We start from the raw sequence: 72,089 nt of genomic DNA on the forward strand, positions 1-72,089 counted from the left end.
GAGAATGTGATCGGAACATTATTGAACATTGATGGTTCAACAAAAGACAATTTGAAGGCCCGTCTTGATTTACAATTAATGGGTATAAGAAAAGAACTTCACCCGATATCGAATGGGGGAAAGTTGTTACTACAACCTGCATGTTACACAATGTCTTTAGTTGAGAAAAAGAAGTTTTGTGAATGTTTGAAGGATATAAAAGTACCAGATAGTTATTCGTCTAATTTCTCAAGGTGTGTTCAAGTCAAACAATGCAAAATATTAGGGCTCAAGAGTCACGATTGTCATGTTCTAATGCAACAATTTATTCCAATTGCACTAAGATGAATCTTGCCTAGGAATGTGTGTTTGGTTTTGATTGAGTTGTCCACATTCTTCCGACAATTATGTTGTAAGGTTCTAAGGATAGGAGAGTTAGAACGCCTTGAATCTCAGATTGCGCTAACACTTTGTAAAATGGAGATGATATTTCCGTCGGTTTTCTTTGATATTATGGTGCATTTGCCTATTCATTTATCCAGTGAGGTCAAATTGGCTGGACCAGTGTAATATAGGTGGATGTATCCAATAGAAAGGTACTTGCACAGGCTAAAGTCATATGTGCGTAATAAAAATCATCTAGAAGGTTCTATTGCTGAAGGGTATCTTTGTGAAGAATCGTTGACATTTTACTCGAGGTACTTGCATGGGATTGAAACGAGGTTCAATCGACCAGTGCGTAATAACGATGTTGTTGATGATGGTTCAAGTGAAAAATTATCAATTTTCAAAGAAAATGGTCGTGTTATAGGAAAGGCAATCTTACAAATGTTGGGACGGAGTGAGTGGGAACAAGCTCGTTTATACGTGCTAAACAACTGTGATGAAATTGCTCCATTTGTTCGGTAAGATAAATCATTTCAAATCATTTTTATTTATATTCATAATTGATAGTAGTCCCTAATCAATGAAATAATTTATTGTACAGACAACACAAACAGATGATTAAAAACACTCATAATCACATGAGTGTTAGGGATGTGGAGCGAAAACATATTAAGGAGTTCGCTGAATGGTTTAAACATTATGTATGTGATAAATATCATCAAAATTAACCCACTTAAATATAGTTTTAAATGTATTAATTTCATTCTTTGATCTTAATAGGTTTCGCAAATGCGATTAAATGGTGAAGACGTAAATGAACAAATCTATCAGTTAGCTCTCGGCCCTTCTCATAATGTGATTTGTTTTAAGGGCTTCATTGTAAATGGCTTTAGATTTCACACCAAAGAACGAGATAGCCGGAGAAAAACTCAAAATAGTGGAGTATTTGTCTTTGCAGAAACACATAGTTTTGCAAGCACTAAGGACACTAATTCGGTGACAGGTAATGTAGGATACTATGGCATCTTAAATGATGTTTTAAAGCTAAAGTATCCAGGTGGGAATCGAGTCATATTATTCAAATGTCATTGGTGGGATGTCATAAACCGTAGGGGATTCAAGCAAGATGAATATGGTTTCAAGTGTGTGAATGTTACACGAACCTTAGCCACCAACGAACCATACATTCTTGCAAATCAAGCACAACAAGTTTTTTATATAAAAGACAACACCCATTGTGATTGGCGTGTTGTAATAAATACACAACCACGAGACTTATACAATATGGAGCCGGAAGATGATATAATAGCAGAACCTTTCCAAGATAATGAGCCAGGGTTGCATCAAAATGCAATCACTACAAATGATGATATTATAACTTGGAATAGGAACGATATCCAAGGAGTACTTGTCGAAGGATATGTTGGTGATGATCAAGACTTCATTAATGATGATGATGACGATTACATCTAACATATGATTGATTGTGTAAATTGTTGTTTTTTTTAATAATAATAGTTCATTTTAATAAAATGAAATTACTCTGTCATTTGATGAATATATTGATTTTAATTATCTAAGAAATTGTTGGTTAGATATGTTGCATAGAAAATCATCCAAGCAGGTGGTCCAACAGACAGTGGGGAGAAATAACCCCTCAAATTCAGTCTCAAATGCATCATCTAGTATAGTTAGACCATCTATGAGAGGTGGAAATAGGAGTAGTAATACAGGTATGATATGTTCTATTAAGTTATTTTGAATACCTTGTAGTATCATTAATACAATGTTTGTCTAAATAAGTTTTCATTGACATATTTTTTGTTTTGTTATATTTTTTTTAACTTTTTTAACAGCTTCTAGCAGTACTAGAAGGAGAGGGCCTACGCGAGACGTAGGAAATTTTGGACAAAAAGTAGGGCAGAAGATGTTAGTAGATTGGAATGCTCATTGTCAGCCAATAGGAAAAAATTCTAGCCATTTTACACATTTCCTAGGGTACATTGTGAGGCATTCTGGTCATGCCCCATTGCAATTTAAGTCATGGACTAAGGTTCTAGAGCATGCAAAGGATTCCTTGTGGCGAGAGGTTCAGGTAAATATAGATTACTTTATATTTTAGGTATTATTTTACGTTTGCCTTAACAATATGATATATGTTTATTATTTTTCTTGTAATGTTTATTTTTTAGAGATTTGTCGAGATTAATGATGATAAAAAAGATTGGGTAATGCTATCCATGTCAATGAAATATAAAGATTGGAAGAATGACTTAAAACAGAATTACCTACAATTCGATACGGATGAAGAAAGATTGTTCAATATTCCTAACAACGTCTCAGAAGCCGATTGGACCTGGCTCGTCCACTATTGGAGTACTCCTGAGGCTCAGGTATAAATTATTAAGAATTTGTTAATTAACAATCCTTTATTATAATTTTATGAAATTTGTGTAGGTTGTATACAAGAGGAACAGTGAGAATAGGAAAAATCAAGTAATCAAACATGTCGGAGGGACAAAAAGTTGTGCTCAACATCGTCATGAATTGGTGCGTATCTAATATTGGTCATTTTAATTATTTCATTATCTTCAAATATTCAATGTGATTTATGACATATATTTAAATGATTATGTTTGTTTTACTAAAGGGTGAGGGTAGAGAACCGGGTAATTTACATACTCGAGCTGAAGTCTTTAGGAAAACCCATATTAAAAAAAATGGGTCACCATCTGATCCTAAGTCGGCTGAGCTTATGGTATGTGATCTTCAATAAATTTTAATATAATGCCAAATAAATAAATTTGAATAAGTTCATACTAATTAGTTCATTTTTGTTGTATAGGCTAAAATGAAAATGGATCATGAAAAAAGTGGTGGATCAGATTCTACGCCTATAGGCGAGAAGATATTCACTGACGTGTTTGGACCAGATGGGCATGGTCGAGTGCGTACATATGGTCTAGGCCCAACACCGAAATCAGTTTTTGGCTCATCTTCCCGCTCATCTCGTACTAGTTATGCCGAGATGCAATCTCAGTTGACCAATCTACAACAAACGTTAGAGGAAAATAAAAGAGAACATGAGGAGAGGTTTGTTGAGATGCAGAATCAAATGCAAAGTCAAATCCAGAGTCAGGTGCAAGAGCAAATAGCGCAGTACTTCCGCACCATGTTTCCAGACGGCCATCCTCCTAGCCAGGGGTTATGAGACTTTTTCTATATGCTTGTTTGTCTTTCCCATGACATTTAACTTTTTTTTGTATTATCTTCGTACAATACTTAGACTATATTAGATAACTTTGCATGTATTAAGTAAAACCTTTTTTAACTCTGCATGTATTAAGTAAAACATTTTTAAACTCTAGATGTATTAGGTAAAACCTTTTTAACTCCGCCAATGTACAACTAACGTTTTACATTGCCGGTCCCAAGCCCGGATAAAGGAGGAGGGAGAAGGTATGCCATGGATTCATCACTATGAGTTTATTTGCTACAGTTTAATAGGATAACCAATTTATGATTGGTGACTTCAGCTTTTGGGTTTGTTGGTTCACTACCTGATGTTCATAATGTGAAAATTTGCAGCAACATTCCCTCTTGATCTTGTGAAGCGACGGATGCAGTTAGAAGGAGCAGGCGGTCGAGCCCGGGTCTACAAAACAGGACTATTTGGGACATTTGGGCACATAATGAAGAGGCTTCTATCTCACACTCCTTCCAATGACTAGTTACTGCTGCTGCCAAGGCCGTCAGGTTTTTACCCTCTTTGCCATCCAAATTGAAATAGTTTGATTTTGTTTACGGTAGAAAGGCAAATTGAAAAAAAAATTCTTTTTTGTCGCATCTTCAGTGTATCCAACATACTTATTAGAATCCATTGATTAATCCATTCAGGTTATCTCTCCATGTCTCTATACTTCCCATCAACACTAAGATGTTTCTCATTTGATTTGTGTTTGAAGTCTGAATTTTCTAACAAATTGGTTTGTCAAGGGAACTCACTTTCTACTTATATAAGGCCATAGAATGAAGTTCTGATATGGATTCTTCTCGCCAAACTGAACTCTGGAAGTATGGGAGTCCTTTAAGCTGCTACTCGACGGTAGAAGGAAGCTAATGGTACAACTTCAGCGGTTACATTTACAAGTCCTTTAATACTGTATGTAGTTCTGATACAGAGGGTTAAATCTGCATGTATTCTATTGGAACTGTGAGATGCTCATTTTCCATTTCAGCCATTCATTTGTGCAGAATTCAGAGATAACTGGGGCAATTTTCATATTCTATGGAGTGACCTCAAGACTTATATCGATTCACATTTTGTTAATGTGGAGGTGCACACAGAACCATAGATGCTTTTCACTTGTATCTCGATGAAAAAACATATATGGTTCTGTACACATCCACGTCATCAAAGTGAGAATTGATGTCAATCTTGAACTCACTTCAGCATTATTCATATTTTAATTCTGAAAACATTAAAATGAACAATGTGCCATTTTGGTGATTTTTTAATTTTCAGCGCATGTTTTGCTAAATCACCCTTGTTTAGTATAAGAAGGGGTCGTGTTTTTTCTGCAGTTGAGCGTGCACATCTCAGGTTCTAGCAATTCCATCCCAAGCTCTGCCTTCTTGGGCAGTAGCTTGAAGAAGGTGAACTCTGGTTTCACAAACCCAAGGACTTATTCGGGCAACTTCAAGGTTGTTGCCGAAATCGATGAGCAGAAGCAGACCAAAAAGGACAAATGGAGAGGCCTTGCTTTTGACACCTCCGATGACCAACAAGGCATCACTAGAGGAAAGGGACTGGTCGACTCTGTCTTCCAAGCTCCCATGGGAACTGGAACCCATAATCCCATAATGAGTTCCCATGACTACATCAGCACAGGACTTCGCCAGTACGAACTTTTTGCCTAATTATGTGATCTTAATTCATTCATGGTTTCTTTGCACACTAAGATACACCCCTTGGACTCCCCTGCATTGCTCAAAATTGCTTAGAAATTGATCGTTTTAGTTTGGGTTCCATCTAGAGGCAATGTCTAGGGCATAAAAGAACCAAGACTGAATCTCAATCGAGATATTTTGACCCTATCTTGGATTGTGTTTCAGTTGACCAAGACACAATGTGTCGGTCTTCATGTTTTGGTCCTGATATTTTAATGTTTTTATGTTTGTTATCATTCAAGGAATTCTCTTAATGTCTTGCTTTGACAGCGTGTGAACGTCTTATCCTCTTGGAATATGATTTGGATGAATTAAGAGATTACAGTGTTCTACTTTCACTGTCAAAAATCTATCAGACAAAGGGGATCTTCCAATAAAGTCAGAGACTTGGAGGACTATGCAGTTGAGGAATTGATGAATCGTCTTAACCTCATTTCGATGGAAGATGGTTGGAGCAAGCCCTCATATTTTAGAAGTTTTTTGGGTAACTTCTCCGAACCATGGTAGTGTAGTAAGGAATCAAAGCTTGATTGTTGTAAATTGGAAAGGCTGGGAATGGTGCATGTTAAAGATGCAAATTGTGCTGTATGTTTTTATTTAATCCAGTGCTGACCAAGCAATTGTATTTGAAATATGAATTAATATGAGAGATGTACAGAGCCTCAAGAAAATCAAAATTAGTAGCTAGAGAGAGGGTGCGCACATATTTGCATTAGTTAGTTAGTTCTTGAAGCAACAAATAACTATTTAGAAATAGCAGACTGCCTCCTTGAGTTTGGAAACTAAAGTGATCTACACATAAATTAAATTTTACTCTTCTTATGTGTGGGGTGGGCTTGGAATTTTGGATATAGCTCTTACTGCAGTCTTCTATGAGAAACTAACAATAAATAACTGAAATCTATCTTTAATTATAATTTTAGTTCCAAATATTCTTTGTATGTTCTATCTTCTGGAATTTCAATTTGTGTCTCATATCTGTTTCCACAAATGTTGATTGACTTCTTTCTTGAAATTCCTTGTGGTTTTGTAGATTGATGCTCGTGTTGGTAATGTAAATGATCTTGCCTTCTCTCATCCAAACAAACTACTGTGCGTTGTAATGCCTGAAGATCACAAGGCTATCAAGGTTGGTTTTGTTGTTCAATTACCTATGATGGGGTGCTAAGCCTTGGTATCTCAATTATTAATGCATGTGCAAGCATGGGATGCAGTCACTGGTGCTAGGCAGTACACTTTCGAAGGTCATGAAGCACATGTGCTTTTCATATGTCCACACTACGTGGAATATGAAATATAAACCAGTGGCATGTCTTCCTCACATTGAATGAAACCGAAGACTTCATATGGGTTTTCACTTGTGATTGTGTTGAGTTGTAGAAGCCAGTGAGGGGGGCCTTTTGTGGTTAGAGAAAGGAGATGGTTGAGATTAGTATGGTAGGTGGTGGTGTTAGTGAATTCAGATGAGTCTAAATATGTGAGGGGGGACCTTTTGTGGTTAGAGAAAGGAGATGGTTGAGATTAGTATGGTAGGTGGTGGTGTTAGTGAATTTAGAAGAGTCTGAATATGTGTAAGATGTAGTTTGCTTTTGTGGGTTTATAGGTAAAAAGTAAGAAAGAGAGACAGAGAAGAAGAAAGCTTGATTGATTTGGCTGATGAACTCTTCATCAGCCACACCTCCAATTATTATTATTGTTTGACTGTCACCACTCCATTTATGATCTGCATGTCCAAAACAACGATTACAAAAAGAAAGTTCATCGGGTAGAGGCTTTAGAGAGTCTATTTGAGAAGCATGAAGTTGCCAAGTCTCCACTTACTGAGCAAAAGCTGAAAGTTTTATACTTGAAGGAGGAATTGAAAGGAAAGATCAAGTCAATTAGGGAAACCATGCGGTCCTCCACAGCATTGGCTTTTAAAGATGAACTAAAGGCAAGAAAACGGGTTCTTCGAAGGCTAGGGTAATAATAGTTCCCTATTTTTATTTTTAAAGATAAACAATAGCCATTTATTATAATCAATAATGGTTCTCTATGTCGAAATTTTGATTTAATGTTCCAGCTTATTTTATTCAAAGAATGATTTTAAAAATGCTTAGGGTGCTATTAATTTGCAGATATGTTACAAGTGATGATGTTGTGGAATTGAAGGGGAAGGTTGCTTGCGAGATCAGTAGTGCCAATGAGTTGACCCTGACGGAACTCATGTTCAATGGGATTTTGTGTGGGAGGAGAAGCTTCAGGATTCCCAAAAACCCGGGAAGAACTTGGTTGCCAAGGTTCAGCTTGAGAGCAATGTAATTATCGAACTACCTTTTTATTTTGTTAATTAAGATTTTGGTTTAAATAGCTTCGTAGCTTCCATATCTTGGATAGGGTACCAGATTACCAGGTTCATTAATATAGTAGTGAACCGCGAACTGGTACAAACCGAACCAGCTCATAGTGCGTTCATAAAAAACAACAAATGGAGATTTGAGGAGATAGTTGAGTTGAGTTGAGTTGATAGGTTTCTGGAAGTGGAATTGATGGTTTGGACTGGAGGTGGAAGTGGAATTTGAGGAGAGAATTTAGAGTGGGCTGGGCTGGAGGTGGAAGTGGAATTGGAGGAGAGAATTTAGAGTGGGCTGGGCTAGGCTGGCATATCAAAATTTTTATTTTTAACGAAATAGCATATACCGACGGACTTACAAAGTCTGTCGGTATAACATATAGCGACGGTAAATACCGTCGGTAAATATGTAAACAAGTAATGAAAAAAAAATTTCCGCACCTTTTTTTTTTCCAGAAAATAAGGATATTGCGACGGTAAATTTATTGTGCCGTCGGTAAAACAATTACCGACGCAATCAACTCCGACGAGTGACGACGAAAAACCGATCCGTCGGTATAGTATTCTGCGACGGACATATGGAGATTTAGCGACGGATCTAACTGTCGGTATAAGTCTCTTTTCTAGTAGTGGTAGGAGAGTCGGTCCATGCAATTAAAAGAGAGATTCCTTTAACATTCGATATACTCAATAACTGGTTCATTTTTTCTTTACTTGATGGTGGCGAGTTCCACCATGATTAATGTCCTTCTAGTACTATAAAAGTAGATGAGAAACTTTCTTTCAAGTTGATCCCAAATGTTTATCGAGTTGGGCTCCAAGAATCGAACGTATTACCACGGAGGGAACGAACGAACTGTTTCACCATGAAATCGTCATACATACTAGCGTTGTTATAGGTTTCGACGAAGTAGGCAATGTGCTATTTTGGATTTTTCTTTCTTTTTGAACTGTTAAAATTTTGGTGGTTGTACCCTGTTGGAAGACATATTTGTTCGATCCATCGAGTATAAGGTTTTGAGTAGAACAATGAGATTGTGGCATACCCTCATATTGAGTAAGAATGGTGTCAAGGATCATTGTCTATAGTTGTTAAATATATAGCGAGGCGACAAATCCCTATGGTGGGTCTCATATAGTATTTTGTGGGCCAAAATGATCTCCTTGTTGTTCATTTTTGCGTGGAGTCATGTACATTTTATGAGTAAATCCTGAAAGATATGAAGGCCCAACGCTAAATTCGATTATTTTTTCCTTTTGCTCCCAACAGCTGGTTAGGGTAGCAATTTGAACATTTTTTTCCTCAATTGTCTTTGTCAACATGTTGATGATGTCTACCATCTGAGCTAGTAGCTCTTCCATTGTTAGTGCTCTGATTGTTATCACTACTCTAACAGAAATGTGAGTCTATGATGGGGAAATAATTGATAGAGATCAAGACGATCCCTTGCCTGACTTCAAATCAAATCTAGAATTTGATGAGTCGTCATCCACACAATGTATACCCATACCAATTTTGTGGCATAGTTTTTGGAATGATGATGGAGAGACTCAACTAGGTGGGAGCTAACAATCTTTGTCATGGTTCACATCACAAGATGATCCTGATTAACAACATGAATAGATTTAGAGTTGGAAGAAGTGATTTTCTTACCTTTCTTCCTAGTGGTATTTTTGATAACATTGGTATTGCGAGATGCCATTGTTGTTGGTGGTGTTTTTGAAGTTGATTGAAAGATGAGAGGCTGAGATTGTCCCACCAAAAAAAGTTCGACAACAAATTTTACAAATCTACCTTGAGATTTACGAAACAAAATTGTAAATGATTTTGATAAAAATAGATAAACAAATCTCAATGTTTTCCTCTAATTAATAGTCAAATATAAAAGTAAAGATGGTGACGTATGTGTAACTTTCTTGCCTCCTGACTTCACGTGTGGTTGATTGAGAATGCGACTTTTGACTTGTAGATGGTTATTTTTTATGCTTGATCTTCTTTAGAGGTTTATTGTAGATCTTCTTCTCACCGGCCTTAGCGATTAATCAGTTAAAAAAGATTTTTTGTCTTCCAAAGAAGGGCTTTAGACTTGATCTTCTCTTAATCGGACTCTGAGTCTCTTGTGAAGAACTTTGCTCGTCTCTAGATGAGGGCTTGATAACTTCTTCTTCTCTAGAGGGAGAACTTCTATCTTTTGAGAAAAAATAATCGTCCGATCTCCCTTTAAATGAAGAAGACATTGATATTTATAGACTTAGGGTAAATTAACCTTTTCAATTAGGCCCCTAACTTGATAGGTTTTGACTAGTTGATTAGATGTTAACTTTGTCCAATTCTAATTTTATGGATTTTATGGATTTTTTTATGGGCTTCAATAAGCTGTTTGGGTGTAGAACCCATATTTAATATAAATCATTTATCTTTGATCGGACCATGGGTTTTATCTACGAAACTCAAAATTCAAGTTAGGGGGCCATTCAATGGACCTAATGTGAATGTGTGGGCCCATTTACGTCTTTGAGGGACTTTCTTGTGATTTATGTGGTTTGTAAGGACCTTCACAAAATTTTGACACCTACAATATCCATTTGAGAAACTTATCGTTAATTGGACTGAGATGTAATTCTTTCGATGTTACGAGATAGTATGCCCCATTAGTGTACACGTTTTTCATCACGTGAGGTCCATCCTATTTTAGGTTGAAATCCTACCCAAAATGATTTAAAAGGTTGATTGGTCGTTGCACCACAAGCTCTAAATCACCAATTTAGAAGGAACGTGGTCGAACTTTCTTGTTGAATGCACGTGACAAATGGACTTGATAATATTCTAGCCATTGTTGTGCTTCTAACCTCATCTTATCCATTGTTTCAAGTTTAACAAGATGCAACTTGATGTTCTCGTCACTAGTTAATCCTTCTTGATTGCGATCCTCAATTAAAGTATACAACGTTCTAAGAGAATGAAAGCTTCAACTCCATAAACCAAGGTGTAACTTGTAGAAAGCCCTTGATTTTTTTACGAACTAGTTTACTTTGCCAAAAATCCACTCTTATTCTTGAGGTTTGTAGGTTGAAGTAATTAGTAGACTTTTTAGGTTGAATATGATATGAGGATAATAGATTTTATCCAAGATGTTGAAGATGAGTGGTTTTGAAAAACTTCATCATTTTACTTCTCCATAAATCCTTTCTTGTTGTTGAGGTTTGAAAGTTGAAGAAGACACAATTTGAAGGTCATAAACTGAAGGTAAAAATACTTCACCCTAAGGTTGAACATGATTGGTCTTGAGGAAAAAAAATCAAGTGGTGTTAGGTCATTTATTTACTCTCTTAAAGAAGACCTAGGTCAATGGGGGCATGGAGCATGGGGTATGTAATATTTACTACTATAATTAGAGAAGGCTGATTAGAAGTGGATCAACACCAAAAATTGAGTGGTCATAAATGCCCCCATTTTTATATTTAAATTTAATTTTCTCAGATTCGAAGTCATTTTAGTCAAAAACCCAAGAAGATTGCAACCCATGGCCCTAGAATCACGTTCCTTGATTTTTAATTTACATAAATATTCTTTTTTCACTATCTAATGTAGAAAACCTTTTAATCCACATTTTAAATTACAAATAAATCCTTTTGATAGATGTATGTTTGCACATACCACGTTCGAGTTAGTTTAAAAACACTAGGAGATATTTCTAATATTATCAATTGAAACGTATGAGGCATATCTAAATCACTCTAAAATAAAATAAAATGGACAATGACTGTGAGGGACTCTTTATTGAGAATATGTACCGATTAGTCCCCTAGAAAAGAATACGGACCATTTAAGTCCCACTTAATAAAATATTCCCCAATTAAGGATCTTTTGAAGATTTTTTTAAGAAAAATACTTGAAATACCCTTTTTAACAACTTTACAAAGTGGTTTAATCTAAAAATATACAAAGTCAAATAAAAAACTTGAACAATTTATTTGGTTATTAATATTTTTGTGAAAGTAAAAAATAAATATTTTTATTTATTAAAATCTATTTATAAATTCAATATATTTTTATTTGACTCATTTAAATAGACTTGCTAATTTTTTAGTTGAATCAATTCGATGAACATTCAAGTCGAGTTTTAAAATTATATTTTAATTATTTAAAATTATTTATATTTTTAATAAATATAATATACATAGACCAAATTAGTTTGATGTTAATGACTCATCATCATCATCATCATTTATGTGAGTTAAAAATCACTAATTTTGAGAAGGAAAAATAAGAAAATAAATTCATTTAAATCTCATCATCATCATTTATGTGAGTTAAAAATCACTAATTTTGAAAAGGGAAAATAAATTCATTTAAATCTTTCTTTTCATTGTTATATAAGAGATGACCATAGTCAAGGGACATGTTATTAATTTGAAAACTTAGGATTACTTCAACTATCATCAAATAAACATATTCTTTAAACCTCAAAATTCATTGAAAGAGTACTAATTAGAGCATTTTCGCTTCAAAATCATTTTTTAGATTAATATTTGATAAAATGAGTATTAAAGAGAGTCCGTATTTTTTTAGAATGAACTTTTTGATAAAAATTTTCAAAAAAATAAGTCTTTAGGTGTCATCGTCCCAAGTAAAATTGTCACTATCTTGAGTCAATAGAACATAAATTGTGCTTATGTCGTAAATGGTCACCTCCATTCCTTCACTATTATTGAAGTAGTTAATATGTTCCTGTTAGAAGTGGGACCATTATGTAACATCATCGTCCAACCTGATTTGCTATTGATACGCTTGCTTTGAATGGCCCCTACTAACACCACAAAACATGCATTAAAGTTTACAACTACCGTTATAAATAGTGTGATGTAGACGTACCCCCTTCACTTTCAGAGGATATTTTAGATACCTTTAGCTTGCCAGAGAGTGTGATGTCTTCTTTTATAGATATATATAAATAAAAGGAAAAGATACTTGAAGGACTTGACGAAATGACTTTTTTCTAAATAATTCCTAAGTTTTCGGTGATCTTTTAATAATTTATTTAGTAATTTTTCTTTTTTTAAGAGTCTTGGACCTCATCTCACATGTATATAGGGGTGACAATCTTACCAAGATTCAAAAATTACACGAAATTAGTGAGTTTGGATCAAGTCTAATTTGGTTTGAACCATACTAATCTCAACCAGTCTAGCACGATTATTAAGTGGGTTGGATTCGGGTTAGTAACATTAATCCATTTTGACAGATTTAATTATTTTTTTTATTAACATGTAGTTTTAAATATATCAACAATTACTTAAGAATTTTTAAATTATCCATTTGTTATAAGAATTTTTAATATTTATATTATTTTTTAATTTTATAAAATATAGAATGTGTTTTAAGATATTTATTTGAAACAAATGAAGAAGGATATTCTCTTACTTTTAAACATTTATATGCATTTCTTTAATTATTTTGATATTTCATTAAGAAAATTGAAGAAAGAAGTTGAGATTTGAATTTTTTTATGATTTCTTTTATAATTTTTTATTTGCAATTATGATTTATGCATTTTGAGTGTCTCAAGTAGATTTACCCAATATTGAACTAATTTTTTTTTTTTTTTTATATTTATAACGCCGAGTTCACCACTTTTAATTATTGTCGAGTTCGGCAGTTTTTTTCTTATGAAAATATTGTCGAACTCGACAATAATTAAATAAAAAGTGATGAACTCGACACTAAGTGGTGAGTTTGACACTAAGTAATCAAATGTTGAACTCGACAAGTTAAATGGTGAACTCAAAACTATTAATTAGTGTCGAGTTCAATAATATTTTCATAAGAAAAAATTCTTTGAACTCGATAGTAATTAAAATTGGTAAACTCAACATTATAGATGTGAAGTAGATTTTTCATTTTTTTTTTTTCTTTTTTCATTTCTTTGAGTTCGATACTGTGCAACTCTCCTCAAAATACCTAAATCAAAGTTGCAAATAAGAAATTATAACTTAATCATCAAAAAAATTCGAATCTCAACTTCATTTTGTATTTTTCTTAATGAAACAACGAAATAAATAAATAAAATTTCTTCTGAAATTCAATCATCATCTATTTATCTAAAAATTTGATCTTGTTTTATAGGGTTATACATTATAGTAGATCAAATATTAAAGTTGAAGGTGAAGATAAAATATTATATTAGAGACTGAAGAAGACTAGAGGTAAAAAAATAAAAAAAAAAATCAAGAATTTTATAGGAAGATCAAGAATTTTATAGAAAAATCGATAAGTTTTTAATAAATATTGAAGGGGAGTTTATTTAAGTAATTTTTCATTAATTTATTAAAGATGATAAAAGTCAAGGGAGAATATCATCAGTTTAAAATCATGGAGAGGGTACTTCAAACATTGATCACAGGCATACCAAAATCAGCCTCATAAATCCTCAATTTCAATTAGATATAGAGAAGGGTGGCTTTCATTTTGAGACGAAGGCTAATTTGGTAAAATCACACAAAAAGTCGAGTGGAAGAACATTCTTCTACGTTTCATGACAAAATTAGGTCAATTTAATGTCGTGTCGGTGTGAGTCGTTCGTGCGGAAAGAGAAATGACGATGGTGTGTTAGATTACAATAATGCCCCGATTAAAATATTATGATATTCATAGCTATTCCTTGATTGAAAAACAAAATTTTAAGAGGATAGCTTAGCTTTTTGTCACAAATAACTCATTCATATGTTGATGCACACCAAAAATTGGGCGACAATGAACCATAAACTTTTGACCACATTTTGTTGGAGATTCAACCCCAAAACCAATTTAATTGATGATTTCTAACCATTAGATTTGAGATCCTAATAATAATTATTTTATGATGGTTATGAGGTGGATAAGGAGTTGGTTCATGTGTCGTGAAAGATTGTTTTTAAGGAAGATTAGACATTCGCTTGAATCACTTAATCATTTAGACATAGTAAGTAATAGGGATGATATAAATCGTGAGAATAGTCTGGGAGGCCGACTACAAAGCCTTTCAAATTGAATCCTTCCCCTTCTTTTAATGAATGGAGACCTAGGTCACTCTCCGTCAGAAGGGTAGGTGGGTATCGCTGTTTTTACCATGCTTTGGTAAGGTTCCATATCATTGAATCATTACGTCTCTCAACGAGTTGCATTGTATCATTGATCTAATGTTATAATGACTATGTCCAATCTTATTTGCCCTTGCCAACAATTAATAAAAAAATTTAAGGCTCTCTCTCAAGCACAAACCTTTCGATTGGTACTAGAACCCATTGGTACAAAATACCAAAGATTATGCTAGGCATTGGCATAAATCTTGAGATGTATAATCTCTCGTGCTACCAATTCTTTACTTTAACATATCCCCCTCTACTCTAGTTGCAACTCGCCGTAGTGTCCTTATTAGGAGTGTTTAGATCATGCATATCATGAGTACATTAATTGTCAAAGTCTTTACAAGTGCCGACAAGCATGTCATGCAGACTTCGTCGATATCATCATAGGTGTCATTAGAGTTTTCATTAGCTCAATGGGGATACCTCCAAACATCATTGGAGATTTCGCAAGCACCAGTCGATACACCATTATCACCAATCTTCAATTATCATGTATGCTTTTATTTCATGAGAAAAATGATTGGATACACAATAATAACTAATCATTAATGATTTTTATACAAGGAGTAAATAAGAAGGCATGTCAAACAAAGGAGACATGCAGAACATGCACACATCACCTCGAGATTTATATCAAGATAAAAAAAAAAGAAATTTGAGAATTCCCATGCACATAAGTTAGCGGGGTGAAGTCAACGTAGAGCATGAATTAACACTAACCTATCATGGAACACTCTTATAATATAATATAACGAGTACACGCGCATGCGCGCGCGCACACACACACACACACATATATATATATATATATATATATATATATAGAGAGAGAGAGAGAGGGTCATGATCCATAGACACATAAAGTTACTCATAAAGTCACAACATGTTTTGTCTTATATGGGCAAAAAGGTTCGTAATGGGCTGATTTTTTGTAAGGATGGTCTCTATGGTGAGGACATTATCCTTGCAAAAAATCAGCCCATTCCAAAATTTCTAACCCCTTCAAAAGTAATTTACAAAAAATGGACTGTCTAGAATTCTGCAACTTGCTTATAAACATAGGGTTAAAACTTTCATAATGAGCTGATTTTTTGTGAGGATGATCTCTTCACCATAGAGATCATCCTCACAAAAAATCAGCCAATTTCGAACCTTTTTGCCCATACAAGACAAAACACATTGTAACTTTATGAGTAGCTTTATGTGTATGTGGATCCCGTATATATATATAGGGGACGGTTCAGCAGCCCTAAAGTTTGCCAAGTTTGGTGCCAAACATTTTTCAAAATATGGGTTAGAAGCTTTGGAATTAGCTGATTTTTTGTGAGGATGATCTCTATGATGAGGAGATCATCCTCACCAAAAATCAGCCTATTCCAAAATTTCTAACCTTATCAAAAGTGATTTACAAAAATTGGACGGTCCACAATTCTTCAACTTGTAAACTAGGGTTAGAAGTTTCAAAATGAGCTGATTTTTTGTGAGGATGATCTCTTCACCGTAGAGATCATCCTCACAAAAAATCAGCCTATTCCAAAACTTTTAACCCCATCAAAGTGATTTACAAAAAATGTTTGGCACCAAACTTGGCAAACTTTAGGACTGCTGAACCACTCCCATATATATATATATATATATATATATGGGTAGCGTTCAAGGGCAAACTTTTTAGCAAAACTTTTTGGCAAAACATTTTTCAAAACTTGAGTTAGAGGTTTTGGAATGGGCTGATTTTTGGTGAGGATGATCTCTACGGTGAGGAGATCATCATCACCAAAAATCAGCCCATTCCAAAACTTCTAACCCCATCAAAAACAATTTACAAAAAATGGATGGTCCACGATTTTTCAACTTGTAAACATGGGTTAGAAGTTTTGGAATGGGCTGATTTTTGGTGAGGATGATCTCCTCACCGTAGAGATCATCCTCACCAAAAATCAGCCCATTCCAAAACCTCTAACTCATGTTTTGAAAAATGTTTTGCCAAAAAGTTGGCCATTGAACGCCCCCCTATATATATATATATATAGAGGGTCTCATTTAGCACCAAACATTTTGGCCAACATTTTAGCCAATCATTTTTGTCCTACATAGGTTAGAAGTTTTGGAATGGGCTGATTTTTGGTGAGGATGATCTCTACGGTGAGGAGATCATCCTCACCAAAAATCAGCCCATTCCAAAACTTCTAGCCCCATGTTTACAAGTTGAAAAATCGTGGACCGTCCATTTTTTGTAAACTATTTTTGATGGGGTTAAAAGTTTTGGAATGGGCTGATTTTTGGTGATGATGATCTCCTCACCGTAAGGATCATCCTCACCAAAAATCAGCCCATTCCAAAACCTCTAACCCATGTTTTGAAAAATGTTTTGCCAAAATGTTTGTTGCTAAACATTCCAAAACCTCTATGGTGAGGAAGTCATCCTCACAAAAAATCAACTCATTCTAAAATTTCTAACCCTAATTTATAAGTTGAAGAATCATTAATCGTCAATTTTTTACTGTTAGTTTGTAATTATTTTTAATGGGGTTTGAAGTTTCGGAATGGACTGATTTTTTGTGAAGACGATCTACTCACCATAGAAACCATCCTCACAAAAAATCAGCTCATTCTAAAACTTTTTAGTCATATAAGACAAAACTTTGCCTAAAACATTGTCCACAATTTTGTCTACCGGACACTGCTCATATATAAATTCACAAATAGTTATAAAACATTGTGTAATATAAATGTGACAAATGTAAGATGACCAACACGTAGGATAGTAATTGAAGTCGAGTGGAAGGACATTCTTCTATGTAGCATGACAAAATTAGGTCAATTTGATGTCATGTCGGTGTGAGTCGTTCGTGCGGAAAGAGAAATGACGATGGTCTGTTAGATTACAATAATGCCCCGATTAAAATATTATGATATTCATAGCTATTCCTTGATTGGAAAAACAAAATTTTACGAGGATAGCTTAGATTTTTTGTCACAAATAACTCATTCATGTGTTGATGCACACCAAAAATTGAGCGACAATGAACCATAAACTTTTGACCACATTTTGTTGGAGATTCAACCCCAAAACCAATTTGATTGATGATTTCTAACCGTTAGATTTGAGAACCTAATAATAATTGTTTTATGATGGTTATGAGGTGGATAAGGAGTTGGTTCATGTGTCGTGAAAGACTGTTTTTAAGGAAGATTTGACATCCACTCGAATCACTTGCTTAGTCATTTAGACATAGTAAGTAATAGGGATGATATTAATCGTGAGAATAGTCTGGGAGGCCGACTACGGGACCTTTCAAATTGAATCCTTCCCCTTCTTTTAATGAATGGAGACCTAGGTCACTCTCACAAGGGTAGGTAGGTAACGTTGTTTTTACCCTACTTTAGTAAGGTTCCATATCGTTGAATCATTACGCCTCTCAACGAGTTGCATTGTATCATTGATCTAATGATATGATGACTATGTCCAATCTTATTTGCCCTTGTCAACAATTAATGAAAAATTTAGGGCTCTTTCTCATGTACAAATCTTTCAATTGGTATTAGAACCCATTGGTACAAAATACCAAAGATTACGCTAGGCATTGGCATAAATCTTGAGATGTATATTCTCTCATGCTACCAATTCTTTACTTTAACATATCCCCCTCTACTCTAGTAGCAACTCATCTTAGTGTCTTTATCGGGAGTGTTTATTTATTTATTTATTTTTAGTTTTTGTAACTGAGGGAGTATCCCATCAACACTCTCAAGTAAGTGTTTTCCGGAAGTGTTTAGATCATGCATATCATGGGTACATTAATTGTTAGAGTCATTACAAGTGCCAACAAGTATTTGTCATGCGGACGTCGTCAATAGCATCATAGGTGCCATCAAAGTTATCATAAACTCAATGGGGATATCTCACAAACATCATTGGAGATTTTGCAATTACCAATCGATACACAATTATCGCCAATCTTCAATTATCACATATGCTTCCATTTCATGAGAAAAATGCTTGGATACACAATAATAACTAATCATCAATGATTTTTATATAAAGAATAAATAAGAAGGCATGTCAAACAAAGGAGACATTCAGAACATGCACATATCACCTTGAAATTTATATCAAGATAAGAAAAATAAATTTGAGTATTCCCATACACATAAGTTGGCGAGGTGATGTCAACATAGAGCATGAAATAACACTAACCTGTCATGGAACACTCTTATAATATAATATATCGTGCACGCACATGCGCGCGCGCGTACACACACACACACACACACACAACACACACACACACACACACACACACATATATATATATATATATGGCAAAGATCCATAGACACAAAGGTATTCATAAAGTTACAACATGTTTTGTCTTATATGGAAAAAAATATTCAGAATGAGCTGATTTTTTGAAAAGATGATCTCTATGATGAGGGGATCATCCTTGCAAAAAATCACCTTATTCCAAAACTTCTAACTCCCATCAAAAATGGTTTACAAAAAATGGACTATTTAGACTTCTTCAACTTGCTTGTAAACATGGGGCTAAAACTTTCATAATGGGTTGATTTTTTATGAGGATGATCTCCTCACCATAGGGATCATCCTCACAAAAAATCAGTCCATTCCGAACCTTTTTGTCCATATAAGATAAAACACGTTCTAGTTTTATGAGTAGCTTTATGTTATAGTTTTTGCCAATATCCAAGATCTTATGAGAATATTAGCATTTTCATCACATTTACTTTTTAATAATATCAGTACTTATTTTGTCTTTTATGAAAAAGATAAATGTATGATAATGACTTGTTAGCAATTCGGAATATGTGAAAAATTCGAGTTGTATTTGATTCCAGATTACAAAAATCTGGTTAAATATTTGCAAAATGATAAATATGCAACATACGCTTTAAACGTGAATTATTCATTTCATGTAAAAATTCGAAAATAAAAATTTGGTAGTATAGTTATATCTCAGTTTATTATTTTCTTAGCTAAGTGAAGTTCTTCCCTAGCAGTATCAAGTAATAGGGTGACCAAAATTTGAAATCTCCACTTGAGACGATATCTCATTAAGGGGAAAAAAATTGAAATCTAGGGTTAGTGTTATCTCTCAATGGAAATCAAAGACAAAAGAATCAACAATGGATCCACGATATCTCTCTTAAAAAAAAAATTCATTACTAACTTTGTAAGATTGAAAGTCTTACATTACCACATCGGCAAAAAAGATGATTATTGAACTCTCAAATTTAAAATTAAAATTCAATGGTGAAAGTTAACTCTCTTTTTTAATTTTATTTTTAAGTTCATAGAATTTTGTCCTCTACAATGCTGAGGCCTCAGATCATATATTTGGATTCCACAAGGAGAGCTTCACGATTGTTAGTAAGATTTGGAATCTTACTAAGGTAGTAAGGCTAGTCTAGACTCTTGTCCTATATGCGTAAGAGTGGCTCTTTAGTTACATAGAGATTACCGCATTTTAGGGGAATTGGGAAAAGACGAGAGAGTTTATGCTTTGACTCCTTACGTAACTAAACGTTACCACATTTTTTGACCGAATGATATATTAAGGGTATGTTTGATTGCACATGGAAGATAGGGTGAAAAATCAATTTCCATGGAAAATGACATTTTCAAGTGTTTGATTGCACATGGAAATGAAAATTCATTTTCCACCTCAACCAAAAAGTCCACCAAAACATAGATTTCACTTTCCCACCCATATAGGTGGGAAAGTAAAATCCACCTAAAATTTTCATCCCCAATTCTTTCATACTCATATCTTCTTCTTACCTACTATTACCACCACCATCACAATAATCTCATCATCGTCACCATCTTCGTCACCGTCACCATCGTCGTTGTTGTCACCGTCATCACCATCTCCAGCCACACACACACTCTCCCTCTCTCTACTTCTCCATCCCTCATCTCCTCCACCACCACCACCACCACCACTCTCTCCCCTCATTTTCCTTATCATCTTCTTCCTCACTTATCTCCGCCACCACCGTCATCACTGCCACCACCACGACATCCTCCCCCTCCCTCTTCCTCCTCATCTTCTTCTTCCTCTTCCTCTTCCTCTTCCCTTCCTCTCATCTTTTTTTCTCTTCCTCCTCCTCTCCTTCTTCTTCTTCTTTTTTCCCATATAATTTTCCCATGATTTTATCCAAGTATAATCAAACAATAGAATTTGATTTCCCAACCCTACCTATTTTCCACCAGTATTTTTCCATGGATTTCAAATTCCATGGAAAGTCACTTTCCATGCAATCAAACATACCCTAAGTATAAAAAAATACGTTTAATTTGACTTCTCATTAAAAACACAAATTTTACCGAATCATTCAACTGCTTCAAAAGAATAATACGTTCAATTAAAAATACAAAAAATCACTATTTTTTGCCGAATTAAACGGTTGATTACTAACAAGGTGCTGATCTTTTACATAATAAAAATGTTTATTATGCCCTTAATAATAAATGCACTTATTATGTTAGCATCGATTGTCAAAATATTTATTATAAACAAAATATTTAAATTCAAAGATTAAAATAATTTTAACATTATTATGTAAATAAGTATTTATTATTTAAAAGATCAACATACCATTGTCTTTTTCATTAAAAGATAAAATGAAGAGGGGTATTATTGGAAAGTAAATGAGGTACATAATGTTAACATACCCATGAGATCTTAAACGTTAGTATTATATATATGAAATTTAGAGCAACTGAGAATATCACAATAATTCATAATTAAAAGTAAAAAATAATGAAAATAAACAATCATGATCACCAAAGATCAATGAATCTTCACTAACATGATTAAATTAAAAAATGGACCTTTTTTTTTTTTTTACAATAATACTAAGTCATAAAATGGATAAGAACTTATTTAATAGTGAATCAATTTACACTTAGCTCATACCATGAACACCAGGTGATCTCTCCCCTTTGTTGTATGCGCATCTTCTAAAAATGAGGTTAAGTTGTTTTTGCCCTTATTTATTGAGTTTGACAAAAAAGACATTTGTAAATTCTACGTAAGGATTATAGATTCTTTGACGACACTACAACAATGCCCAAATATGTCAAACAAAAATTACAAAAAGAATTTAAAGATTAAATTATAAAGGATGAATTGGCAACAATTATATGTAAAGGGTAAGGTTTAAGAGACAAATTTCTTGACAAATCATTTTGTCACATATGGGCTAAAAGTTTTGGAATGGCCTGATTTTTTGCGAGGATGATCTTTTTGGTGAGGAAATCCTCCTTAAAAAAAATCATTCCATTCTAAAATTTCTAACCCTAATTTATAAGTTGAAGAATCATGAATCGTCAATTTTTTACTGTTAGTTTGTAATTACTTTTCATGAGGTTTGAAGTTTTGGAATGGGCTGATTTTTTGTGAAGATGATCTACTCACCATAGAAACCATTCTCACAAAAAATCAGCTCATTCTAAAACTTTTTAGTCATATAAGACAAAACTTTACCTAGAACATTGTCCACAATTTTGTCCACCCAACGTTACTCATATATAAATTCACAAATACTTAGAAAACATTGTGTAATATAAATGTGACAAATTTAAGATGACCAACACATAGGATAGTAATTGACTAGGAAATCTCCAAACATGTTTTTAATTAAATAAATATATTTATCAAGTACGAGCAAACCATGACCAACATGTAGGATAGTAATTTTCATCTTATTAAGGGTCATTAAGCTCACTTTGTGACATCTAAAAACATGATCCGATGCCATAGAGATGGAGAGGACAAATCTTAATGAACTTAAAAAAATATTATTTTTTATGATGAAATTTTAATTTTAAATTTAGGAGTCCCTTTTTATAATTTTGGATTTTTTTTTTATCTCAATTTGTCCTTCAAATTTAGAGGGCTGTGGTGTTGGATTGCCAATTTGATAATTCAACAACTCTAAGTAAGATTTCAAACCTTACTAAGTTAGTATGGATAGTGTTTCTCTAAATAAATTTGCCTTGGCATCAAATCATGATTCCAGCTCAAAGATGTGGGCCCGTCTGTATTTTATGACTGTGCTGTCATGGTCAATGCTGTCACAAGCAACTAACTAAAATGCCACTTGTTACTTTATTTCACCCATCAATATCAAAAACTTCTGATCCACCTTTGGTGGACTTATAAATATTAAAATATAGCACTTTGTGGACTTAAATTTAACTATTTAATTCATGAATCAGAATTAGAAGCTAAAAGTTGTTTATAAAAAGTTCTTAAGTCCCAATCTCAATTCATGACAAAACTAGTTTTTGGAAATAGTTACAAAATTTGTCGAGTTTTTCAGAAAATTCAAATATATATTATCACACTAACCTTTAGGCAATTTATTTTTAATTTTTATTTTCGAAAATTCTTGAATTGGTCACCTTTAAATTTGAACTTCATTTCTAAGGTCCCGTTTGATGCAGTTATTAAAATTTACTGTCAGATTCTACTATAAGAAATTACTATTAGCAATGACTGTAAAAAGTTGAAACACTAAAAAATTTGTTTGATAGAATTTTATAAAAGTGTCATACTGTTTACCAGAATCTAGTAATCTTTGTTTTATACAACTTTTGGATTCTATTGTATTATGATAAAATGATCAGAATACCCTTAACATTGATAATGCACTTAAAATGCATAAAAATTATCAGAATACCTTTATAAATATATAATTATATTATATATATAGATATATATATATATATGTGTGTGTGTGTGTGTGAAATGTTCAGCACCCAACCATTTAACCAACCATTTGCCCAACCATTTTTGTCTTACATGGGTTAGAAGTTTTGGAAGGGGATGGTTTTTAGCGAGGATGATCTCTACACCATAGAGATCATCCTCACCAAAAATCATCCCCTTCCAAAACTTCTATAGAGATCATCCTCGCTAAAAATCATCCCCTTCCAAAACTTCTAACCCATGTAAGACAAAACACGTTTGGTAAAGCGTAAGGTGGTGAACGGGACCATATATATATATAAATATATAAATAATTATTTTAATTTTAAAATTTTTATAATTATATAGAAATTTCGGTAACATCTCCTCTTAAAAATGGACATATAAAATTTTCCTGATAAACAAAAGACATGCATAATACGCAATGTTGATAATGTACCCATAATGCATAAAAAATAATCAGAATACCCTTATAAATATATAATTACATTATATATATATATATATAAATATTTGACCAATAGTAAATGATATCAATTCTAGTCAGGAGCTTTCATTATGACATTTTAAGCTTCAAATTTGTGTTAAAAGTTTGGATGCAATCGTAGTAATGGATTTAATCGCATTTTCGCCATTACTCATGTTAGTTTAGATGGATAGTTGAGATTTGTTACTTGGATCCTCAATTAGGTTTTAGAGCTTTGCTAGATGCATTGAAAAGGCTGTTTCGAAGTCTACAATAGCCATTTTAAGAACTTTTATGGAGATTGACATTTTAAGCTTCAAACTTGTGTTGAAAGTTTGGATGCAATGGTATTAAATGGGATTTAATCGCATTTTCTCCTTCACTAAAAAATATGTATGCTAGTTTAAATGGATAGTTGAGATATGTTACTTGGGTCCTAAATTAAGTTTTACGGGTTTGTTATGAAAGCATTGTGAATGAAAAGACTCTGGATTATCGAATGAAAAATTAGCCTTCACAGTTGTGTTTTAATTCCTTTGTGACTCTTGGGTTTGCTTGGATTAGAACCATGTGTAAGGTTTTTCTTAGCTTTCCCTCTAAGAAAACTTGGCTTGAATGTCATTGAAGTCTCATCTCTTATTGTAAACCATTCTTTCAACTTCATAACAGAGGTTGATTTCCTATGCATCAACCATCATTTGTTAGGAAAAATTGATCTACCATAACGGTGGAGCACGTCTTAGACACCAATGTAATTAGGGAGAATCAACAATACCTTTAGTAAGTCTGAACTCTAATTTATTAAACAACAAGATTAGTTGATGCCTTCACAAAGGCCAATTGACAATTATAGCTTGCTATGTAGAGCAATTATACATTTTCGGTAATCCTAGATATTAACCTATGTGTCTTTCATGTGCGAAAGCATAATGATCTTAAATAGTAAAATAACCAAAATGATACAAAATGCTAATGAGTTGGAAGCCACTTGTTAAGTCCGAACACAAAAGAATAAAGAAAACTATAGAAACATGGAAAATTAAACAAATTTTCCTGTTGTTTGACGACAAAAGCCACAAAAATAAAAATGTCTAATGTGGTTCCATACGAATTTTAATTTTTCTTTCTCTTGCAAGGCCACGTCAATCTTCCTAGTTCCTAGAAAAAAACTAATCCTTTCATATTAGATGCATACCACAAAAAAAAAAAAAAATTATTAACCTAGTTAGATCAAGAAGAGTTCAACCCAAAAATTGGAATTACAACAAAACATCAAGAAACTTGGTACCATGGATCCGTCACAAATGTAAGGAATTTGCATCATTTTAGTGGAGTTGGTTCTTCAAATTAACAACCTGTTCATCAAAAGAAAAAGGAATCCCCCCCCCCCCCCCCCCTCCCCAATTGCGTCCACTTCTATTATTCAAAAATAATTCTACATGCATTTTGGTATCTAACACGGCTTTTTAACTCAAACAAAGTAAAACGCGCTTTCAAAAGCGTTATCAAGCAGCCACTAAGTCTGTTGGACCAGAATAGCGTGCGTGTGTGTGTGTGTCATATTAATTGTGTATATTGAGGATCACGTGAGTTTTGACTTTTATTTGGCTGGGATAGGGCTATGGGTGGATTGGCTTGGGATTAAATTGCAATCAAATTGGGACTGATAGGAAATTTTTTAGATTCAGACTTGATTTGGATCCAATGGGATTTACTAATTTTTATTAATTTATTTATTTATTTTTATGACGACGATTTTACTGTAAAGCCAACTAGTAGGGGCGAGGGTTCTTGCCCAAATCCTCTGGATGGATGCAATACACCACAAATCACATATTCTAGGTAACACATGGATAAATCCATTTGGGTGGGACCTATCATTTAAAAATTGAACTTGATTCGAACTGGTAATTTGATCCATCCAATTAAAAAATTAATATCCTTCAAAGGATTTTAATCTATTAAATTTGATTTAATAAATTATATATAACTAGAAGGTGGCATGCGCAAACACACATGTATCAAAAGAGCTTATTTCTTATTTAAAATATTAATTAAAAGATTATTTGAAGATTATAAGGTTAAAAAAAAAAAAAAAAGATATTTTATAATTTTGAAAATTAATCAATGTGATTTTAGAGATATGCAACAGTGCAATTACAATTTTCGTTATTTTTATCCTTGATTATTTAGTTATATATTTCATCGGCTCCCTATTAGCTCTGGGGGAGTATGGTTGATGCAAAGTCGATCTAATCTATTATTGTATTGGTTGGAAGTTATCGAAACACACATCCTTGATCTTGATCCATCGTGTTCGGATTAAATTTTGGATCTAAATCAATCCATTGACGATCCGATTTATTGGCAAACCCTAACAAATAAGTAGGTTGACCTAAAGATTAGACTTCAAGTTACTACCAAGTAACAACAACATCTCCATTATTTTAACTTCCAATGAAGTCACGTGACTATGAATTGAAAACAACAAAACCACCGAACTGCGGTTGAAAAAGGAATTGGATCAAACCCAATGCTTTCAACCAAAGTGCAATATTTTCCTTTTGTCTTTATTTATTTATTTGTTTGTTATCATATTCGACTCGTATCTTTACTAAATATTTCATTTTTCATGGACGGAACTAAGGTGATTTATGACTTCATCATCACCAATGTACCCTATCTGACCCACCAAATTTGAGAATGATAGATCAATTATTCGATGGGCCACCTCTTGTATTTTCTATGGTCAAAAAATTCGGAAAGATTGGTTGGAAGATCGAAATCTTTTCCTAAAGTAATTCTATTTTTATCAGTAGGGCTACCGATGGATCATATTTGTATCAGATCGTTATTAAGTTGATATTAATCTCATAAAAATTTATCAGATCCAAACTCGATCGTTATTCATTTTAAACTCCAAACCTAATCCAATGTATTATGTTGCTTTGGATTTGATTTAATTTCATATGTCAGGAAAATCCATATTTTCGGGATCGGCCCCTCTCTCTCTCTCTCTCTCTCTCTCTCTCTCTCTCTCTCTATATATATATATATATATATATATAGAGGTTTGGAGTTATGGGATTGAGAGAGATCTAGTTTTGATTTCGATTCGGTCCATCAACAACCCTAATAGGAAGATGATTTGAAATATTTCAATATGTTTGGATCACCCTCTTGTGGACCTACACACTGAAAAATGGGTAGATCCGAACCCATAATAACAAATCTTGATCCAAAAGACAGAATTTGGAGGTATTGTAATTAAGACATGCCCTCCACTTTTTTGATCAATATTAGAGATACCCCCTTGCGTTTTGAAACTGATGTATGCCCCCTTTGACCTAGGTCTTCTTTGAAAAACTAATATAGATGACTATCTTACCATCTTTGATAAAGATTTTTACCATCTTCTTTGATCTTAATAATTTATTATCTTCAACCTTCAAATCTCAAGAACAACTTTGAATTTTTGGAGATTTAGAAGAATGATGGAATTTTGGATTGAAAAATAATTGAAAATTATGAATTAACGACAAGATTAAAGTTAAAAATACTTCATCACAGGAGCTAACAATTTGAAGATGAAGGATTTTTTTTTACATTCGTCTTCAACATCAACACTATATCTCCTTCAACCTTCGTATAATAAAAATGAGATAGTAGTTTTGGAGGGACAAATGATGAATTTTTACATTGAAAAATCAAGGATTTTCAATAATACATCGAAGACGAGATAAATTAAAAATAATTTACCCTAGAGGACATATTATCTAAAATGAAAAATCAAGGGGTATTGATTTGAGGAGATGTTGACACTCAACTTGGTGTTGCCAACTTACAAATCTGGATAGTCCAACTGAGTTGGTTATATAAGTTTCATCTTACTCACCAAAATTAAGTAGACTCATGGTTTTAAAATTCGTTCGCGATCAAAACGTATCACCCAAGTTAATTTGGTATCAAAGTTGAACGAGACTAACTCACGAGTCACTTTTTTTTTTTTTTTTGAGATTTAATATCTCACATTCAATTTTTTGATTTTTTGAACGAGACATCTTAAACATTTCGGAAAACTCATCCGAGACGACTTGATATTTAGGCTTGGACAAGAAGAGATGCGAAACCGAGTTTAAAATCCATGGGTAGAGTAGTTTCTTTAAAACTTCCCACTAGTACACACCTGTCTCCCACTAGGACATTTAAGTCATTTTATGTCAATCTCTAAGATAAAACCTAGGTCAAAGGGGAAGTCATCAGTTTGATAGCACAGGGGTACATCAAAACTTAAAAGGGATATCTAAATCACCAGATACAAGGTGGGACCATCTTCAATCAGTTACGAAGATATGAGAGAGACAATATAATTTCGTCCTTTTAAGTATTAAATTGAGGGTACTTTAGGTATATTAAAAAAACTAGTCTCTGATTGACTGATAAACAAACAATTGTCAAGATACCGGCAAATCCCGGTAAAAATATGCCACCGACAACACTATCCTGTAATGGGTAACCGGCTGAATGTAACAGCTGGAACTTTTTAAAATCTATCTGTGAATCATCAGAAGCTCAGTGTCTCCAATACGACAACTCTGTTCCGACACAGAGAGAAAAAGAGAGATCGATTCTCTTCTCTTTCGAGCTCTCCAGACTTTAAAATTCTAATTAAATCTCGTTATTTAAGTTCTGCAACTTTTGAAGATGAAAATGGCGGACAAACGAGGTTTGAATTAGAAGCTTTAAAGATCGAAGAAACTCAGAAAAGACTTCGGTGAGTTCTGTTCTTCCTTTTTTTCTTCTTTAACAGATTGTACAGCTTTTTCTGACATCTTTTGTCTTCGTTGTCTTTCACTTGTTCTACTTCGAAGAACAATCCAAAACGAAATCTGTTTGTGATTCTGCTTTGAAATTCTCTGTTCTGAAGCTTTTTATAGCTGGATTATGTCGTTTTTCTGTAAAATTGTAGAATTCTGTTTTTTTCTCTGCTTTTTTTTACTGTAAAATTTCGGTTTAGAGTTGTGTGAAAGAAATTAGAACCGTTTGATTTGTCGTTGATCGAAGCTTGTTTGTGGCTCCTTGATTGTACGCAGAGTTATGGATTCTGTAGATTTTGAAATTGTCTTGTAAGTCTTTTGGTTTCGATTAGTTGTTTTCCATCTAAAGTTTCCGATTTTGAGAGAGTTACCAGTGAATTTAAGGTTCATACTGGATTCTTTTGAACTTCAATTAACTTTCTTAGTTTGATTTGATTATTATACGTGTTAATTTCTACATTAAAAAACTTAATTAAAAAGGAAAAAAAAATTCAATTTCCCAATTCCTATCAGTTATTAGGGTCTGAATTAGTTGGGTCTGGCATCTGTTTGCTTTTAGATTTGGCAATGTTAGTAAAATATGGATCACATGGATGTTATTGAGACAGCTTACTCACTTCTGTTGAGTTCTTAAAAAGAATAACGATGAATGCACGTGGTAAATCATACACGGTCTATACACAGGCGATGTGACAAGGGCACAGAACCGCAGATCTTTTCCTTATGTATCCTGAAAAAAAATATTTATGGTTCTGTGCCCTTGTCACGTCAACCACGTGCAGACCGCATATGTTTACCACGTGCATTCATCACAACTCTCCTTAAAATCCTTGGACGGGATGCCGAGGATCTGATATTCCTTCTTTTTGGCCAAATTAAGGAACTTTATACTGCTCAAATGCGCAATGCACATATGAACATGTAGGGAAGTGGGGTTTCACTGGTCGAACTCTAATCCATAGATCACCTTGGAGATCTTTGCCAAAAGCAGAATGGATTAGCCGACCCAAAACTACATGATTGATAAACTCTTCTTTGGATGATTTACCTTCTCTATTATCTATTCATTTTTGGTGATTGTCCAAAACAATGTGATGGGTTTTAGCTTGCCACGGTTAGATTGGTGATAGTTAGTCTGCTGATATGCAAGACCTTGGAGTCTTGAGCGGATCTCATAACCTTCTAGCCTTGTTCTTTTATGGGATTAAAGTTTAATCTATCTTGGGGTAGGATCTTCACATTAGTCCCTCTTTTGAGTGTTAACATTTTACCATTCCACAGTGGTGCAACATCTTGGGTAATGTCTATTCTCTTGCTAAATATAGAACCAATTTTGTTCTCAATCTTTGAGAATAGTGTCCTAGTTCACTATGCATCTCTATTCAGTTTTGGCTATACTAGGTGTGGGGGATTTTTCCGTCAATTCTATGCCTTGAGAACCACCAACCTACGCTCAAATACTATTCTAGAGCAGCAGGTGTGGTTCCTTCAAAGAAACTGTCTAAAGGGGTGAATTTGGGTGCGTAACACCTTCCCCGAGTCACAATTGAATCTCCACACTCAAATCTCTTATTCATAGATTTCTCTTGGAGTCAACTCACTAGTCAAATCAACTCAAAGAAAAATCAAATAAAATTGGGTGATCATTCACACCCAATTAACTCAATGAATGGTGGTGACTCCATATCACGTAGTAGTCGGGTCCACAAAAATCCAGTCTCTACAGACCAAAATCACATAAAACTCAATTAGCCGAATGCCTCTACTTGTATAGGCTAATCGTTTTTTGTTTTTTTTTTTCCCGTTATTGACTCGTCCATATCTCCTTCCTTGATTTTCAGAGACCGTGATTGTCATTTTTTGAAGATTCTTGCTTTCTGTTACTTATAAGCACGATGTTCATGCTTCACCATAGCTAACTCTTGATCCCATACTCCCGTACTCCCATGAGATTGTCCTTCCATGAAGAAAACTACTATCCCATCTCCTGGTGGCATGGAGACAGAACACCATTCTTCCTCAGTGGACCAAACAGTTGATCCAAAACTAAGCAGCATTACCTGAGTTTGCCTCTTGATTTGAATCCTTTTACCTGTGTAAACGTGGCATTGTTGGTTTTCAGCTAGAGAGACCGGATTAGTAGATTCTTCCCGCCGCCATCTATTCCACTGACAATCCCTGGGTGCTTGATTTGATGATTGAGATGTGTTATTACTTTTTACCCACATACCAAGTATATTCTCATTTTGTCTCATTGATCTTATTATTTGTACCTGCGGAAGGTCCTCTGCTCTATTATGTTTGGTTGTCCATACATTCTAGGAGTTTTATAATTCTTTTCCTTTTCATCTGCTACCTTCATATGATATCATTCTTTAGTATAGCAATAATGGATCATCATGTCTCTTGGAAGACCAATAGATATAACGTTTATTATGAAATAATTTTCAGTGAAATTGTGTTTGATACGGTGAACAAGCAGATAGTTGACGAAATGCTTTAGGAAATATATTTCTTGTCAACCATAACATCTCATGATGCTGAATGGAAAGAACACAGTATTTTTCCATAACACTGGCACGCACACACAGATATCTTTTAGTAGCTTTAAATCTTCATTTTTTACCCTTGATCAAAGGGTTTATTATTTTCAGGAATATAGAGGATTATAATAGAACAATATATCAAGTGATATTGCTAAATTTTTGTTGGTAGGTACTGTATGATCAAGGTAACAGAAAATCTAAACAAGATAAGGAGGTGCTTATGAAAGCATATGCACAGATCTGAGGAGGTGCGAGCAGAACCTCAAGCCGGTGAAATGGTTGCCAAAGAGAGCAAGGATGAAATAGAAGATCGTTTAAGTGATTTGGTCACAGAACAAAAGCAGGGGAAGGAAGAAGAATCCAATTGTGATACGATAAAAGATTCTGTCTTTTCTCAAGGAGATGCAAATACAACCGAGGATGGCAAGGTAGAAAGAGTAAAAATTCCCAAAAAACTTGCAAAAAAGGACTCTCCAGAAATTTGTACTCGTGTGTCAAGAGAAAAAACAGACCGTAATGAAACAAATAAGACACAAATCAAGCCATCACACAATACCCCAAAGAAAACTACAAAATCTAATGGAGGGCCTTCTAAAATAACTACTAAAAGCATTCCTAGTAACAAACCTAAGAATATGAAAGTCCATCCAAAGCCTTCATCGGAATCCTCTGAAGGACTTGATGATAAAACTATTGAAGAGGTAAAGGAGGTAGATATCTTGGATGAGCTGCCAATTGGGTCTCAGAGGGTTGGAAGTGATGATGAAACAGCTGATGTGGACGAGAATAGTTTGGGTGAAGATCCGGAAACGACGGATCAGAGGGTTAAAGAAATGGATATGAGAATCGAAAAACTTGAAGAGGAGCTTAGAGAAATTGCTGCTCTCGAGATTTCACTTTATTCTGTGGTACCGGAGCATGGGAGTTCAGCACATAAGGTGCACACTCCAGCTCGGCGTCTCTCTAGAATGTATATTCATGCTTGCAAGCATTGTACTCAAGACAAGCGAGCCACAATTGCTAGGAACACAGTGTCGGGGCTTGTACTGATAGCAAAGTCTTGTGGTAATGATGTTCCAAGGTAAAGAAAACTACTGCTGATCTAATTTGAGCATCTTGGTTACTTATTGGTGACTAATTTTTTGTGTTTATGTTATTTTAGGTTAACATTCTGGTTGTCGAACACTGTTGTCCTTAGAGAAATTATTTCTCAAGCCTTTGGTAATTCACTTAATTCAAGTACAATTGCAAGGGTCGTTGAATCGAATGATAGTGTGAAGAGAAGTGGGGGGAAGGCTTTTCCATTGAAGTGGAAGGGTGGTGCAGTTAGTAAACAGGTGAAGAAGAGTGACTTCACGCAGTTTATGGATGACTGGCAAGAGACAAGAACATTCACAGCTGCACTTGAAAAGGTTGAATCGTGGATTTTCTCACGGATTGTTGAGTCTGTGTGGTGGCAGGTAAAAACTGAAATTAATACTGTTGGGACTTTAAAACTTGACATTGTTATATAATTTAAAGAAGAGCCATGCAATACTGACTTCCTACAACACTGTATATGCATGGAACCATTGGTTTTCCTTGAGTGTACAACACTCGTATCTTGAGGAAATCATCTACAGTTTTGTGCACACACATGCTTAAATCAGTGTTATTTTCGAAGTCAGTTGCTTTTTTTTTATTTAAAGAATCTTCATCAAGAGAAACAATGATGCTAATTCTAGGAGTGTCAATGTGGGCCCTTGAAGACCTGAATCTGAATAGGATGACCAGACTGGGCCTATTTTAAAAGGGAGCTTCTATTGCCACACCAACTTTTGCTAATGCCACCCCAATATATGTGTGAATTCTTTGGTGATTTACGTATGGATTGGGGTGGTGTTAGAAAAGTTGTTGTGGCAATAGAATCTCTTAAAAATGATTAGAGTTAAGCCCATGGCCCATTGACACCCCTGGATTATTCCATAATAGATCTCTAGTTAACAATTTTAGTTGATTAGTTACCTGGTTTTCTGCTCCTTTTCCATCATATATATGTAGTTGGTGTTTTTTTTTCGATGATTATATATGTAGTTGATGTTTAATCAATTTATTTCGTTTTGACTGACATATTTTTTCCTTCAGACCATAACTCCACGCATGCAGTGTCCAGGTGAGAACACATATTCTATCAAAAGCTATGGAAGGCTGTTGGGACCAAACTTAGGCGATCAACAGCAAGGCTGTTTTTCAATTAACTTGTGGAAAAGTGCTTTCCAGGATGCTTTTCAAAGACTTTGTCCTGTTCGAGCAGGAGGGCATGACTGCGGTTGCTTGCCAGTATTGGCTAGAATGGTACAGAGATTCTAATATTGTTTGCTATTATAGTTTACTTAATTTTTTTTCTCTATTGCAATTCAAATATGTAGTGCACATTGAAGTTGGAAACAGAAAAGGAAAAAAAAATATATAAAACAGAAAATAAAAAAAACCACCAGAATGGGCCTATATAGCTCAACTAAGCAACCTATTAGGGCATCTTCATCCTCAAAGCCTTATTTGGGACCAGCTAAGAGCAACTCCAAGGGGAATATCCAAAATGACTATCCATAATGGATAGCTATTTTGGATATTCAAGGGGTATGTACTCCAACCATGTTATCCGTAAATGTTTTAATAGTTTTTAATTTAACCCAAAATGGAGATGGATAGTGCATTGGAGACCCATAAAATCCAAAACGACTCTCCAAGGGGGGGATTTCCAAATTTGCTATCCAAAATGGATATTGAAAATTCCACTCTCCAAAATGGAGAGTGGGATGGATAGTGCGTTGGAGATACATATTTTGGATTTAACTCTCCAAAATAGCAGTTGAGAGGGGATGGAGTTGCTCACGAATCTTGTTCCTCCATTCCACTCTATTGGAACAAATAGAATAGAAGTTATGTTGTTGTATGCTTTGGAGATTAAGAGAGTATATTTTTATGATAGGTAATGGAGCAATGTGTATCCAGATTAGATGTTGCCATGTTTAATGCCATTCTGCGTGAATCAGCCCATGAGATCCCAACAGATCCTGTCTCAGATCCAATTGTTGATTCCAAGGTTCTGCCTATTCCAGCCGGAGACTTAAGCTTTGGATCTGGTGCTCAACTAAAAAATTCTGTATGTATCATATCTTTCTTTTTTTTTCTTTCTTTTTGTTGGCATGTATGATTTTTTACTGATTGTTGATGTATTAATGCGATATCATATTTCCTTTTTTTTCTTTTTTCCGGCATGAATTGTCATTTTTCCCCTTCTTGTGGGTTAGCTGGACTTGAACCCACGAACTCAAAGTTGCATTGCAATATGAAAAAAAAGACATGTTTGCATCTTTCTTCTAAACCTCACCAAATGCTGGTTGTTTATGAAGTAATTTGAGTATATTGTATTGTTTTGACCTCATACGTGCTTTCTAACTAGGGCATAAAATGGGTTGGATTTTATCTGAAAACCGAATCCGAATTTAGGGGGTTTCGACTCTTGGAGTAGACCCGAATAAAAAAATGGGTTGATGTCCCTTGACCCTAGTCGGATCTGGGTCCATCCCTATATCCGCCTAGATCCAAATGATATATTGCTTTGAAAATTATATTTTAATGTTTTTTAGAATATATTTTTTCTACTACTTTAATATAACCTGAATTTTTATAAAATAAAAGTATTATAATAATAAAATAGAATAGTATTTGCAATTAGAAAAGAAAATTTAGCAAAAAAGAGTTGAACGGTCCTAAATTATCCGACCCGAATCAAGTAATTTGGTCTGCTCGGATCCACTTCCAGATTTGGTGAAAGCAAAATGATTCGGATATGGTTTTAGCTATTATCTGAGTTGGATTTGGATATGAATCTGAATAAAAATTTCAGATATGGATATACTCAGATCCCCCGAACCTGACCCATTTAAAGCCCTATTGCTGACACCCTTATAGATGTTATATTAGGTAATCACCTTTTTGGTTGCTAAAAGGAGAGGAAACACTTGCTGTGCTGCAGGTTGGGAATTGGTCTAGATGGCTCACCGACCTGTTTGGTATGGACACTGATGATTCCCCAAAGGATGAGGTCAATAGTGAGGATAATGACAGACAAGATGGGGATGGTGAGCCCAAATCCTTCCATTTACTTAATGCCTTGAGCGATCTTCTGATGCTCCCTAAAGACATGCTTGGTGACAGATCCATCAGAAAAGAGGTTGAATTTATAGTTTTATAAATTTTGTTCCCAAAAATTGCATTTCTTAGTGTTTTTCAGTCATTGTACTTAATCTAATTTTCAAATTTTGTGTTTCATAGGTGTGCCCTGCTATCGGTCTTCCATTGATTAAACGGATACTCTGCAACTTTACTCCCGATGAGTTCTGCCCAGATCCTGTACCAGGGGCTGTCCTAGAGGCCCTGAATGCTGAGGTACGACCTTGAATACTTTCATTAAGAGACTGTCTCTAATTTCCATATCTATACATATGGTATATTTTAGGATAGTTTCACTCCCCATCATTTGATTGTTCACACTTAGATTTCCATTGTGAAAAATCAATTCGATGGTGTGATTGTGATCAATGAACTGCCACCTTACCTACATTCCCAAGACAAAAATAACAATAAATAAAAATAAAACTAGTGGCTCAGTCGAAGTGAATGGAAATCAGGTGTGAAGAATCTTCAACCTCCCTCAGAATGCCACATGGATCACTCTTTCAAGTCCACTTACCCAAAGAATATTAGTTCCATACTTTGATGAACCTACACACAGAACTAGACTAGTGTTCAGTTTTTTTTGTTTTTTTTATTTATCCATGAGTACCTTTCAGACCTCCTTTCACAAAAATAGGAGAAAAATCATCACATCTATCAATGCTCTTATAAGTTCTATACGTAGTTTAGAACCATTATAATGTTTAAAAATCTTGTGTGATATTTTGTGACTTCTCTGACATAAATAACTTGCTCATTTTATTCAAGAAGAAAATATTATATCTATCATCATATACCTTATCCCAAATTTGAGGGCCGGTAATTAAGGGTTCAGAAAATATGTTATACACTTTTGTCAACTCGACCCAAGCCACTTTCATCTGGGTTTTGGACCCGGAGCACAAACCTCATGCACACACAGTCAACATAATAAATATTGTATGCAATGCCAACAAAGCTTTATCTCAAAGATTTCAGATTGGCTAAATGAATCATGTTCCTCCATTCAACTTTATCCAAAGCCAAGTCTTGTGCTATTGAGATGGAGTTCATATTTACTTTCATTTTCTCCATCAAAGTTATTTTGGGTTTTCCTATTGTTCTTTTAGGACCTTAAACTTGAATATTTCTTCTAACTAGGGCTATAATCAACCTTAGTGAAACATACCCGAACCATCTCAGCCAACTTTCACTTTTAGTGTACTACATTTTTCTGAATGCATTTGTTTCTAATTTTATCTTTCTTAGTTTTTCCACTTATCCATCTCAACATCCTCTTCAAGCTCAATCTATTAATACGATGCTTCTTGATTGTCCAACATCTAAGCTCCATAGAAGCGTAGATGGTTTTTACACCTTAAAAACTTTCGTTTGGTTGGTATGAATCTGTCAAATAGTACTCCAGAAATTGACTTCTACTCTAACCATCCCGCTCTGATTTTATGGACATCATCTTCCTCAATCTCTCCATCATGTATAATAGACATGAGATAACGAAATTGGTTGGTTCAAAGTATTGCATTCTTCTTCTTGGGTGTCGGTGCTAAATTTATACTCCACATGACTCTGTCTTTGTTTTACTTATCTTTTATCGTCTAGAAATACTTCGAAGCGACCAATTTTGTTTTCTCGTTTCTTTGTTCTACTTAACCTGAAGTCCTTGAGTACTTTACATCCCTTCATAATTCTAGTAATAATAAATATTAATAATAAACTAGGAATTAAAGGCTGTTACTATAGCGAATTACACCTTGCTATATATATGCTTAGCAAATGATTGTTTGTGAATTCTTTTCAAGCTTCAGCTTTTTTCCGAAAGAAATAATTTACGGGTGTTTATTCTCTAGAGTTTCATTGAACGGAGATTATCAGATGGGGAATCGAGCTGCAGCTTTCCATGCAGTGCTGCCCCTGTTGTTTATGTTCCTCCATCCCCAGCCAATGTGGCAGAGAAAATTGGAGATGCAGCGGGGAAATCTCAGTTAGGGAGGAATGCTTCCATAGTACAAAGGAGGGGTTATACAAGTGATGAAGACTTGGATGAATTGGAGTCTCCACTGACTTCCATTATTGAAAAAATGCCGTCATATACAGCCAATGGAAATGGGAGACACGAAGAAAAGCGAAGTTCATGTGAATCAACTGTAAGGTATGAACTCCTTCGTGAGGTTTGGAGTGTGTGAGTATTATAGCGAGTTCCATGCCTCCGTTGTTTTTTATTTTTAATTTACATTTTCTAAAGAGGAACAAAAAAAAAAAAAGGTTTATTTAAAGTTCTTGTTTAGAATTTGCTTGAAACTATGTGTTTTCATACATGTGCCTTGTTCCATTGCCAAAGACATTCAGAGAAGTTTCTTTTGTATGTAATCAATAAATAAGCTTGAATTTCTCCTCTGGTTTGGGAGTATCTCATCTTGTAATCAAGAAGTTGACGCTATGGATTGAAGACGAGGTCGAATAGGTTAAAGAATTCTGTCGCAGATTTCTAAGTTGATTCATTGAGTTGGTTTCAAAAGGTTGTGGTATAGTCACCTTGAAATCCAATTGAGTTGAGTCGAACTGATGAATTTTAGATTATGGTTTCTAGTGTATATATGATTTCAACTTTGAGAGGTTTATGAGTTGGTAGCTCAAGTTGGCTCAACCACTGTCACAAAATTCTCCATTTTTTTAATAAAAAAAAAGGGAAAACTTTGGCAAATAAGTCGTAGTCTGATTAATCGAGTAATTCTCAAAATGAATCGTCGAATCGATCTATTGTAAAAGTCTTTCCTATAGTAAAGCGAACAGGTGCCCTTTGAAAAATTGCCAAATCTGAATATTGTTACGATGAGCTTGGGCTCATCACATTACACTTTTTACCCAAAACTTGAGGTATTATATGTCAAATGGGAGACTTGCAAGGAGTATCTTGAAAAATGAAATCTCATCAAAGGAGTACCTTCCAATCAAAATAGGGAGAAAATCTTCATCATGGCGAAAACAAGAAAAAATTCGAGCACAAACCTTGTAATTGAGCACCAAAGAAAACGTTGTCTTTTATTTATTTTTTCGATACTCTCTTATTGACATTGGTGGATTGAGAGAGTAGGCCTACTCATGGCCATAGAACACAACTTTACTCATGGAACACAATTTTTTTTTTGTTTATTTCAAATTATAGTAAAAACATTTAATCTCAGTAGGATAGTTTCAATTAGATAAGTACAAGTTTAGAAAGCGAGTGTTCTGGATAAACGCATGAGTTATACTCTATTTGTTTAAAAAAATCATTCAAGACCAGGATGACTTACTCGAGTCATCTCAGTATCGTTCATGAACAAAATCTGAGATTTAAACTTTGAGCAACCAAGAATAGAAAGGAAAGAAATTTATTAATACTAATGTAGCTTAGCTCTGCATATATTTCAAGCTCTAATGTTGAAATATACCGTGTAAGATTCATCTCGTAAGCTTAGCAATGGCATCAACAAGAAATTCCTGTTGGATCCCTTTGCCACAAAACTGACGGGATGATATTCACTGATTCCTCTTATTAACTTAAAGCTTGATGCCTGAGCGAATCCAGCATCTGCATGCCTTGAACGGCATCTGAGCTTAGTACTAGTGCCAGCATTGTATTTTACTCCACTATAAACAAAGCAACCTTTCTTGCCTTCCAATTCCAAAGAAATTGTGTCAGCCTTCCCATCCAATCCTGCAACCACTCGGAACAAGGATGACCCCTCGTGACCAACAACATTTGCAACTGTAAGATTGTCATTTGGTCCCTGTTGCACCACCGTCATCCCCGGAAGGTCAAAAGGTTCTAACATGACTGAATTTCCAATTAAATCACTGGATGATGCTGATGATGATTGAGAGGGATTCGAATCTTTGAAGATGAGCCTGAAGGTGGCATGGATGGCAGAGTTAGTGCCAGACTCCGGAAACTTCTCCATTGTAATTGAATTATTCGAATTTGCCAAAACAAAGGTTGCATTGCCGATTTTTTGTGTAAGAGAGATCAACTGAGAATTATGAGAGGTTGGAATCGCAGTTGTCCAGTCATAAATAGATCTAGCTTTCCCAATTTGGATGTCCCAGTCACCACTGCTCAGACCGGCAAGAAGATAGGGACCATAAAGAATTGCCTGGATTGAAGCGTACTCAGGTCGGTCATCTACGTGTTGAATTCAATGATATAGTTAGTAGATTCAAAGTAAAAAACGATCATCGCCATACTTGTAGGACCAAATATCTGTCTTATGACTAATATTTTCCTATAGCCTTGCAAATAAAGGAGATATACACAAATTGGTGTGGTATAGAGACATATTCAGTATGTTGGGTGTATCAACTTAAAAAACTAATTGAACATCAAAAGGATTTCTACCTTTTATTGCCTCTGTCCGTAGACTGATCAGCAGTTGCAGGATCAATTTATCACCAGGACTCCATTTTCTATTGACTGACAGGAAATTACCTGCTCATGGGAACATCAGGATCGTTAGAAAACTATTTTGCTTTACTACGCAAGTGCTACAACTTTCCCTTCAATGCAAAGGGCAAGGGATTACACACACACACACATATATGTATGTGTGTGGCAGTTTATTCAAAAATGGATTTTGACAATGCTATTGAGCTGAGATCACGATGCATTTTCTAAAACAATTGAAAGGTGAAATACATGTCCGGAAGATTTCAACTTGTAATCCACTTTTCATAGGACTAGAAATATATGTAATGATCTGATTAAGTAGAGATCATCCTCACAAAAATCTGATCATTTCTAGTCCTATGAAAAGTGGATTATGATCTGAAATTTTCTGGACATGTATTTCACAATTAAATTGAAGTTTGAATTTGTTAGTTTTAGAAATTTCATGGTGCCTCAATATAGCATTGTCAAAATCCATTTTTGAATAACTTGCTACACACATATACAGGTATTGAAGGTGATCTCCATTAAGAAGAGATCATCCTCATAAAAATCATCTCCATATGGCCATGGGTCCCTCATAAGCATATTACACATCAAAATTCTCAAATCTATATGTATAATTTTATTGTGGAAAATAGAATAAAAGTCAGAAAATGGGATGGTAGTTCATACCAGGAGTTGGTAGACTCAAACTCTCGGCATTTAATGTTGCAGTTGCAGAATTTGCCCAAAGAGGTATCCTCAGGTTCAAAGTTGAAGATTGGCGTGCAGCCCCCTATATAAGACATACAACCAAAAATTAATTTACGTATCAAACTAACAATCTCTTCAAATAACTCACAAATCCTTAAACCTAAGGCCAAGAGGACCTCGTAAGTATAAAGAAAAATATTCTTCTAATTCGCAAGTTTTCTTATGTTGATCCATGGTGACCACAAATTATCATACAACAATGTCTGAATTGCAAGATAAAAGTGGAAAAGAAAATAGAAAGCCAATTTCCTTCATAAATGTAGATTAGATGGAATACATGCAGCAGCCAAAACGAACCTCATTTGCAGAAAATGTCAGCATCACTTTAAGGAAAGGATTCCATGAAACTATGGGTTCTACTTTTTGATTGAGCAAAATTTTTCCAGCTTTCCAGTCAAGCGAGCTTGATATGAGCTGTATGATGTAAAGTGCTGGAATTTTGCCCACCTCTTCGAAGTATATGGAATCTCCTAGCTTTGAGAATGACTCAATTCCTGGATAACCAAGATTCAAAGATCTGAAGTTACCAAATATGTAGAGCAGTGAAATTAGATAGAAATTAGATAACCAACACAAGAACCAAAAGACCAGGACCAACCTTCATTTGGAAGTCAAAGTATACAAGCAGTAACTTAATCAAGCTTGCCATATCAAAAAGTTTTATGGATGTGGTTTTTATAAGTAATTAGTCTCATGACTTAATATACTTATATTACGGATCCACCACATGAAAAAAAACAACTTGCATCCAAAGCAACATCTTCATTCTATTTTATAACAATCGCGGAGCTCACATCTATTTACGGGTACAAGGAAAACAACGGTGCTCATGTTCTTAACTCCACGATTTACCAAGGTAAACTAGGTAGTCCTAGTGTCAATAACCTAAAATTCCTCTTTTGGGGCTGAATTTTGGGCCTTGTCGAACAATTGCAATGGGCTCTATAATGGTCTGTAAGTGGTCTGGACCATAAACTTAAAATTTTCAAGATTTTTGAACAAGGCTTGGAGATTTTTCTCACATGTGGCACCATATGATTCTGAGAGGCCAAATGGTGTGTGAATATTAAGACCACGTGATGGATCTTGACGCCATGAAGGATGCTGGAGCATCAAAGGACCAAGGAAGCCACATGAAAATAAACAAGTGAGGGGGACCATACCATGACTGATGGAAAGGGACAGGTGGCTGTTCCCCATTGGACAGGAAGGTACGATTCAGCCAGCGCCTCTGACAGATCACGTAGTAGAAGCAGTACTTAAGGATGTTGAGAATGTGAGGAGCACACCACTAATGGGGCACCACCTGGCATCCATAGGCATAGTGGACGCAGCACCAATAAAGCTGTGCCAGCTAGCAACTACCACGTGGCAGCCAAGGATTGCATGGAAAAGCTATAAAAGGGGTGGTGACTCCACAGTAAAGGGGGACTCGGACTGAGAGAACACATGCAAAATGAACACAGCTGGCACTTCTAGTAACACCCATGGTTTTCAATACATGATATGATATCGGGCATGGGTTTGATAATACAACCTATGCATTCATCATATTTTTCCTCGAGATGAAGCCACACTTATAAGTTTTAAGTATTTTTCCTCGACTCCATTGTTACTAATGTAGGATTCTCTAGGTTCACTTTTGTACCAAACGTATTCAGGACAACTAGATTTGATACCAAAATGGATGAAGGATGGGAGTATAGTCTGGTACCTAAAATTTAGTGTTTATAGTCAGATGATTTTTAACAACGTATGGACTAGGATTTAAGTTCTAGGGCTGTTTTAGGGTCTGGAAAGGGAAGTACAAATTTGGGGTTCATCACAAAGCAAAATAATAATAATAATAATAACTCACATCCAAAGCAACATGGTCCTTCCATCATAAAAATTCAGCACTACAACCCTTAGGTTGCATGTTCAATCTCAGCTCGGCATCTAAAAATAACATATAGGAGACTACTAGGGGGAATTTCGAATAAAATATTTAGTAAACCCAAAATATAAAAATAAGGCACATACCTGTCCCATAACAGCACCAAAAGGATTCGAACTTTGTTCCCCATCCATGGTAGCTTAGGGCCTTGGAATTTCCAGGTCCCAGAGGAAGCATGTAAATCATCACTCCAGGTTCCCTTCCTCTCTGGATGCTTAGCACACCATTTGTTAGGGCACGCTCATAATAATCTGCGTAGGCCATTTCTTTGGTCCACTTGAACAGGTGCCGAGAAACCTACATAAAATGTAAAATATGTTCTTAACATGAAATACTGAAGAACTTTATCAGCCAAGCATGGAAAAGTTGGACGGATGTTGGTGCTCTAAATTAAATAAAGAGTAAATAGATGATCACTAAAATGTAGATCAAGATTACTTATTAAAAGAAAAAGGAAGAGCAAAACTCAAGATTAATCCAAATTAGTCATCCAACCAAACTTTTTTTTTTTAGAGATCTCAAAAAACTCCCAATTCTAATCATGTATCTCAAGAAAACCAAAATTGGATGGAAGAACCCCACTATTCTGTATTGAGCTCCATAAACGCTTTCGATGGAAGGAGTGGGTTTCCGAAGTGGAAGCACGCAAGCTTGGTAGAATATTAATAGTATTGCTAATTTGTCCACAAAAGAAACGAAGTTTTCTCCTTTGAAAATCAACCACCTTTCTTTTTCTTTGGGAGGGGGGTGTGATTTATTCAAAATCTTTTTTTTTTCCTTTACATGTTAATGCACTAATCCAGAACCCTTAATGATGAGAACATCAAAACTACACAGTTTAGAGTTTACTAGATGAGGAGGATAGAGACCCCTGCACTATCATTATGGATGGATGACAATAATTTGGGGTAAAATTAGAGGTTGGAGTAATGATTAGAGGTAGAAGACCCCATATGTATAACATTGGAAATGATCCACATTGAAAAGATGTGTATGGGCTGCTATTGGAGCAAGGAGAGCTATTGGGACACATTTAGATTAGTTTATGTTTTAGTTTTTTTATAATTTTCAGCCAAAGACTAATTTGTTATTTTTTTTCAGACATGGGTTTATTTGTTATTATGCGTTATTTAGGAAGTTCTAGTTAATTAATTATTAGTTAAGTTGTGTTATGTTTTAATCTTGGCTATAGGTTGATTTTCAAAGTTAAGAGTTACAAAGAACGAGTCAACACATCTTTACAAATTGTGACCATGTGGTGGATCTTTCATAAGCTTTTGGCTCATAAAAAGGGTTGTATAAAAAATCTCAAATGACATCATCAAGAAGACGTTGCAGGAATCGGAGCATATTCTCACTCGTTCACAGCAAGAAACAAACCCAATTAGAGTACAAGAGGCAACTCAATATTTTGTTTGTACACTACAACTTACGTCTCAAGATGAAGTACCTAAAGAAAGGTGAGGAGGAGAAAAACCAGACCTAATTGGCTGATATACTATTCTAGGGGCATGAGTGGGGCCCATTGTAGGAGTTAAGGATGTTGGTGAGCCTGTGACGGACAATATTCGTATGAGAGATTCTATTGCCACGCCAACTTTTGCTAACACCACCCCAAGTCATATGTAAATAACCAAAGAATTACACACATCTTGGGGGGGGGGGGGGGGGGGGGGGGCGTTAGCAAAAGTTGGTGTGGCAATAGGAGCTATTTCTTTGTATGTCGAGTTCCTATATTGGCTCTTGATGCCCATCAACAATGTTGCCTATAAGGTTCTGCTCCTATAGAAGACAAGACTCATGTTGATTGAAACAATGATACATGTAGTAAAAGAGGCTTGAGCCCACTTATCAAAGAACAACATTGGAAATACCATCCAAAACAAGACCGTGATGCAATTTTGAATTTCAGGAACGCAGAAGTAACAAATCATCATTAAAGATTATGATTGGTATACACAGAGGAAGATGAAGTTGCTTACTTTAGGCTAAGCCAGAAGGTCGAACCAATTGCCTAGGCATTGAACTATGTGAGTGCTAAGAGTGCTGACAATTCCCCCAAATCATCGTACAAACACGAATATTGGGAAATGGAGTTGGTTTACACTATCGATTTCATGGTTACCCCTATAATTTATATAGGGACGCACTGAATGACATGAGAGCAATACCTAGGTTATTTTAATTTTACATAGCACACATATAGAGATAGGGGCTTTAGTGAATATTGACCTCCTCAGACAAGAAGTCTATCCAAATTTGCATTAAATAATACTACTCACACATTTCACTTTTATAAGGGCCCTGTTCAAGATGGACACCGCTGGTGAGGAGCACAAATCCATGTGGTATGACCACAAGTCATTAAAATATGGTACTGATGAATACTAAGGTTTAAGATCTCTTTTCGATATAATGTTTTGGTCAGGAGAAAAACCGACACAGTCTCAACCGTAACATTTCGAGAAAATTTGAAACTTTCCCAAAACATTCGATGTTTCGGAGTTAATGTTTCGTTCCGGTCTCAACTGAAATTGGAATATTCTGCCAACCATATAACATAGTTTTTTTTCGGCTCTTCGAGGCTTAATAAATACACGTGCCAACCATACCAAATGCACTCAATCTAATTTTTCTTACTTATTATGATTGTTTACTGTAGTTCGATTGACTTATGAGTGTTCATTCGCACCTTTTTATCATGTACTAAGATTTTAATGCATATTTCTGTCATTGCCATAAACTTAAACAACTGTTAAATATTTTTGTTTCCAGGCTGACTGAAATATACCTTGAAGTCAGAATATAAAACCATGGAATTATATTATCATATAATAATTCTTCTGTAATGCAAAATCCATTGTCTCCCTCAGAATATATAAATAAGAGAGCATATGGGCAAACCTTCAACATGTTGTAAGTAGTGCAGGATTCTTCATTTTCTGTCTGTAGGGTGTCTACCAAACGTTTTGGGTCAGTCCTGCACATATATTGAGGCAAGGAAGATGATAAAACAATAAAGATTAAAAAAGATCTTATATGGAAGTACCCATCAAATTATGGGATAAAACCAATAGCTTATGATTACTTGTTTCTATTCACATTCCAACAATGTACACAAAGTTTATCAAGGAAGTAGGAAATACTTATTTATATAAGAAAGGGGATCTATACTCAAAATCTGCCTAGACAATTACCAGTGTTCTCTGAATGATGTTCCTCCTGTTGCATAGCTGTGAGAAGAGTTGACAATATCCATAAAGAATGTTCCCATTGCCTACCAAACAAAATTATAGAACACATGGAGTTTAAAAAAACATTAAATAAATGGTGGGACAGATTACATGAGAAATTGAAAGTTGAAGGCACATTCGCAGAAAAGCAATTCTTTCGAGAAGTAACTTAGTTATCCACAAGAAAGATTGTTACAGAATTTCTATTCCTTCATTGAAAACTAAAAAACTCAAAATTCCCAAACACATTCAAAAGAATGGCTTGCAAATCCCTCACCATGGACTTGTTCTCTACATGGAAAAAGAATAAATACATCTTTTGAAAACACAAAATTTGTTGTCAAAGTTGAAGCTATTTTAGCCTTTAGAAAACATAAAACTAGTGAACATGAGATGGAACTCTTCACAAGAAAAAAAGACAAAAAGAAAAAAAGAAAAGAAGAAAAGAAAAGAAACTTAGAACATATTTAAAGAACATTTTAGCTTTAAAGAAGGAACCCTATATAACAAAATGTTCTTTAAATACATCCTTTGTTTCTTTTCTTTTCTTTTCTTTTTTCCTTTTCTTGTGAAGAGTTCCATCTCATGTTCACTGGTTTTTTTTATTTTTTGAAGGCTAGAACACCTTCAACCTTGACAGAAAATTGTGTTTGGGAATTTGTAGTTTGTAGCCTGTAAAGGAATAACAATTGTGAAAGATTGATTCTGTCATCTTTTTTGTGGGTTCCTAGAAAGCATTGCTTTTCTCTGAATGAGCATTCAACTTTCAATATATATTTGTGTGTGTGTGTGTTAGGGGTGCAACATGGTCCGGTTCAAACCAAGAACCGAACCAAACCGATAGCTTTGGGGTGGTTTGGTTCGGTTTGGAACAAGTTGCGGCTCGGTTCCGGGTTACGAAAATGGAGAACCGATCAATTTGGTTTGGTTCTCAGATCAAGCATGTATAGAACCAAACCAAACCGAGAACCGAACCCCTATGCAATAAATAAATATATATGTATATAATAATTATTATGAATGATTTTAGGAGTTAGGACATAGATTAGTGATCTTTTATGAATAAACTAATGAATTTTTATGGACAGATTTGTGATTTATTGTATGAAATTTTATGTTTATTTTTTCATTAAAAAGTATTACTTACAATTTATAGAATATTGGCAATCCATAGAACCAATCTGAACCAAACTGACTTTAATTTGGTTTGGGTTGGTTTAATTCCAATGGAATTTGGTTCGGTTCTGGTTCTTATTCGGTGGAACCGACCTATGTCAGTTCAGTTCCAATTTGACCTCAAACTGAACCAAGTTGCACCCCTAGTGTGTGTGTGCCCGCACTTTCAGATTGTAAAGTAATTGGTGTTGAGCCATTTACCTTAGCAAGTGGATCACCAGTAACTTCATATCGCATTTGAGATCCAATAACTACCGGGATATGTGTATTGGCATGAAAATTGGAAAGGCTATCAGCCTGCCAGAAACATAGAGAAATTTTTTAATGGAACATACAATAAGAAAAAAATGGTGACAATTTAGGACCATTTTTTCCTTTAAAGTAAACACAGTGAATTTAAAAATGGGCAATCTTGTTGATTAAATTTCTCTACAAGTTAAATCTTACATTAAAAGAAGATAATATACCAAAGAATAAACAGGATAATCGAGACACTCGGGATTTTCCTTGGGAGGTATCGGGAAGGAATTGGAATGTCATAATATCGATTCATACAGAAGAAAAGGTTCTCTATTGATTCAAACGCTGTACCTATGGGATAGAGGAAGAGGAAAAAAACCGAAGATATTCTGATGTAAAAACACGCAGTTCCTCACATAGTTTTTGATAGACCCTCATTCCATATTTTATTTGCCGGTTTTTATGCGTTTTTTTCCTCTCTTTCACAGTGTTTATTCATTTATTTTGAGACTGAAATGACTCCTATTGGTTGTACATGTTAGTTCTTAAGAAAACTGATTATTTTGCTTTTCAAAATAAAAAAAATACTTGGTAAAGAGAAATTTCATAAAGATAAAAGGGTCAGTAACTTAATGGTACGACCCTGATCGTAACATGAAGATCAAATCGTCAAAATAAAGTATAAGGGTGAATAAGATATGAGATTGATCTGATTAGGGGCAGATGGGACCTCAACCAATTCAAGATGGACAATCACCTAAACCCAAAAGGATTTTGATTTTAATAAATTTTCTTGTCGATCTCCAAATCAGAATACAAGAGGTATTTATAGATAAAAACCCTAAATCTAACTAACCTGATTCTATTCTAAATTCATCATGATCCAAATCTGATTTTATTATAAATTCACCCTAATCTAAATCTAATAAAATCCCTAATCTAAATCCTAATCCTTAACTAATTGGCTACCGAGTAACATGACTCATTATATTATTATACTACCAATTATTAATATCTAGGTACGTAACACTTAAATAAATAACATATTTATTGAATTGGTGTGGAAAAATCAATGGTTAACTGAGGAACATAACAAATGTCTAAAAATATACTTTTAAAACTAATTTACTTTTCACCTGAAGAACAATAATTTTTGTTTTACAGTATCTCAAGGGCAAAGGATAAACACTTATATAACAAAGTGCATCAGAACTGCATACATGTATGCACATGCTTAACCAAGAATATGAATTTATGACATCATTTATTATAAAAGCAACTCATGGAAAATATCTCTAAGCCCAAACAACCAAGAAAAAGAAAGAAAAAAATCGATCACCTGCATTGCAAGCAAACCTAGAAAGCATGGTTTGTCAAAAAGGTGAGCCAACACTAAATGCTTTTGGTCTCCCTGCACAAAGTTCAAATGCATGGGTAAATTCAAAGCCAACCACAATATTGAATTTTTTACATATTTCCATGAAATATAATATACCGAAATAATTCCATTTGTTCAATGTCTGACATGAAATTTAATTGACGACTATAAATATTTCAGTGACAATCAATATTCATTTTATGAAATATTTTGGTGAATAATGACTAATCCGACCGAAATAATAAAATTTTAGGTATAAAAATGCAAGACATTTAGTGGAAATGTTTTGGAAAATAATATAGTCAAAAAGAATATTGATAAAAATTGTAACCATAAAATAATTATAATTTCTTATAGAAAGGACTTGCAATTATACAAAAAAATAATAATATATATTAATAAAAAAATTGCACACAATATTCATCCATTACCATAAATGAATGATTATTAGTTAGGTGTCTATATCTTCTTGTTTTTTATGAATTTTAAACATATTAGCAAGTTCATATAAGCCCTTACACAATCATACATGTTTTAACTAGTTGGATACATATCCAAAAAACAAAAAATTTAATATCATATAAACGCAATAGTACTTATTAGTTTCTTTATTTAAGCAAGTGTTTTAAATATTAAGGTATATGTTGTTAATGTAACATTTTCATTTTCATTTCCATGTAGAGTACTATTATTTTTCATCATCCGACTCCCACAAACCTACATGTATGTGTAGCAGAATGTTGTTGATATTTATTTCCACACACCATATAGATAACTACTACATTTTAATGATTTAATAGGTGTTTTAATGGCTATTTTATCATTTTCCACAATATTTTTGTCATTTACACAATATTTCCAAAACTTGAATTAATTTTCAAACTCGTGCAAATATTCCCATTTACGGACTGACCAAAATAGACACCAAACATACATAGGGGTATATTCTCAAAGCAGAAAGTTCATTAAATAAACTATCAATAGTACACATCTTAAAAGAATATTATATCACAAAACAAAATCTTTTAGCTTAAAATGAGCATTAGAAGTATTTTAGTATAATGAACCCTCGTATAATATAGGGTATTTTAGAAATACCCCCTATTATAAATTGGTGATATTAGGTTTACCCCCTTGTGAAATGCATGATTAGGTTTGGCCCCCCTGACCGTAAGTCAACATTGCGTTGTCTTTATGATCTAATGGTGAAATTTTGATTTTTTCCAAAATTCTCTTTAAATACTTAAAATAAAATTTGGAAAAAATAAAAATTTTGTTGTCAAATCATCAAGAAAAAGCAACGTTGATAATCTTGCATTTTTTTGCAAGGTGGTAAACCTAATATCACCAATTACCAAGGGGGTATTTATAAAATACCCTACAATATATACACAGTTTCTTTGGCTTACTAATAAGCATACAAAACTGAAATTTTAAACCTCGCAGATTTATTTTAAACCTCGCATATTATAAATCTTAAACTCAAGACAACCTCCAAAATTTTGTTCGAACTCAAGGAATTATCAACATAAAAAATGCAATGTTAATAAATATACATGATGAGCACCAAATATAAAAGGCAACAGATGGTGCTGCACCCAGAATGCTGTTGGAGTAGAAGAGACCCATGAAACAGGACAATGATGTCGACCAACATTGTTGTCCTCTTTTGTGAAAAATAGTGGAATTTTCCACTTCTATAAGACAGAGGTCCCCTACTGACCCTTTCACAGGAGAAAATTAAATAAGATCATGTTTCACATTTCATATAATTTTAACAAGGTACATAGCAATCAGTCTTTGTGGATGCCTAATTTAAATAAGCCAAATGAATAATTAATTTGTACCAGACAAGAGTGCAAACTCATAAACTATATAAATTAGTTTTACCGTTATGCTGTACAGCTTATAAAGTACATCATTCATGCCACCGGTTTCCTCGTTAAGTGACGTCCAATGCCTCTCTATACTGTATTTTAATATGACATTACGAACTCGGTTGCTGAAGTAATCAGCCATCCAGATTACCATTTTTAAAGCTTGAGAGTTCCCACCTAACGAATATTGATCCAAAAGGCCTGCTAAGATCTGTCAAATTACATATGCATAAGGTTTCTGATATAGCCTTCAGACAAATAATAAAATTGCACACATCTAATATGAGACCAAAAGTAGACTCTACCTTGTGAATGGTATAATACGGTGCCCACACGGGTTTTATAGCTTCAAAACGGTCAAAAAACTCAGCTGGGAAAGCAGATAGATACCCAGAGTCCATTTTTTTCTGACATTCATAAAGCACAGAAACCACGGCAGACATTTTCTCGCGGAGAGTCTCGTTGTGAGTACTTGCCCACATTTGTGCTGATGCGCTCATGTAATGCCCTTCAAGATGTAAAAACAAAGTTGTTTGTCACAGATAATGTGTATCGCAACCTCAAGAAACTAGACAGAAGGTTGAAGTTGAGACATGACATAGAGAATTTTCCATTAAACCGAGAACCATGTTGAAGCTCATGACAAGTTCACTCTAAAAGAAACAGTCAGGTCATTCCAAATGCATTATCAATACCAATTTTACATCATGGAAATTTTTTTGGAGACCCATAACAATAACCATACAAATGTTTTATAGAAAAGCTCAACCATATAATGAGATGGCTATAGAGTGATGAAACAAGAACCCTTCCGTGATACGTCAATATCATGTTTCAGTTCTTAATGCAAGTAATATGAGTTAGGGCTAAACTATTTTATTAGTGTTAATGGAATGCTGAACTTAAGATTAAAAGCAAAGAAATGATTAAGTAATATGTGTATTCTTAGCAGAGGTGGAGCCAAGATTTTTGGTCAGTGGGGGCTAAGTGCTAACAATTGACAACCATAGTTAATCTTAGTTTCCTTCTATGCCAATGTTGGACTCATCACTACCAACGATGGTTGGAGAATAATCTCCATAATAAAGTTGCTAACTTGTAGGATAAACTATGTTTAACCTATTTTCACTTGGTTGACATGCCCCTTGACCTCAGTCTTCACCTATCAACTAAATTAAAAAAAATTTACTTTGAAACCATTGATTTGTCTTCCAAAACTAGTCATCTTGAACTTCTTGGATGTGATGAAGATAATTGTAACAATGATGAGAGTGATGACATGATGATGATGATGACAACGACGATGAAGATGGTGATGATGGTTGTGATAGTGATGAGTGATGATGATAATGATGATCGTGTAAGTGCATTGGGGTCGTTTTCAATTAGTCTATTGGAAAACACCAGAGGCAAGAGACATGTCATCATTCATCAGTTTAAAGAAAATAAGGAGGTATCTCAAATATTCAGAAAAATGTTGAAGGCTATATCATTATTTAAAAGCATAAAAACAGTACATGTCACTCCTAGAAAGAAGGGTTTCTCCAAAAATTTTCAAGTGGACCAACAGTCTCAAAGTGAACTCACAGGGATGTTGAGTGTAAAAAAACTCGGGTTATGTATAAGATCGATCAAAACATGGTGTGTGTGGGTGGGGTGGGGGGCTAAATATCCTATTATAGTTTTTTGTAAGTTCAGTGCTCCACCCTCAATTTGAAAAAACGCAGAGGCTATCTCTAATATCAATCAAAATCTAAGATCGTCGTCATCCCACAAAACATTTTTTTGACAACAAATTCTTTCCAAAATCATAAATGTAAAAAAGCACACTTATTTGTTGGATAGCAAACCCCTTATCCCTTTACTCCATGAAAGCCTAACAGCAGATAAGCTCTTCTCCTAATATTGAACAGAGGTACTTAGCTGCCAAACACATCTGAAGCTGTTTAAACAGCACAGAAGAATTAATGAGACTTTAAGTAAGATTCAGTAATTACCCAAAAAATCAGAAGGATGATGGTGGATGCTGTTGAATCAAATTCTCTCTTTTGTGTTCTTTAGAGACTTCTCTCAATACATATGAACTTTTAAATCTTCTCTGTGAATGCGGTCTCACTACCTTCTTAGAATTTTTTTTATCCAAATAGGGGACCGGCCCATTAAATCAGCGATTTTCCAATTAATCACCCCCCACCCCACCCTCTTCAACCTCAAGATTTTATCTCCTTCAACCTTCAAATCTCAAGAACAATATATGGTTTTAGGGAGGTTAAGTTAATGAATTTTGAGAAGAAACCCAAAAACATCATATATATAATCCCAAATTTTTCCTCAAAACTTTCTTTGATTTATCCGAATTCCCCCCAAACCAGTAAATTTTCGACTGTTTTCACAATCAACAAGGCCTAAAATATAATTCAACCAAATAATGTAAACTAATAAGAGCCCATTAATTTAAAAAAACATATATAATAAATTTAAAAAAAATAAAAAAAATTCAAGAAACTAAACGAACCTACGAAATGACCCCGAAGCTCGCTAGTGGGCTCCTCCCATCCTCCATACGGCTTCCCCGGAGTAAGCAAACCTGCAGTTTTTCTAAAGCTCCAAACCAAGCTATCAACATCTAACATCAAGAGGTACTCCAAATTCGTCTGTTGGGCAAACCCATGAATCGAATCTTTATCCAATCTCACATCATGTAGTGAGATTTCCTTAAGCAAATTTCCAACATTTCCTCCTTGATTCTTAATTCTTCGATACATCATTGCCCAATCGAATTCCTCCTCCTTCCTCCGAAACTTCCCTGGAAACAAATTCGCCCACTGAGAATCATCAGTTGGAATTACATGGTAATGTGCAAACATCTCATTTTTCCATGTTTCGTTCTTGGACGACAAGAGCTCATAGCGAAGAGTATGAGTCGAGAGCTGAGTAGGTGTGTTGGTGCATTCTTTCGATTCGACCAAACCAGAAAAGAATCCAGCAACAAAGATGAACAACAAAATCATCGAAAAATCAATAAAAATTGAATTTTTTTCCATCACTCACTATTATTTTACTCTAAAACTGTTCTGTATTACACGATAAAGAATGAGAGATCTAGACCACTATTTATAGGGAGTTTCGAGTGAGATTAAGAATTCAATAATTGAAGTTAAACTTAATAGTCTCGTGTGAAAGGTAAGAGTAAGACGGTAAGACTGTAGTCTTCGTGGAAACAAAAACAAAAAAACAAAAAACAGAGAGCGACAGATGAAATTCACGGAATTGGTGTCGTTTTATAGGGTTTAACCAAAAAAATATGAAATAAAAAAATTTCAAAATTTGAAATTGGAGGTTTTCCATAGATTCTCTGTTTCTAACAAGAAAATCTCAAACTGCTTTTTTTTAATTATTCTCTCTCTCTCTCTAACTATATATTTTCTCTTTCTAGTTTCCAGTCTCTCTCAAGTCTCAACTGTATGTATTATCCGTATAAAAATGTGGTAGAGATGGAGATAGGGAGAGATTGAGTCCGGATTTGCTGTTTAATAAAAATTGTGCCAAACTATTAAACGAATGGCGTGATGCCAACTGTAAAAAAAAACAGATTACTCAAACATAAAACCTTAACCGCAATTAATTATCTTCTCCATCAAATTTATTCCCACCCAACTAACTAGTTGATGTTGTTAAATACACGTTGCATCATGACATCGGTTTATTAACTTAAACAATAAAAAAGATCAATAATATTATGAGAAACATTTTTCTTAGTAAAATTTTAAACCTTACTAACACAGCCTTCTAAGATTCATTGATAAACTCATCTACAAAAAAAGATTTTCAAAATACAAATTTTATAAAACTTGTTCCAAGCTTTTGAAAATGGAAGACTACTGAACTTTTACATAATTTTTAAATTTAAAATTAAAATTCAATGATGAAAAATAATATTTTTTAAAAATTTTTATTTCAAAATTCATAGGATCTTTTTTTTCCACTATAATTTTGAAACATTGGATCATGTTTCTACGTGCCAGAAGGTGAGGCCAAGGACCCTTAGCAAGGGTAAAATCCTTACTAACTTGGTAAGGCTAATCGGACTCTAAATTTTTTGAAGATGTGGATTGGTAGTTGTACAAACCCATGCTACCTGATGAGGAATTTGAGGTTTGTTGGAGATATTTAAGTCATTTATTTATGTTAATCCCATAGTAGAAGATCGAGGTCAAAGAGTATCTCATCATTTTGGAAAGTTTGTTGGAGATATTTAAGTCATTTATTTATGTTAAGCCCATAGTAGAAGATCAAGGTCAAAGAGTATCTCATTATTTTGGAAACAAAGGGTAGGGGGCATCTCTAAAATTAATCAAAAGTACGTAGATTGACCAACCCACGAGAACATAACCTCAAATTGGTTTTTTAATACTATATTAACAAACCTGATATTGCACTTAGACTAAGTTCGAATCCGGTGTGTGGGCAATGATATAGATGGGGGTCTTTTCATCATTCAAAGAAGGGTTTAGAGCTATTTTTCGAGATCAGATTGGTATGGTCAAGACGGTTGTTGTAGGGTGTGATAACCCTAAATCAATCATCCATCATGAGCTCCAAGGTGTTCTGGAGGAATTTCATTTGACGACTACTTTCGATTGTAGAAGAATTTAGGTGCATTATGATTACTTAATAACTATTAACATTCTTAATGATAAGTGGAGCATTCCTTGGCAAGTTTATCACTTGATTTTAGTTAGTAGAAGATCCCTTATTAGCTTATGTGTTCTTCTTTTACACTTTGAGAAGTCAATTGGACCGTTGATCTGATAGTCTCTTTATAGGCAACCATGGGTTGCCATGAGCTTGATTGTAATTTCTTGTCGAATGATTTTCTGTCAATCTTTGATCAAGATAGTAGAAGTATGTTGTAATTGGTCTGGATCTATTTTAGCCCAAATAATCTTTTCAAGAAATCAATTAAAACTTTGATATTGAGTCCACCAACAAATCTTTGGTTGTTTTACACTAATGTTGTAAAAACAAAATTCAATTTGATTGAATTTATTTCTTATTATAAAATATCAAGATTTATCTTACATTATCTTCATTTATACTCATTATTCTTCAATCGATAATCTAGTTAAACCCATTTTCATAAAGAGTGTTGATTTTTTGACTTAACTTGACAGGATAACTCAAAAACTCATTGAAGTGGTAGGTGCAAGAACCATAGATTTTTGTCCCTCGGTATACACAACTGCATATATTTTATGAAGATATACAGTTGTGTATCCCGAAGAAAAAATCTATGACTTTGGCAGAGTACACATTTGAGTTTTTGAGTCAATTTGTCAAGTTGAGTCACAAAATCATTACACTTTCATAAAATATGGTCAAACCATTGGTTTGAGGCTATTATTATAATATTGTTTATGCACAAAATCAACATTGGAGATAGTTTCTAATGATTAGATTAAAGTATTTTCATGATTGATCCTTTTACCATTCTTTTGATTAATTTTGGTACTAATAAAAAAAAAATGTGAAAAAATATAACATCAAACTTTATGCAATATGTGGAATAGCAAAACTCGTTGCTTTGTATGCAGCCATATCCTAAGTCATTGCATTAAAGTCGAATTAGCCTTCTCATCCTTAATTATAATATAGCTTTCTCAAAATAATAGTATCAGAAAGTTCCTGTCAAAATCTTTAAAATAAATGTTTTATTTAATGTCAATATTATCTTAATATGATTTCTTTTTACAGTAAATTAACAAACTTGAACTTTTAACATGGATGCATGAGTAATATATTATTTCAGATATTCACTTACTTTTTATAATCATATATTTTATTTTATTTTACGTTAAAAAATTTATTATCTTAAGAATAAAATATTAAAAAAAGGGAAATTATTAATATATATAATTTTATAATTATTAAAAAATAATATTTTTTTAAACGAATGGCGTGATGCCAACTGTACAAAAGAAAAAAAAACAAAAAAAGGATTTCTCAAACATAAAACCTTAACCGCAATTAATTATCTTCTCCATCAAATTTATTCCCACCCAACTAACTAGGTGATGCTGTTCAATACATCACAGCTCTCATCAAAACCTTAGTAAAATTTTAAGCCTTACTAAGTATCTTTTTGCTCCCCACATCACAGCGCTCTAAGATTCATTGATAAACTCATCTACAAAGAAAGATTTTCAAAATACAAATTTTATAAAACTTGATCCAAGGTTTTGAAAATGGGCGACTACCGAACTTTTACATAACGCCTAAACTTAAAATTGAAATTCAATGGTGAAAAATAATATTTTTTAAAAAATTTTGTTTCAAAATTCATAAGAGTTTTTTTTTTCCATTATAATCTTGAAATATTGGACTCTAAATTTTTTGGAGATGTGGATTGGTAGTTGTACAAACCTATGCTACCTGGTGAGGAATTTGAGGTTTGTTGGAGATATTTAAGTCATTTATTTATGTTAATCCCATATTAGAAGATCGAGGTTGAAGAGTATCTCATCATTTTGGAAACAAAGGGTAAGGGGCATCTCTAAAATTAATCAAAAGTAGGGAGATTGACCAACCCATATGAACAAAACCTCAAATTGGTTTTTTAATACTATATTAGCAAACCTGTTATTGCACTTAGACCAAGTTCGAATCGGGTGTGTGGGCAATGATACAGATGGGGGTCTTTTCATCATTCAGAGAAGGGTTTATAGCTATTATTCGAGATCAGATTGGCATGGTCAAGACGGTTGATGTAGGGTGTGATAATCCTATCTTAAATCAATCATCCATCAAGAGCTCCAAGGTGTTCTGGAGGGATTTCATTTGACGGCCACTTCCGATTGTAGAAGAATTTAGGTGCATTATAATTACTTAATAACTATTAACATTCTCAATGATAAGTGGAGCATTCCTTAGCAAGTTTATCACTTGATTTTAGTTAGTAGAAGATCCCTTATTAGCTTATGTGTTCTTCTTTTACACTTTGAGAAGTCAATTGGACCGTTGATCTGATTGTCTTTTTATAGGCAACCGTGGGTTGCCATGAGCTTGATTGTAATTTCTTGTCGAGTTATCTTCTGTCAATCTTTGATCAAGATAGTAGAAGTATGTTGTAATAGAGGTTGCAGCTAGACTGGGTCTATTTTAACCTAGATAATCTTTCAAAAAAAAACTACATATATATATATATAATATATATATATATATATATATATATATATAGATATATATATATATATATATATATGGGTCAGGTTCAAGGGCCGTCTGAGAAACCGTCTAAGAAAACTTTCGTTTTTCAAAATAAGGGTTAGAGGTTTTGGATTGAGCTGATTTTTTGCAAGGATGGTCACTATGATGAGAAAATCATCCTCACAAAAAATCAGCTCAATCAGAAACTTGTAAATCCATCAAAAGTGATTTACAAATTAGTGATAAAAAGTGGTAAAAAATCGACGGTCCACATTCTAAATCACTTTTAACGGGGTTAGAAGTTTCAGATTGAGCTGATTTTTTTTTTGGATGATCTTCCCATCATAGAGATCATCCTCACAAAAAATCAGCTCAATCCAAAATTTCTAACCCATATTTTAAAATTTTATTTACCGTCAAAAGTTTTCTTAGACGGTTTCTCAGACGGCCCTTGAACCTGACCCTCTATATATATATATATATATATATATATATATATATATATAATATATATATAGGTTCAGGTTCAAACGACAACCATTTCAACACACATATAGACAACATGTTTTGTCTTATATGGGCAAAAATGTTTGGAATGGGCTGATTTTTTGTGAGGATGATCTCTGTGGTGAGGAGATCATCCTTGCCAAAAATCAGCTCATTCCAAAACTTCTAGACCGTCCAATTTTTGTAAATCAATTTTGATGGGGTTACAAGTTTTGGAATGGGAGGATTTTTTGCCAGGATATATATATATATATATATGGGTCGGGTTCCTGCAACACACATTACGACACACATATAGACAACGTGTTTGTCTTATATGGGCAAAAATGTTTGGAATGAGCTGATTTTTTGTGAGGATGATCTCTGTGATGAGGGGATCATCCTGGCAAAAAATCATCCCATTCCAAAACTTGTAACCCCATCAAAATTGATTTACAAAAATTGGACGGTCTATAATTTTTCAACAAAAATTGGACGGTCTAGAAATTTCATAATGAGCTGATTTTTGGCAAGATGATCTCCTCACCACAGAGATCATCCTCACAAAAAATCAGCCCATTCCAAACATTTTTGCCCATATAAGACAAAACACGTTGTTTATATGTGTGTTGAAATGGTTGTCGTTTGAACCTGACCCATATATATATATATATAGAACCTTTAGTATTGTTTATTTCAAGAAATCAATTAAACTTCAATGTTGAGTCCACCAACAAATCTTTGGTGGTTTTACAATAATGTTGTAAAAACCAAATTCAATTTGATTGAATTTATTTCTTATTATAAAATATCAAGATTTATCTTATATTATCTTCATTTATAATCATTATTCTTCAATCGATAATATAGTTAAACCCAATTTCATAAAGAGTGTTGATTTTGTGACTCAACCTAACAGGATAACTCAAAAATTCACTGACGTGGCAGGTGCAAGAACCATAGATTTTTGTCGCTCGATATACACATGGAGATATGCAGTTGTGTATCCCGATGAAAAAATCTATGACTCTGGCGGAGTACACATTTGAGTTTTTGAGTAACTTTGTCAAGTTGAGTCACAAAATCATTACACTTTCATAAAATATGGTCAAACCATTGGTTTGAGGCCGCTTTTATAATACTGCACAAAATTAAAGTATTTTCATGATTGATCCTTTTACCATTCTTTTGATTAATTTTGGTACTAACAAAAAAAAAATATAACATCAAACTTTATGCATTATGTGGAATAGCAAAACTCGTTGCTTTGTATGCGGCCATATCCTAAGTCATTGCATTAAAGTCGAACTAGCTTTCTCATCCTTAATTATGACATTTAATATAGCTTTCTCAAAATAATAGTATCAGAAAGTTCCTGTAAAAATCTTTAAAATAAATATTTTATTTAATATGATTTCTTTTCACAGTAAATTAAGAAACTTGAACTTTTAACATGGATACATGAGTAATAAATTATTTCAGATATTCACTTACTTTTTATAATCATATATTTTATTTTATTTTATGTTAAAGATTTTATTATCTTAAAAATAAAATATTTAAAAAAGGGAAATTATTAATATATATATATAATTTTATATTATTAAAAAATAATATTATTTTAAAGAAATTATCAAAAAAGTAATAAACTGACGATCCAATCATCGATTTTCAATTAGACGAGAATACCTTCTTGAAAATTTGCGGTTGGACCGTCAATTTTCAATTGGACAAACATACCCCTTTGAAAACCAACGGTCCAACCGTCTGGTTTTTGCACAAATTTAAATTTTTTATAATATTATTTATATTTTATATTATTTTAAAATAATAGTTATTAATTTTTAATCATACTAGTATAGTATCAATATTTTATATTATTTTAAACTAATAATTTTTAATTTGTATATTATAATAATAATAGTTTATTTTATAATTATTTTATTTTTATATTTTGTAAATCAAGGTTAATTATGGGAGTTGTTATTGGATCCCAACGTTTAATTATTATACTCTAATTTTTTAAATTATTTATCACATATTAAAAAGGTTTGGTACCCAACTTCTATAGCCAATGGAAATGCTATTGGCACCCCAAGTTTTACTTATCACACCCCAATTAAAATAAAGAAAATAATAATAAATAAAAGTTGGGGGGTGTCAATGGAAGCTCTCTCATTGTTTTTTTTTTTTTTGTTTTAGATTTCTATTTTTTGGGTTTAGTATTTTATGTATAATTCTAATCATAATTGTAAATGACTATTGGAATTGTTTGAACATGTGTTATAACGTTTTGTAGTGCTAAGATTATAATTTGAGCCAAACCTTTGTAAGGTTTGAAGAGTGTTTTTTAATCTTTAATTTAGGTGTGATAAATAATTTTAGAAATTAGGTGTAATAAGTAAAAGTTGGGGTATCATTAGCTAAAATTTAGATTTAGAAAAGTATCATTGGAAAAAGGGAGAAAGTAGTAAGGTTCACTTCGAGATTATAGGGGTAAAAGAAGAAAAATAGTAAAGTTAGAGGAGGTGAAAAAGAAAATATAACATTTTCTTTTTTAAATTAAAGGTAAAAGATAAAAAATAATAAAGTGAGTTAAGGAGGAAATATGGTTGTGCATGGGTCTTCCAATGGGCAAATGTTTGTGTGCCCATATCTAAGATGAACATTAAGAACAAAAAAATTAATTATTATTTTAATGAATTAGTTTAAGAATAATATACTATAATAAGTGCATGTAAAAGGATTGTGCAAACTTGATATTGGTCTTCGACGAAGTTGTAACTGGATTTTTTCATCATTCAGAGGAGGCGAGATCACATTGGTATAAGAAAGTTCCCGCCAAAATCTTTAAACTAAATGTTTTATTTAATATCAATGTTATCTTAATATGATTTCTTTTTACAACAAATTAACAAACTTGAACTTTTAACATGGATACATGAGTAATATAATTATTTCAAATATCCACTTAATTTTTATAATCATATATTTTATTTTATTTTAAAAAATTTATTATCTTAAAATATTAGAAGAATAAAATATTTAAAAAAGGAAAATTATTTATAATTTTATAATTATTAAAAAATTTATTTTTTAAGAAACTATCAAAAAAGTAATAAACCGACGATCCTGTAAAACCTCGAGTTTTCGATTCGTATCTCAAAAAAAAATAAATAATAGAATCTTAGGGGTAAAATAGAAAATCCCGAGTTTTCGATTTGTATCTCGAGCAAATCTTGAAAGTGGGACTTAGGGGTAAAATTTTAGGATGTTTCTAATCATTTTTAATGGAATCTGACCTCACCATTGGATTCAAAATGATCGAAAAATATACTTTAGCCTGTAAGCACGTTCAAATGCGAGTCCGAACATAAAAATTTCAAAATCCTCAATTATCAAGTCGGACCAAGCTAAAATAGTGACTTTTTGTTAGAGTAAGAATTATTAAGATTTGATTATACCATTGGGTTCATAACGAAAAATTATTGAACATGGACTATTATTTGTCATTTTTGGAGATCAAGAAGTCGAATTATTGTCAAAAACAAAAATGACGTCAATTTTAGGGGTCAACTCAGATAAAAATGTAAATTTTTATTAGAGATAGAATTTATTGAAATTAACCACACCATTAGATTCGGAACGAAAAATTAGGCGAAATAGAGTATTCATTCATCATTTTTGGAGTCCGGACGGTCAAGTTATTGTCGATCAAAATAATTGGCAAAATATCGATTTCGTCCCTAATTTTATATAAATAAAATTTTTAATTTTTTTTATCTTCGTCTTCTCCAACCTGTCCAACAGCCAACCCATTTAAAAAAAATCATTTTTTTCTTCAAATTTCAACCTCAGACCTCTTACAAACGGCTCGCCGTTAACTTCCGACTCAGAAGGGAAAAACGCCCGCAGCCTTGACATCTACAAAATCCACCCAAATTCCTTCTGTTTTCTTTTCTTTTTTGTCCCGTATCATCAAAAAATAGTCGTATATGTATACGAGGATTTCGTAACTTCGACCTCGGATTTCATCCATTTCGGGGTCAAACCGTCCTCCGCCGTAGAAGGGAGAAAGGACGACGACATCGAGATCTTCGAAACAACCAAGTCGGTTTCGAAAATCAACCGTCTCGAAGTACAAGTTACCTCGATTTTTGCACCGATCACCTCAATTTTCGCGCACGTGCTTCAATTCCGTCGTCTAGAGATTGTAAGAAACTCTCAATTTCTGTTAGTAATCGTAGATTATGAAAATTGCATTTAAGTTTTTATTAAAAATTTGTGGTGAGTTTCCAAAAATTATCGAATTTAATTGGTTATTTCAAATTCACGCCAAAACTTGCATGTTTGATATGTTTAATTGTATTTTATAACAAATTATACGTGGGTAGGATATTTCATTAGGTTATTTCCGTTAGTTGGGTCATGTGCATTGTTCAAACCGCGTTTTGATTTAAGTTTTATACTTTTTCAATGTTATTGATAAAAACGAATTTCATAATTGGAAAAATGATTTAATATTCAATTAACTCATATTAAATTGATGAATATCAGAAAGTGAATATTTTGTTTTAGAGATTGAAAACTATAAAATTCGAAGAAAAAAAAATCGAAAAATGGTATGAAAACGGTAAAATGTTAGAATCACACCTGAGGGGTGATGTTTGCATTTTACATTGTTGTATTGTGTATAGGTTGGTGAGCAGGTATCCAGGGATAATATTACTGGTTGTATGTTTATTTACTTTCTGTTAGCGCGAGGCGCTGTTTACATTTCCGTTCTGTTATTTATTTTAGGCTGTTTGGCCACACTTGTATGTAAGAAACTGGATATTCATTCTCAACCTTGTATTGTTAATTTCTTTTTTGTTTTTAGATGAAAATAATATATATATATATGTAGCTATTTTGTGAGCTGTTAAAGAGTTTGTGAATGCCTAAAGGGATAGTACGTCATATCATCCGGAGTGATGTACTATCCTGGGATGTCCGGTAGGGACCACCAAGCTCATACGTGGTATGAGACGTATATGAGAGTGGAGTCACAATTGGAATTCAGATTTATTCATTTTTATCTTTACTAGTGAACTTGTAATGTAAAGGTGGTCGTATACAAATGGTTTGTATATTTGGGAATCACATGCACGCCTAATAGGCATAGACGAAGATGATTAGTTAGTGATCACTAACAATCTATAGTAGTCGAACATTCTAACACATCGAAAAGAGACCCATTGCTTACGGTCACATCAAACGGCCAGCCTGAACCGAATAAATAATCAACCAAGTGTGTAAGTGCAGCGACCGATCACAAAATCAGGAACTAAAAGTCAGAGAAGAATTGTAACATCATATCCTGACTAGGAGTAATCCAGTCGTGAATCCCAACTCTCTAATTCTAATACTCCATTATTGTGTATTATGTATCTGTTGTCTTATTTTGATATATAAAATGAAATGCATGTTTAATGTTTTCATTTGATCAATTAGATTTGTATAAAAAAAAAGGATATTATAGTGAGTACTACTGATCGATGTAATGTGAGTTTTAAAATGTTTAGTTGCTCATCCCTGAATCTATGTACCAATTAATCGTAGTTTCTTCTGAAAAATTTTGCATATTTTAAAATGATTCAGTATGTTTATTCATTCATGTTATGAGAGGTTATTGGCAGAAATTGTTTTCTTCCTTACTAGGTAACCATTGTTACTCACCATTTCCTTATCTATTTTTTTAGTTTCAAATTCAGAGTTTGGAAATGCAGGTATAGAGCACGAATGAGGATTATCTGGTTGGTCAGATAGACAACCAAAACTCGTCACCTGGTGAGTACTAGGACTATACCCCTTAGTGGTGTCAATTCCTCCAAGTAGTCTTATAGATTCTGTCTTGAGTGTTAGGACTTCTGTTAGAGTGAGGAATTTCATATAATGTTATATTTTGTTTGCTCCTTCGTACTCTGATCTATTATACGTTATTAGATGTATATAGGCTTTCGCTAGTATTATATTTTGTATGTATATATGTAGGATTGTATGTCGTTTATCAGGTGCAGGTTGAACACTTTGAAATGCTAACATAAATAAAGGAGACCATGTCGAAATTTTGAGGTGCCACCTAATACCTCGAGATCTGACATGTGGATTTGTGTTAGCGTTTGGCGGGGCGCCATAGATCCAATCATCCATTTTCAAGTGGACCAGAATACCTTCTTGAAAATTTGCAGTTGGATCGTCAATTTTCAATTGGATGAACATACCCCTTTGAAAACCAATGGTCCAACCATCTAGTTTTTGCACGAATTTAAAAATTTTATAATATTATTATATTTTATATTATTTTAAAATAATAAATATTTATTTTTCAAATATTATTATAATATCAATATTTTATATTATTGGAAACTAATAATTTTTATTTTTAATAGTTTTTTATTTTGATATTATAATTATTTTATTTTTATATTTTGTGAATCAAGGTTAATTATGAGAGTTGTTATTGAGCCCCAACTTTCAGTTATTATACCTTAATTTTTTAAATTATTGATCACAAGTTAAAAAGGTTTGGCACCCTAACTATCCAATGGAAATGCTATTGGCACCCCAATTTTTTACTTATCACACCACAATTAAAATAAAAATAATAATAACAAGTAAAAGTTGGGGTGTCAATGGAAACTCCCTTTTTTTTATATACTTTATAGCTAGATTTCTATTTTTTGGGTTTAGTGTTTTATGTATGATTCAATCATAATTGTAAATGACTACTGAAATTGTTTGAACATGTATTATAATTTTTTGTAGTGCTGAGATTATAATTTGAGCCAAACCTTTGTAAGGTTTGAAGAGTGTGTTTTAATCTTTAATTTGGGTGTGATAAATAATTTTAGAAATTGGGTGTAATAAGTACAAGTTGGGGTGTCATTAGTTACACTTTAAATTTAGAAAGGTATCATTGGAAAAGGGACAAAGTAGTAGGGTCACTTTGAAATTAAAGGGGTAAAAGAAGAAAAATAGTAAAGTTAGAAATGGTGAAAAAGAAAATATAATTTTTTTCTTTTTAAATTAAAAGATAAAAAATAAAAAATAATAAAGTGGGTTAAGGAGGAAATATAATTGTGCATGAGTCATCCAATGGGCAAGTACTTGTGTGCCCATATTTAAGATGAACATTAAGAACAAAAAAAAAAATTATTTTTATTTTAACGAACTAATTTAGGAATAATATACTATAATAAGTGCATGTAAAAGTGTTGTGCAACCTTGAAGTCAAGTAGTCGACTTATTTGTAAATTGAGATAATGAATTGTAGAAAATGAAAAGATAGTAACTCCCCATGTATGTTGTCCTTTCTCCAATAAATCTTCAAAAAAACAAATACAATAATCTTATGGAGACAGTACTTATGAATCCATCAAAGAAGCATGTAGATACACATAGAACTAATAAATAAACTCTTGTAATAGACAACCTGCAAAATAATTGATAGAACATTAATTTTATTATAAAAAAATTATTAATAATATAGATAATATATTATATAAATAATAAATATTACCCGTCACGGTGTCATATGTTAATATGGCATGGGGTCCCGAATGTCTTGTACAACCATTTCAAAGAGATATCTCTATGTGTAGCCTTGTTGTTATGCGGCTGACCATCTAGATATTGGACTATTAGATCCATAAAATAATGACCTTGAACATAAGATATGTTTACACGATGTCCGATGATACGCAAACCTAGAATATGTAATAGTTATCCTCCAACGTAATAGCTATCTCTCCGAACGATAAATGAAATGTATTGGTCTACAGTCAAAATTTCTTTGCAAACGCGTAACATAAGCATACATCATGATGTAACCATCTAATGTAATGATAGTAATTGAATCCAATTGGTAGAATGGTCTCCAAGTGCTAATTGTGCCTTAGTTAATGTCTAATTCATAAAAAAATTCTCATTATAAGCGGTTCGGAAATCAAATGGTTATATATAATTAATAGAATAAAATAAAATAATTATATCTAATTGAACAAGTTAAATATCATTAGAAATATGTTTTTGATGATCCAAGATAACTTACTCAATCATCGTCCCTAAGAATACGTCCGTCATTAACCACAATATGTATTAATAAACAACAATAATAAAATTAAATAAAAAATATTTCAATTACTATTTTAATGCAAATAGTACATAAAAATTATAATATATTTTAATATAATACATAGTTATACTATATTATCATCAAATACTAAGACTTAATTATAATTTGAATAATACAATATAGTCATAGTAATTATATTTTATATTATTTTAAAATTTTAATTTTAATTTTTAATATTTTTAATTTTTATATAATAATATTAAAATTTATTATTAACTTATATTATAATTATTTTATTTCTATATTTTAATAATTATTAACTATATTGTATTTTAAAGAAGTTTATAGTAAAATATTTTAAACAATAGGATTTTTCTTTATTAAAAAATAATAAATTATTTTTTATAATTTTTTCGAATATTAGTTTACTGAAAAACATATTATCATTTTTTAGTATAAAATAATAAAATATGTTTATAAAAATTTATATTATATTTATAACAATAGTTTATAAATACTTTAATAATATTGTTTTGTTTATTTTTAACAAATGTATTTTGTAAAAATTTAAATGGAAGTTATTTTATACTCAAATAAAATAAATAATATACTTTTATTGAAGAATATATTATAATGAAACAAATTTATTTATTTGTAATAACATTATTATAACACCCCGTGTTTTAACTCGTTTCTCGAAGAATTAGATAGTGTTAATTCGAGGAATATTCTTAAAAGATAACTTAGAGTAAATTACTCGGATTAGGCTATGTTCATTTTTGTTGAAAATCGACTTCGTCATTAGTTTCATAACGATCGTAATATATACTTTAGCCTGTAAGCAAGTTTGAATTCAAGTTCGGGTGGAAAAGTTAATGTAACACCCTGTGTTTTTAACTCGTATCTCGAAAAGATCAGTAGTATGTATTCGAGGAATATTTAAAAAAAAAACTTAGAGTAAAGTGCATGGATTATGCTATATTCATTTTTATTAAAAACTGACTTTGTCATTAGTTTCAAAACTATATATTTTAGCCTATAAGCAAGTTTGAATTCAAGTTCAGGTGAAAAAGTAAACAATTCCTCGAATTTCGTGTTGAGCGGGACCCAAACTAGAGAATTTTTATTAGAGGGAGAATCAGGAAAATTCGACCACACCATTAGGACCGCAATGAAAAATTATTCGAAATGGTATACTCGTTTGTCATTTTTCGAGTCCGAATAGTTAAGTTACGGTCGAAACTAGAAATATTAAGGAAATTACAAGTATGCCCTCACCTTTGTTATAAAAGAAAGCTGATTTTCTTTTAATTCATTCTCTCTCATCTCCAAAGCACCCAAACTCAGCTTTTTCTCAAGCTTAGGGTTTTCTTCTCTTCTTCTCAAGATTCATTGAGAACGAAAAATCGTTGAACCTCGACGTAGAAGACAAAGTTATCGACTACGACGATAGCTACAACCTTACTCTCCTTGTTAATCTATTCACGTTCATTTTTCTCACCCTCCATTAAAAATCAGCGAGTAAATTAGGGTATCATCAAACTTGGAGCTTCACCTTGTTTGTAGAGACTCATATTCTAGTGTAGAAGTAAAAGAGAGTGCCGTCATCGAAGGAGTTGCAAACCCTCGCGTACCTTGCATCAAACTCAACTCAACATCGACTCTTTTACCACCAACCTTGATTATAGTGCGAGTACATCACTTTCGACGTCCACAAACCAAGTAGGGGACTTTTAATTCCTATTGGTAACTTTAGATTTCTGAAAATGTGCATTTAGGGATTTTTATTGAAAATGGGTTTGATATTTGTGAATCGTAGAAATCTTGTATTTGATTTTAAAATTCATGTTAGAAGTAGAGTTTTGAAGTGTTTTTATTATGTTTCAACAACCAATTTGTGGGAGGGTCGAAGGGTTCAAAGAATAATAGAGAAAACCCGAAGAAGGGATCGAAAAACAGAAAGTTCGAGGAACTTTCAGTATTGTCGGCAGGACCATCGGTCCCACCGACACCCATCGATGAGCATTCTGTCGGTTCCACCGACAGAACAAGCTTCTGCCGCAGATAACATTTTTCTGAGTAAAAAACAGACTCTGACTCTTGGCTTGACTTCCCCATTGCCTATACTTGATTTCCCACCCTTTATTTCATTAAAAATATTTAAGTAAATGTCTTCTTTAATCTTTAATGAAATTAAGGTTTTACCCCCCATTTCGGAACAATGGGAATGATTTCGAGATCCGAATCTCAAAGGATCAAAATCCAAATTTTAGTTTTAAAAATAAAACGACGTTTTCGGTAAATTTTCAAAATGTAATAACTTTCGCATTCCTTTGAATTAGATTACAAAAACTATACGGTGTCGAATATCGTGATTGAGGCTTTCATTTCCCAAAATCCATTTTCAATTTTTAGAATTTTGAAAAATTGAGTTTCCGACACTTAGCCAAATTTCCACCAAATTTTCTTATTTTTAACAACTTTGGTCTCGTGCATCGTCGGGACCTCGTTTTGAAAAAACCTTGATGGTTTTTGATAGAAAGACCAAAAATGACTTTGAAAGATTGAAAATGCATGGTTTGACTTGAAGTGACAAAAAATGAGAATGTCGAGAGAATGAAAAAAAGGGAATGAACGGTAAAATGTCAGAATCACACCCGAGGGGTGATGTCTGCACTTTACATTGTATGTTGTATGTAAGTTGGTGAAAGGATATCTAGGTTATTAATGAAAGGGTTGCATGTTTATTTAAGATTATGTTAGCGCGTGCACTAAGTACTGTTATTTATTTTAAGCCGGGTGGTCACAATTGCATGGTATGAACTGGATATCCATTCTCAATCCTGTTCTGTTAATTTTTCTTTTGTTTTAAATGAAAAATTATATATATATATACGTAACTATTTTGTAAGTTATTAAATGATATGTGAATGCCTGAAGAGATAGTGTGTCACATCATCCGGAGGGGTGCACTATCCTGGGATGTACGGTATGGACCACCAAACTCATACGTGATATGGGACGCGTATGAGAATGGAGTCATAACTAGAATCTGGGTCCATTCCTTTCTTATCTTTACTAGTGAACGTGAATTGTAAAGGTGATTGTATACGAGTGAAGTGTCATTTTGGGAATCACATGCACGCTTGATAGGCATAGACGAAGATGATTGATCAGTGATCACTAACAATCTAGTAATAGTCGAATGTTCTGACACATCGAAAAGAGACCCATTGCTTATGGTCACATCAAACGGCCCGCCTGAGCCGGATAAATGGTCACCAATGTGGTAAGCGCAGCGACCGACCACAAAATCAGAAACTAAAAGTCAAATTTACATTGTAACATCATGTCCCGACTGGGAGCGATCTAGTCGTGAATCCCAACGCTCGAATTCCATTACTCCACCACTTGTATTATGTATCTGTTGTTATATTTTGAACTATCAACTGAAAAGCATATTTATTATTTCAATGTTGCCAACTGTATTTATATAAAATGGAAAATGTATAATGAGTATAGATGATTGATACTATATGTAACTTTTAAACTGTTTAGTTGCTCATCCCTGGCTATATGTACCAGTTAATCGTAATTTCAATTATAAAACTTGCATGTTTTGGAATGATGCAGTATGATTATTCGATCACGTTAGGTTAGGTTATTAGTAGGAATTGTTTGTGGACTTACTGAGTATGTAAAACCCCAAATTTTCAATTCGTATCTCGAGAAAAAATATAATAGTGAAATTTTAAGAAAATCTTAAAAGTGGGACTTAGGGGTAAAATTTTAGGATGTTTTTTATCATTCTTAATGGAATCTTACCTCACCATTGGATTCAAAATGATCGAAAAACATACTTTAGCCTGTAAGCACGCTTAAATGCGAGTCTGAATATAAAAATTGCAAAATCATCGATTATCGGGTCGGACTAGGCTAAAATAGTGATTTGTTGGTAAAGAAAGAATTGTTAAGATTTGATCATACCATTGGGTTTGTAACGAAAAATTATTAAATATAGACTATTTATTTATCATTTTTGGAGATCAGGAAGTTGAATTATCGTCAAAAACGAAAACATCATCAAGTTTAGGAGTCACCTTAGGCCAAAAAATGTAAATTTTTTATGGAGACATAATTTGTAGAAATTGACTGTACCATTAGATCCGGAACGAAAAATTAGGCGAAATAAAGTATTCATTTGTCAGTTTTGGAGTCCGGACGGTCAAGTTATCATCGATCAAAACAATTGACAAAATACCGAATTCGTCCCACATTTATATAAATAATATTTTTAATTTTATTTTTCTCTCATCTTCCCCAACTCGTTCAAACAGCCACTGTAGACACCCAAATTTGAGCGGGGCCCGCGACGCAAAAATGCCCCAAAAAAGAGAAAAAATCGGAATGGGCCCGAAGCCCAAACCTACCAAAAATCCTATAAATTTGTCATCTTATTTTTATAAAATGGCCCAAGGCCTTTCACGGGGCCCACGGACCAAACGCAACCCAAGTCTAAGCCTATTAACCCAATCCAAACTAAACCCATCACCTAAGCCCATCTAAATTAACCCCTACCCATCAAAACACCAAAGCCCAAAACCCAAAGTCCAATTCATTACCCAAGCCCCATTCATTACCCAAATCCAACGCAACCCAATCCAACAGCACAACCAATCACCACAATCATCAAGGTGGGGACACATGTCATCACCCCATCTCACCGCCCTCATCCAACCAACCAACTTCATTACTTCCCGCCAAAAAGGAAGGCAACCCATAACTCTACCCTAACCCTATCCTATCCAGTCGCGCAAATCAAACACTTATAACCTAGCACCCTCCCCGAATCGACGCTCATCATTTCCTACAAAACCCATCTCTACAACCGACACCTACACCCATCCTCTCAAATCAAACACTCATCCTTTTCATCAACTCATCTCCACCCTTCATTTCCACCCACTTTGACACATGTCATCATCTCCCTCACCCTCCCAAAATATCATCAACCACCCTCTTAAATCCTCCATTCTCTTAAATCAAACACCACTTAATCACAACCACCAATTAATTACCCCCTTTAAACAATCTCATCCTCTCAACCACTCTCATCAATTCCCCTCACCAAACACTCAACCTAAATGGGTTGGGTTGGATCCAACCCATTTGGGTTGTAAACAACCCATTTAACCCCCCTTCCCTAAATACCCTCCAACCTCCACCAAATTACACCCACCCTTCTCTTAAACCCCATACCATTCTATCACTTCTCAATCCTTCACCCTATTATACCCCTAAAATAACCCTCCAACTTCTATAAAAACCCACCCATCTCCCCTTATAACAACTAATGAAAATTTGACAAAAAAAATCTCTAAAAAAATCACAACTCACCTCAACTCTCTACTCCTACTCTACTCTCAACACCCAACTCTCAACACCCAACTCTCAACTCTCAACTCTCAACCTCCTCTCAAACAAATCAAGCAAGGAAGAAGAAGTCAAGGAAGGTCAAAGGAAGTCAAGGAAGGTCAAGGTGGGTTGACAAAAGGAACACCCCCCTCAACCCCCCTCTTCTACTTTCCCTTTCTCCACACATTTGCACACACCACTATGGTTTAAATCACCAGAGGGCCCCTTCTTCATAAGGGTGCCCTCAATGATTTGGATCTATATCGAAAGCCCCTCACACTTG

General features: G+C 33.6%; 4 protein-coding genes and 1 long non-coding RNA gene across 6 annotated transcripts in view; 4 read left to right on the forward strand and 1 right to left on the reverse strand.

The window, feature by feature from the left end:
• Positions 1 to 1,938, forward strand: part of LOC147386676 (uncharacterized) — a 2,744-nt gene extending 806 nt beyond the window's left edge. Inside the window, exons 3-6 of the mRNA XM_086423112.1 lie at positions 1 to 233; positions 588 to 884; positions 968 to 1,067; positions 1,147 to 1,938. The exon at positions 1 to 233 is cut by the window's left edge and continues 9 nt beyond it. Coding sequence (XP_086279238.1) covers positions 1 to 233; positions 588 to 884; positions 968 to 1,067; positions 1,147 to 1,839 — 1,323 coding nt within the window. The 3' untranslated portion in view covers positions 1,840 to 1,938. The remainder of the gene's footprint in view (positions 234 to 587; positions 885 to 967; positions 1,068 to 1,146) is intronic.
• LOC147386675 (uncharacterized) overlaps positions 1 to 2,455 on the forward strand; it is a 7,195-nt gene extending 4,740 nt beyond the window's left edge. Inside the window, exons 3-4 of the long non-coding RNA XR_015172275.1 lie at positions 1,962 to 2,099; positions 2,223 to 2,455. This is a non-coding gene — a long non-coding RNA (uncharacterized LOC147386675). The remainder of the gene's footprint in view (positions 1 to 1,961; positions 2,100 to 2,222) is intronic.
• A 104-nt stretch (positions 2,456 to 2,559) lies between these two features.
• Positions 2,560 to 5,652, forward strand: LOC147386677 (uncharacterized). The gene is made up of 7 exons (XM_086424335.1): positions 2,560 to 2,759; positions 2,824 to 2,916; positions 3,017 to 3,124; positions 3,212 to 3,825; positions 3,955 to 4,122; positions 4,951 to 5,267; positions 5,587 to 5,652. The coding sequence occupies exons 1-4, from the start codon at positions 2,598 to 2,600 to the stop codon at positions 3,575 to 3,577; spliced, it is 729 nt and encodes a 242-aa protein (XP_086280461.1). The 5' UTR covers positions 2,560 to 2,597; the 3' UTR covers positions 3,578 to 3,825; positions 3,955 to 4,122; positions 4,951 to 5,267; positions 5,587 to 5,652.
• Positions 5,653 to 28,515: 22,863 nt separating this feature from the next.
• Positions 28,516 to 37,974, forward strand: LOC147386678 (uncharacterized). 2 transcript variants are annotated; one of them, XM_086424084.1, is made up of 8 exons: positions 28,516 to 28,754; positions 31,513 to 32,424; positions 32,506 to 32,803; positions 33,468 to 33,677; positions 34,315 to 34,488; positions 35,365 to 35,562; positions 35,664 to 35,777; positions 37,412 to 37,974. In XM_086424084.1, exons 2-8 carry the CDS (start codon positions 31,574 to 31,576, stop codon positions 37,745 to 37,747), a joined length of 2,181 nt encoding a protein of 726 aa, XP_086280210.1. In that variant the 5' UTR covers positions 28,516 to 28,754; positions 31,513 to 31,573; the 3' UTR covers positions 37,748 to 37,974. The 2 variants fall into 2 exon arrangements, with proteins under 2 accessions (XP_086280210.1, XP_086280211.1); XM_086424085.1 differs by lacking the exon at positions 28,516 to 28,754 and adding an exon at positions 28,953 to 29,106.
• Positions 37,975 to 38,919: 945 nt separating this feature from the next.
• Positions 38,920 to 53,797, reverse strand: LOC147386679 (uncharacterized). The gene is made up of 12 exons (XM_086424083.1): positions 53,099 to 53,797; positions 50,889 to 51,091; positions 50,597 to 50,794; positions 48,668 to 48,739; positions 47,290 to 47,385; positions 45,877 to 45,956; positions 45,584 to 45,659; positions 42,766 to 42,976; positions 41,041 to 41,237; positions 40,663 to 40,765; positions 39,940 to 40,029; positions 38,920 to 39,726 (listed from the first exon to the last, which is right to left on the reverse strand). The coding sequence occupies exons 1-12, from the start codon at positions 53,625 to 53,627 to the stop codon at positions 38,972 to 38,974; spliced, it is 2,610 nt and encodes an 869-aa protein (XP_086280209.1). The 5' UTR covers positions 53,628 to 53,797; the 3' UTR covers positions 38,920 to 38,971.
• Between the last annotated feature and the right edge of the window lie 18,292 nt (positions 53,798 to 72,089).

The sequence above is a fragment of the Akebia trifoliata genome, chromosome 14 (genome assembly GCF_017979445.1).
Source record: "Akebia trifoliata isolate Shusen 1 chromosome 14, ASM1797944v1, whole genome shotgun sequence".
In the NCBI taxonomy this organism is placed as follows: domain Eukaryota; kingdom Viridiplantae; phylum Streptophyta; class Magnoliopsida; order Ranunculales; family Lardizabalaceae; genus Akebia; species Akebia trifoliata.

Bases quoted from the DNA above. Each gene is read 5' to 3' on its own strand.
- LOC147386677 (XM_086424335.1), top strand. From the start codon at position 2,598: ATGCTATCCATGTCAATGAAATATAAAGATTGGAAGAATGACTTAAAA. The intron at 2,917-3,016 runs GTGCGTATCTAA...GTTTTACTAAAG, and splicing joins CTCAACATCGTCATGAATTG to GGTGAGGGTAGAGAACCGGG. The intron at 3,125-3,211 runs GTATGTGATCTT...TTTGTTGTATAG, and splicing joins CTAAGTCGGCTGAGCTTATG to GCTAAAATGAAAATGGATCA.
- LOC147386678 (XM_086424084.1), top strand. From the start codon at position 31,574: ATGCACAGATCTGAGGAGGTGCGAGCAGAACCTCAAGCCGGTGAAATG. The intron at 32,804-33,467 runs GTAAAAACTGAA...TTTTTCCTTCAG, and splicing joins TTGAGTCTGTGTGGTGGCAG to ACCATAACTCCACGCATGCA. The intron at 34,489-35,364 runs GTATGTATCATA...GCTGTGCTGCAG, and splicing joins GTGCTCAACTAAAAAATTCT to GTTGGGAATTGGTCTAGATG.
- LOC147386679 (XM_086424083.1), bottom strand. From the start codon at position 53,627: ATGGAAAAAAATTCAATTTTTATTGATTTTTCGATGATTTTGTTGTTC. The intron at 48,740-50,596 runs GTAAAACTAATT...AACTTTGTGCAG, and splicing joins ATAAGCTGTACAGCATAACG to GGAGACCAAAAGCATTTAGT. The intron at 41,238-42,765 runs GTATGTGCCTTA...TTGGTTATCCAG, and splicing joins TTGGTGCTGTTATGGGACAG to GAATTGAGTCATTCTCAAAG.